Genomic DNA, 72,089 nt, shown 5'->3' with positions numbered 1-72,089 from the left:
AGTTTTTCTAACGCAACAGGTACTCTAGCATTCATCACCATTATGTCGACACCCCCGAGACGTATTACGAAGTCGAGAACATCTCGAACTATATACACTTATAAGTAACAAGAAGTTAAGTTCCTCTCCTCTATCTTTTTTCCTTTCCTCCTTATATGTTATCACCATTACTGACTTAGGCATCGGAGGGCCGTTGGCTCCACCAACGGCTAATCCTCACGCCATCGTCTTGTTTTGCAGACAACACCGTGGCGACATCATAAGTATACACTTAGGAGGAATAACGAACATAAAGACTCGACTCGACTTCGTCCCGTATTTCTCCTTGAACTCTTTCTTTCTTTTTTCTCCTTGTCGTAATTTCCTCTCATTTTTATGTCGCTCCATACTGACTTAAGCATCAGAGGGCCGTTGGCGCCAATCCTCACGCTCTGCTGTGTTGACAGTATGGTGCCCACATGGTGACGGATTCGACAAGGAGAAAACAGATGAAGCAAAGTGTACAACACAGCATACAGGAAAACAAAAGTCGAAATTGTGCACGCATGCTCAGAAAAATGAAGTGAAAGGAAACAGTGTTCTTTTATTCAAAAATGATTGTATACATTACATATTACAAATCTTACAAACTACAAAACACAATTTAGGCCATTACAAAAACGCCTGGTACACTGCAATGTACATTAAATACATATTTGAATACAGATCTACATTTTCTACAACATACATTTCTTGCAGGTTCCCCTTTGACAGGCTGGAGGCATCACCAAAGTCGAACTCGAGGTATGTGCCCAACCTGCAAAACAAAACACCAAACCAAACACATTTTTCCAAACACAAAGCAAGCAACACAGATTTCGCAAACCACAAATATTTACATGACTTGCCCCCTTGGACAAGCCAAAAACACACACACAGGACTGCCGCCTTCAAGGCGAAACACAGCCACAAATATCTTTTCGACCTTCCCAAAGGCCGAACACACAAAATATTGTTTAAAAAAGTCATTGTTTAACAAACACAACATTCAAATAATAAATTTTTAAGGAGGGGGGACAGAACTACTCCTGATGATCTGCTGGGCATGCATTCTCCCCTTGTTCGCCATCGCCTGGTGCCGCCATCGTCTCGACATCGGGGCTGGTTGCAGTTGCACCCTCCTCGACGTCTTCTTCATCGCTAACGGCACCAGGGGGGATATAGTCCTCGGGGAATGCAGTGTTGAACTGAGCAATGTCTTCGTCAGGAATCCAGTTCGCATGTTTGCCCACCTTGAACTCTTCCATCATCTCGGCCTTCATTTTCCAAGTGTAGTAACCAGCACACTCGTAAATCCTCGCCTTGACTTTGGAGAGAGACGTCTTCAGCTCGTCGACCTCAGCAACCAGCGTCTCCTTCTCAGCGTTCAACTGTGCGACCTCAGCAGCCCCCTTCTCTTGACTCACCTGCAGCGCCTCAGCTCTTGCCGTCGCCTCCTTGGCCACACCGCCAAGACGACCAGCTTCCTGCTTTGCCTTCTTCATGTCATTTTTTAGTTTTACTATTTGATCTTCTAGCATGATGACATGATGACGTGTGGCTAGAGCAGATTGCAGGGCCTGTGCGAAAGCAAATTATTTAAAGTCACTAGAGTGACGAGATGAGGATGGAAGAGGCGAAGAAAATAAAAAAGAAAGAGCAGACATATACCCTCCATGCATCCGAGACGCTCTCGACAGTTGCAGCTACTGGGGACAAAGATTCCTGGCGCTCCCGGCTTGACGGCATCCAGAGGCGGTCGACTTCAGGCCAAAGTTGAACCCGTGGCGCATCTACCGACCCGTAGTCGTCAGGGAACTCCACTGCAAGCTTCCTCTTCCGAGATGGAGGCGGCAGCTTTTTCTCAGCAGGCAGAAGCGAGCTGGTCTCCCCCGTCACCGTGGCGTCAGTTGAAGCCTTTGGCGGCCTCGGTGGTGACAACACAGTGATGGGTTTGGCTCGAGACACACTTCCCAGTGACTCCAGCCTCTTCCTCAGCAATGCATCCGCAGATGGGGCCTTGCCAGAGCGTGTCGATGGGCCAGTACCTGTTGACAACATTTATTTGACGACTCAGTCTCGTCACAGCAGTTGTAAATTGTATTTCATATTGGAAAGGGCGACGAACCCAAAAAATGTAAACTAACCCTAATCCATGTTTACCTGTTGATGTCGACATGTTCGCAGGTTTAGAAACTTCTTCTTCTTGAGAAGGCTCTTCGCGTTCGAACTTGAGGCCGATGAAAGCTCTGTCCTTTAGAGGGACCCCCAAAAGCACAACAGTCTTTTCTATGGCTTCGGCACCGACACCAACGATGTCGAAAGACGCACCTACAAAAACACAAAAGTGAGACAAAGTCAAATCAACAAGCCCAAAAAACACCAAAAAACAAACAAAATACCTCTAGCCATCCACTCCCCCGTCAAGAAGTCGGAGTCGGGCCTTAAACTAGCCAAGTCCACAAAAAAGAACCGACCCATCCACCCGCGGTCGTTCGACTTGTCCGCACCAAGAAGAGCCTCCCTGTCGTCCTTGACATGCAGCAAGTACCTACCAGCCCCATAATTTTGGACCTTGTAGGTGTACACAAGGTCCTCAACCCGGAACTCCATGTCCAGTTTGCCGGCCAGATGGTCGACCAAGTGCATCACCCTCCAGACCTGCGGCATCAGTTGCGCCGGCGGCACCGCCAGTGCCCTTAGAACTCCTCGCACCAGTGGCGAGAAGGGATTAGTATACCCAATTCTGAAGGGATACTCGTAGAAGCACACCCAGCCGTCCGATACCCAATCGGCCCGTTCGTCGGGCTGCGGCAAACGAATTACCGCCGACGGAGGAAAACCACACTCCTCCCTGAGCGCCTCCACATCCTGCTTCCCTCAAGTGGCCGGCCGAGCATTCTTTCTGTCCAGAATGTGGGTAGGGCTGAAAATTGGCCCCTCAACTAGATCGCACTCCACCACCACTCTCTTGTTCTTCGCGCGGGTGGATTTCGTTCCCATTCGTTGCGACATAGAGAAAATCGAAGAAAGAAAGAAGGAAAGAAGAAGATGGAAGTCGAGCAGTTACCTGAGAAAAGGAGAGAGAAAGAGCGTCGATCGTTTTTCTGGGAAAGAGAAGAGAGAGATTGCAGAAGTGATTGCGGATGGTTGGAAGCGCAGTCCTATTTATTGGCGCAGATGGACGGTTGGTTTCTCCAAGGCAAAAGTCATCATGACTCTAACGCCGTCAGCGTTGGGGAGGTTAAGAGGCGGTTTCCATTTTCCTTCCGTGAAACCCATTTTTCCTTTTTAACTTCCCGGAATAAATTCAAAATGGGTTTGGGGACAATTGTTAGGGGGGAAAATACCCTCTTGGTGATATGGGCATACGTGGCAAGCATTGCATACGTGGCTGCCATCAAGGCGCAAGGTGGCATTATTCGAACGGTATTCCCAACTGTTGGGCTCAAAACGAACGTTACAAACCCTTGATGAAGCCGGCCTTCATTACGCATTTATTATCTAATTATGGGCAATTATTCCATAAACGTTACACTCTTGTTGTAAATGCCTATAAAATGGCTTAGTCTTGTCTATTTTATATACATGATTTCCAAGCAATAAACCTACGATTATCTTATGCTATTGCAACTTGCTCTCACCATTTTCAATTATCTAGCTCGATCGATTGTTAGCACCTTCATCAAGGCAAGTTCGTCTCTAAGTCGAATTTGCTCAAAACAGTAATGACGGCTTGCACTTTATCAGGATTTGTTTCAATACCTCTCTCGTCAATAAGAAAACCCAGGAACTTGCCAGAGGTGACTCCAAAGATACATTTTTTGGGATTGAGTCTCATTTGATATGCTCGAAGTGTGTCGAAATTTTCTCTTAAGTCATCTAGGTGGGATATTCGTTCTTTTCTTTTTACTATCATGTCATCGATATAGGCCTCTATATTTCTTCCGAGTTGTTTAGCAAAGACCGTGTCCACTAAGCGTTGGAAGGTGGCTGGTGCATTTTTCAGGCCGAACGGCATAACCTTGTAAGAGTACAAGCCCTGCTCTGTAACAAATGAAGTCTTCTCCTGATCCTCAGGCCACAAAGGGATTTGATGAAATCCAGAGTAGGCGTCCATAAAAGTCATCATTGCATGTCTTACGGTGGAGTCTACGAGCCGATCTATCTTTAGTAAAGGAAAGTTATCTTTTGGGCAGGCCTTGTTCAAGTCGGTATAATCGACGCGCATCCTCCATGTCCCATTTGGTTTGGGCACCAGAACCACATTGGCCACCCAGTCAGGATACTGACAAGGGCGTATAAAGTCGGCATCCATCAGCTTCTATACCTCAGTCACGACGGCTAAATTTCTAGCCTCACCGTGGTTTCTTTTCTTCTGCCGCACCGGTTTTACAGCATTATCTACATTTAGCTTGTGCACAGCCACAGCTGGATCAATGCCCGACATTTCTTCCACTGTGAAGGCAAATATTTCTTTGTATTCTCGTAGTAGCTGTACCAATTCGGCCGCCATGGGGTCATCAGGAAGAATTCCGATCGGAACAGTCCGAGACGGCTCCTGGAGACTCAAGACTATGTCATAGTGTGCTCCTACTGGCTCGGGTAGTCTATCCGCGCTATGGGCCGTGGGCAATTCCTTGGATCTTCGTTCTTTCTTCTGAAGGCTGGTATGTCCACTCTTCTTAGAGGTCGTGCCCCAAGCTGTGGGATCCAATGTAGATAGGTAGCAGTCTCTGGCCAGTTGTTGGTTCTATATGGCCCCAAAGCCTCCGTTGCTTCCCAAGAATTTGAGTAGTAACAAATGAGGGACAATCACAGCTCTCATATCATTAAGGGTTGGGCGGCCTAGTATAATGTTAAAGGAGATAAGACCTGGCACAATTATGAATCTGATGGTGTCCTCTTTAGTTACTGGAGTCGTGCCGATTGAGACGGGGAGTGAGATAGAGCCAATGGGACGGATGACGCTTCCCCCGAAACTTACTAGTGGTCCGTGAACTTTTTCTATTGTCCTCGGGTCATGCCGTAACTTTTGTAGACATTGTAGACTAGTTATATCAGACGAGCTTCATGTGTCTACTAGCACCCTCTTTACTCTGAGGTTGGCCACTTTAATCTCCAGGACCAGGGGGTCATCATCGTACGGTGTGGCAGACTTACGATAGTCATCTTCTGAGATTTCTACATGGGGCATATTCGCTCGTCCATGGTGGAAATAGGACATATTGGATTGCCGCCCCTTGTTGGTAGGTCCTCCTGACGCCAACCCTCCTGAAATTACTGCTACAAATCCTCCATCTGAAGGAATGTCATCATCGTCAAGTGAGGACGTCTGCGACGTCACACCCATTTGAGCACTGCCTTCATTCGCCAAGCGAAGATATTGTTTTAGGTACCCTGTGGCTGCATAGTTGTCCAACGTCCTTTTTAGTTTCTGGAAATCTTGAGTGTCATGCCCCGCCTCTTCATGAAAGATGCAAAATGAGTCTGGACCCTGGTTTCCCATGGGTGACCTTTTGGTAGGGGCGTTAAAAAATACCTGATCCGCTGACCCGACAAAAACAAATCGGGTAATTTTCCATTTTTTCACAAATAAATGGGTCGGGTACCTGACCCGCGAAAATATCCGGGTGTCCGGGTCGGGGCATGGATCTCATTTCGCGATCCCTAAACCCTAAACCCTAAACCCGCAAAAAAGCTTTTTAAAAAGTTGAAACCAACTTAGGGTTTGGGCATCTCATTTCGTTTTCTGAATGCTTGCAGCCGCACAAATCTCTCCTTTCTCTTTACACACAAACTGGCATAAACTCACAAAAACACACTAAAATTTGTCCATAAAACTCATTCTCATTCATCACCTCTCTCCACGGTAGTATTCAACCAGATCCACCACCCAAAGGTTCCAGCTGATCCACCACAGAAGCACCATACTGAGCCACCGCATCCTCCTCTTTCAATTATTAGTGTGATTTGGTCTTTATACAAGTGCTTTGTCCAACTTCGTAGATTTGGGTAGCCTAGTAGGTAGTTTGTGTAATGTGATTTCTTTGATCTAATTTGTAGCTTATTGTGAAATTTAGGGGAATGCAGGTCTTCGTTGCAATTGATAAAGTATAACACGGTGTTTTGGACTTTTGGTAAGGTTTGGAAGAAAAACAAGTTGGACATTATTGTTTGGCAGATTATAGATTTCATGATTTTGATATAATCATTTTTATCTTTTTAATTTGTAATACAATACAAGTAATTAAATAATAAAACTAGTCAAAATTTCATGTGCTTGTTTTCTTTCTTTTGTTGGATTATGTGATACCTTTAATTCATTGTCTTTTGATGGTTCATGTACTGCCAGAACACTAAGAAACCAATAGTTTTTCGCAGAAAAAAAAAATGAACTTTTAAGTTTTTATCATTCGGGTACCCTATGACTCGACCCGGATTAATCGGGTACCCGGTAAGCGGGTCGGATCATGGGCCGAATTTTTAACTACCCGCAAAAGCGGGTACCCGCTTTTTCGGGTACCCGATAAGCCGGGTACCCGTTAATGAACACTAGACAGTCGTTCTATCCCTAGAAGAATGACCACGAGATTGGCGTTGTAGACAAACAGGCTTCTACCCGATGGTCGCGTTTGCTTTGTCTGAATTCTGATGCCCTTGTCGGTTTTCTTGTAAGAAGGATCTAATTGGGACTTTTTTGGTGCAGATATGGTGGTGGCATCAGTCGTGAAAGAATAACTCCGGTACTTGGATAGGGACCATCGTTGTGCTGAGTTCGTCCGCCGTCTGGGACATTCTTCTCTTACATGGTAGCTCAGTTGCTTCTGCGGACAAACCTCCTAGGATGTACCGTGACCGTCCATCATCTCACCTGCAGTCTGCTTTTCTTTTTGCATGGTCGTCTTGCCGCGTTCCTTCACTGGAACAACCTCGTTGATGGATTTTGTGACTTCTTTTTGGGGGGCGTACTGAAATTGTACTTGCCATCCGTCTGTGATGTCTTGATGTAGGCCATGCAACATGTGCTATAGAGATCTCTTGGAGGCCGGTTGGCTTGATGACGCGTCGAAGGGCTCTCCGACTTCTTTCCTTAGAGAGGATGTCTCTATATTGGTGGTAGGTCGTCTTCCTCCTGCGTCTTCCTTAGATTGCAGTTCCGCCATGATACTATACCTCCCCACAGACAGCGCCAAATGTTGTGGGAACTTTTGTGGTGATGACGTGTCACGCTTTCCTCGAAGGTATCAAGTATGCGCTGGCATGATCTTCCTGCAACCTGCAAAACAAGAATATTCCCGTAGGAATATTCTCTCCGATACCTAAGCAAATATTGGCTAGATTGTAGAGAGAAGGCAGAGCAAAGATAGTTTTAGGTAGGTGGGAATGAATTGAATGCCCCTTACCTTGGGATTCGAACTATATATAAGGATAGGGTTCTTGGGAAGTGTTCCAATAACCCTAGCCAAATCATTGGCTGGCCTATAGAGATGAAGACATGTTTCTTTATCTGGTACATTTAAAACGAAAAGGGTTTTAAGCTGTCGTTTTAGGATTGGGCCTGTCAAACAAGTTGGCCTTTTGGGCCTAAATGGCAAATAAAGGTTTGTATCAAGTATCTTGTCTTATCTGTTGGGGAAAGCTTGGATAGGCCACGTGCTACTTTGTGAGAGGTCCACGGTGGATTCTAACAAGGCCACATCAATAAGGTTACCAAATGGTATGGTTATACCATCAATTGCAGATAGTTCGATTGTGGCTATGGTCGGCCAGATATTTCCAAGTTTAAGTGAGCACGTCGGTGATGGAAATTTTATAGTCGAAAGGGAAATCATCACACCCCTAAACGAAGACGCTGACAGGATAAATAATAAGGTTATCAAAAATTTTCTTGGAGAAGGAAAATTCTACTATTCGTTTGATTCTGTTCCTGAAGATAAGAGAAATTTATATCAACAAGAGTTTTTTAATTCAATTTCTGCGTCAGGATTGCCTCCTCATGACCTTTAATGCTTTTGAGAAATATTGATCCTAAAAATGGTATTTGCAATGGAACACGGTTGCTTTGCCATTCACTAAAGGAAAATTTCATTGATGCTTAGATATTAACCAGATATTCTAGGGGGAACATAGTGTTTTGCCGAGAATTCCCTTTAAAACAGCTGAAGAAATAAAATTACCATGGAGATGGTCAGAAAAAAAATTCCAGTGAAGTTGAGCTTTGTCTTGACTAAAAACAAGTCTCAAGGACAAACTATTCCACATGTTGGCATATACCTCCCTGGTCATGTATTCAACCATGGCCAGCAATATGTGGCATTTTCATGAGGAATTTCAGAGATCACGACAAACATCGTGGTAGAAAAGGGAAAAGTTTAAGGGTGTGAAGGAATATTCTCGAAAAATATTATATACAAAGAAGCTTTTTTTGTCTTATGATAAGAGATATGGATTTAAAGTTTTATTTCTTATTTCCCAATTTTGTAATAAACATTACGGATATTTCATGAAATACCTCCGAGTTTTGAAGTAATTCACCAAATGCCCATCAAGTTCCAATAATTCACCAAATACCCCTGACAATTGACTTAATGTCCCAAATACCCTTACTTTTAACGGTCCGTTAGTCCGCCGTTAGCCTAGTTTCATAATTCACCAAATACCCCTATTATTAAACTTATTTCACCAAATACCCCAAACTTAAAAATAGTTATTCTGATGTTCCAACGACTAGTCTTTTCGTTTGAAAAGTAGTTGTTGATCTTGCTTGGCTATAAAAACCCACTTTCTGAATGTTTCTTGTAATTTAAATATTGTTTTTCTTTGCTTTGCTAATTGCATTAGATTTGTGTCATGAGTTTTGTTTCCAAATCATCATCCACACACAATAAGTCCACATATATTAGAGTACCTAACCAATTTTGCTATTGTGATAGGAAATTTGTCATCTGAAGCTCCGATACAACACTCAATCCACAAAGGTTGTACTACAAGTGTGATCCTTGCAACAATCTGAGATGGTGCAAGGGAGTAGTTGAGCAAGATAATAGGGGGCAGTAGCATGAAGGACAATACAGGGGAAGCTTAGACGAAGGAGAAAGTACTGAAAATAGGGGAAATGGTAAGATGCAATAGGACTTGAAGCAAATGAAGAAAAGGATGATACTGTAATGTCAATACAAGGCATCTTACTTTGATTTTGAAATGAAGAAAGGCTAATCCTATTTATGTCATGGTTTGGGTTGGACATACAGAACTTAGGACTCAGGAGAGCAAGCAAGTACTTTTAGCAAAGAAAAGTTAAGACTTCAGAGAACTCTTAGCAAAGCAATTGGGAGGCAAACAACATGCGAAAGAAGTCCGAGGGCAGGGTCTTATTATTGGTATAGAGTTGGATGTACAAGTTGGCCCGCTAGTTGATGCTTGTCGAAATTCAGGAATGTTAAATTGTTAATATTAACTGCTGGAAAAGGAAAATAGTGAGATTGGTTCCTCCACTGACCATATTAGAACAGGAGCTCGAAACAGGTTCTGAGATTCTCCTCAAGTGTTTCCCGTCCCTAGGTTGAAGCAGTGGAGTTGAATTTGTGTACGATAAGTCGATGCTTGTCAAATTTCCTTGTGACGTCAATAGATCCAAAGCTCGTAATTGGCATTGTAGCTGTAAATCAGGAATAAGTTTCCTACTAGCTTCTCTTTGGATTATGCCTTGAGTTTAATGTACAAATTGTCATTTCAAGATATCCCACTCGTTAATCAGAACATTGATTTTCTTTGTTGCTTGGATTCATTTCATAAGTATCTTTCTTCCTTATTATAAGGCTTAATTTGTTATTTTGATACCTATAAATTGTGTAGCTTTGTATTGAGTGGAACACACAATCAACATTATTATTTTTTCTTCGTACTACAACGTTTGTTCAAAATTAGCCTTTAGATATTATCACGACTTTAGTGGATCAAGAAGGCATAAGCAAACAATAAGCAACGACTAATTTTCAAACGAAAAAACTAGACGTTGGAACATCAGAATAACTATTTTTAAGGTTGGGGCATTTGTTGAAATAAGTTTAATAATAGGGGTATTTGGTGAAATAAAATTTTAAAAAAGGGGCATTTGGTGAATTATGAAACTAGGCTAACGGCGGACTAACAGACCGTTATCAGTAAGGGTATTTGGGGCATTAAGTCAATTGTCAGGGGTATTTGGTGAATTATTAGAACTTGATGGGCATTTGGTGAATTACTTCAAAACTCGGGGGTATTTCATGAAATATCCGTAAACATTATTGTATTCTTGACACTGTGTATTTTGTCCTGTCAATGTTAGCCGTGTTTATTCCAATGAATTTTATAATAAGTAATTGCTTTACAATATAGTACATGTGAATTAAGAGCACATTAATTTTCTATATCGAAATAATTAAATGGATTCATCTACATAACTTACTTATTATGTGATATAAATATTCATACATTGTGCATTTCGGTTTATGTAATTGTAATTTCATTTTAAACTATCTTTACAGGATGACAGAGTATCATTATCTACCATTTATGCATTTATTTCCTAGCAGGGTACAACGATATAATGTATGAGCCTGACTGATTCGTAATTATGACATTTTCAACTACAACCATAAAGGAACAACTAAGCAAACATGGAAAATACTTTTTGTCAATGTTGATGTAAATGACCATACGCTTCATTCAATTTTTCCTATGATCTTATCTAATCATAACTTTTTCCTGTGTTGTCTTTTGTAGGGTGAGGGCATACAGTGCAATATTTGGTTGCTTTGAACCGATTGAGTTACAGAAGAAACAAATGCGATACGTGAAGATGAGGATGACATTTCCATACCTTCATTCCATTATAATTTGGTTGCTTTGAACCGATTGAGTTACCACATCGACTGTACCAAAAGAATGTTTGGTACTTTTATTTATCTTTTTTCAATATTCAGTTATCTTACATATGTGGTTTATTAATTAAAACTTTTTTTTTTTTGAGGAAAAAGGTTAGATAGGAAATATCATTGCAAACCAAGGTCCACTAAAGTAGTGATACTTTGCTGGAAAGAGTTCATACAAATTAATTCAGTACCACCCGAGTATCCCTTCTTGCCACGAGATGAGCTATTTTGTTCTCTACCCTCCTTATATGAGAAATAATAAAAAGCATTAAAAGATTTTGAGATATCACCTATATCATCATAGATAATACAAAGGGGAGAGTCCCTTCGTATTAGTGTCAACCCCCTTAGAGACATTAATTGCATCTCCTTTAATCCACACACTATCGTACCCTAATCTTCTTGCTATATGAGCACCCGTACCTAACTGTCATGGCTTCCGCTACATCGATCTTCAAACCTACCTCGCCCCCTTTTGTTGCAGTGAGTAAAATATTGCCAACCTCATCTCTTGCTACAACTCCAAGTCCCACATAAGAATCTATGACATGGGCGTCCACGTTGAGCTTTGTCATACCAAAAGGGTGACATGACCAAGCTACTGCCGAGAGATGTAGGGGGCGACGAGGAAAGCTATGCACGTCTTCATGCACTCGTTTGTTCCCGCAAAACCAAATGGCACACGCAATAGCCATAATACTCCCCTAAGCTCAGAGCTACTAACCTTACTAAGTTACTAGCCAACCAAATGACCCTTGTTGCAAAGGAGGTAGTAGGATCTCCATGCCTTCATCAATAATACTTGCAAAGTTTTCACATGTTTTCTTAGCCAATGTGCACTTGAAAAGCACATGTAATATTGTTTTGGACTCTAACCCACAGCACCCACACACATCATCACTGGCAATATGCCTCTGATATAGAACGTCCTTTACCGCCTACATGCTTGCCATAGAAAGTGGCTAAGTTTCGGAGGTACCCCCATATTCCAGACCGTACTACAAGTCTCCTTGTTCTTTTCATCCATACCGTCCAATTCCACCCTCAAACGACCCATACGACCAAGCCAGTACCCAGAGATTTCACAGAAATTTTTAAAAGGCCGCCAATATTAAGAGTCACAAGGTTGAGAACAAGAGAGAGGAATTTGTAAAATTGTAGTAAATAACCTCATCTTCAAAAAGTAGTTGTACCACATCTCTTTTCGACTCACCACATCGGCTCGATCTCCGTATCGGGCGTATGACCATGACGTGGTATAATAGGCACATTGCTTCCGGGAAGCCAAAGATCAAGCCACACCGCTATATTATGACCACCCCCCATCCTCCATAACAACCCATCTAATAAAAGGGACTTTGCACACCACATACTCTGCCAAGAATAACTGGGATCATAGCCTCGAAAGGCTTCTAACAAGGAGATAATTTTGAAGTACGGAACTTATTAATTGAAACATTGACTGTGTTTTAGATGCAATTGGATTAATTCTATATGTTTCATCAATCTCTATTATATAAGTGTAGAGCTGATAGATTTGGTAATCACAATTTGGGTGTCCCCCATTTGGTAATCTCACTTTTGGTGTCCCCCTTTTGGTAATCTCACTTTTGGTGTCCCCCATGTAAAATACTAAAATACCCTCATATTTAACAATTATATATTGCTGTAAATCTGATTATCTATTATTTTAAAAAACGGATTGATTACTGATTTTAAAAACTGAAAATCAATAACAAATCAGGAAAGCTTTTTGAGTCCCAGCATTTTGGGCTAACTAATTGTTTAAACATCAATTCAATCAGGAAATCAGGCAAGGAAGATAAAAAAAACTAAAAATAAACATTAAAAAAATTTCACAAAACAGTAAAATCTGTCAAAAAAGTGAATAAAAACCAAAGAAAGAAATATCATGCATAAACCCAACCAAGAAAATCTTATTTTAAATTATTACAATTGCAAAAATTAGATCAAATTGACATTCGACTGAATTAAATCAAAATCAGTCCAAACGAAAAAAATTAAAACAATGTCCAGAAATCAGTACGAGATCCAAAAACTCCATCACCGTTCTTCTTCAAGTTGAGGCGATACACATAAGTAATATCTTTCTGAACCCTTGGAAGAAAATAAAAACATAAATTAAACAATTTTTTATAGTAATAATTCGTGAATTTTTATACATAAACAACTGTTTTTTTTTTTTAATATTGTTGCTATGTAGATTAAATCTATCTAACTAAAACACTTGCGTCTTTTTTTGCAGATTTCAAAATATAAGGTATATAATATGCATGCTTTTTTTAATTAATTATTTTATATTTTGATTCATGTTTTTAATTAAATAATCTCTTATTTGATTTTAATCTCCAATTGTAGATTTCAAAATATAAGGTATGTTTATAAGATTTTGGAAGCGTGCAATAGCTTCCGAAAGACATAACATAAATTTGTGTTATTGGAATTATGAATTGAAAAATACATGACTTGCATTAGTTTTTATGCAGATTTTAGATTGGGTTTAAGTTAATAACGAGATACAATAAACAACAATATACGGTATGTGCCTCATCAATCCCTTAAACAAAAAAAATAGCAATATGCATGCTTTACTGATTTTAATTAATTATTTCATTTAATTCATGCTTTTAATTAAATAATCTCTTATTTGATTTAATCTCTAATTTCAAATTCTATTGATTAAATAAATCATTTATATGCATATTTTAAGTTGGGTTTTAAGTTCATAACGAGATACAATAACCAACAACATAAGGTATTTTCCCAATCAATCTCTTAAAAAAATAGTAATATGCATGCTTTTATTGATTTTAATTAATTATTTCATATTTTAATTCATACTTTTAATTAAATAATCTCTTGTTTAATTTTGATCTCTAATTTCATATTTTATTGATTAAACAAATAGGACTTAACAATAACAATTCATGATTTTATTGATTAAAATCATGAATTATGTATTGATTAAAATAAATCTAAAATAATCTACAAAATAAATTTAAAAACATGAACTAAAATCATAAAAATCTGAAATAAATAATGGTTTTGCAGATATTAATTTTGGTTTTAAGATTGATTTTTAGTTGGGTGTTAAGTTCTTCAAGACATAAAATAACCAACGACATAAGATATGTGGCCCATCAATCTCTTAAACAAAAAAATAAATACTAATATGCATGTTTTTATTGATCAAGAAAAGACAAACACCAAAACTTATAAAATACATATTAACAAATTGAATACAAAGAAAAAACTATTAAATTATATTGTAATCTATTTTAAAATAACTTGAAGGAGTTTTTCGGTTAAAAGTCATAAAGAGAATATATGTTTTAAATTAAATTAAAGCCATTTAAAATGAAAAGAAAAATCTTCATTTTAATCTATATAAAAACTTAAAATAATAATTTTAAAAAATTAAGTCATAACAAAATTTCATCATCCATTTCCAATATACATCATCGAATTTTTTAAAAAATAGTGTTTGTTACTGATTTAGAATAAAACGATATTGAAAAGAAAAAAATTGGAACAAGTGCTTAGAAACATTAACGTTTAAATTTAATCCCCTTAATAAAAAGTCAGCAATATCAATACTATAACAATGTTTAACATAAACAAGTTATAATAACCAAATTGATATGTGTAGTTTTTAGAGCTTTATAATGGCAAAAAACGAAGACAATGTATGCAAGATCGAAAGTCGATATGGAGGGATAAAAAGAGACAACAAAGAAAATCGCCTACTCCATAACAAAAAGATCGTCTAAATGCCAAAAGAAGACTCAGCTATGCCGGTAAAAACCAATCGGATGTTATAGATATTCCTGAAAGTCAACCTCAAACATCATGTTCAGAAGGAACTATGAATGTCAACAATACTTTCAACACTTAGGGAGTTAGAAGATCTATGGCAGACATCACTAATCGTGCCCATAACGTCACGACTGGATGTGAAAGACATGAACGTAAGCTATCTAAATAAAATCACATAATTTTAAGTATTTAAAAGTATCACTTAACCAATAAAAACACGATTTGATAATGCTTGCAACCTATTGATGAACTTCGTTTACTCGATACTCGGGCAAATCAAGAAAATCGATTTTTCAGCGTCTAAAATATCGATTTTCTTGATTTGCACGAGTGTTGAGTGCCGTGTAAACGAAGTTCATCAACAGGTTGCACTGCATTATCTAATCACGTTTTTCATTGGTTAGGTAAGTGATCATTTTTACATACTTAAAATGACATGATTATGTTCATATTGTTTACATTCACGTCCTTCACATTAACTCCCAAAGTGATGAGAGAATTGTTAACAATCATAGGCCTTTCTGAACATGATGTTTAAGGTTGACTTTCAGGAGTAACTACAACATCTTATTGGTGTTCACCCGCATAGATGAGTCTTCTTTTGGCATTTTGTCGATCTTTTTGTCTAGAGTAAGTGATTTTCTCTGTTGTCTCTCTTTATCCCTCCATATCGACCTTCGATCTTACATACATTGGTCTTCGTTTTCGTCCACTATAAAACTCTAAAAACTACACATATCAATTTGGTTATTATAACTTGTTTATATTAAATATTGTTACAATATAAATATTGCTGATTTTTTTATGGGAATTAAATTTAAACGTTAATATTTCTAAGCACTTGTTTCAAGTTTTCTCCTTTCAATATCTTTTTTTCTAAATCGGTGACAAACTTATAAATTTAAAATAAAATTCGATGATGTATATTGGAATGGATAATGAAATTTTGTCATAACTTAATTTTTTTAAATTATTATTTTAAAATTTTATTTAGATTAAAATGGAGTTTTTTCTTTTCATTTTAAAATAGCTTTAATTTAATTTAGAATAGATTATAGTTTTTTTTTTATTATTTTAACCGAAAAACTACTTTAAGTTACTTTTAAATAGATTATAATTTAATTTAATAGTTTTTTTTTTGTATCCAATTGTTTAATATGCATTTTACAAGTTTTGGTGTTTTATTCTTTTTATGATCAATAAAAACATACATATTACTATTTACTTATTTTTGTTTAAGAGATTGATGGGCCACATATCTTATGTCGCTGGTTATTGTATGCCTTGACGAACTTAACACCCAACTTAAAATAGAAAATAAAACCAAAATTAATACCTGCAAAACCATTATTTATTTCAGATTTTCATGATTTTAATTCATGATTTTAGATTTACTTAGCAATAGATTATTTTGTAGAATATTTCAAATTATTTCATTATTTATTTTAATCAATACACGATTCATACTTTTAATCAACAAAATCATGAATTATTATTATTAATTCCTATTTATTTAATTAATAAAATCTAAAATTAGAGATTAAAATCAAATAAGAGACTATTTAATTAAAAGCATGAATTAAAATATGAAATAATTAATTAAAATCAATAAAAGCATGCATATTACCACTTTTTTTAAGAGATTGAGGCAAACACCTTATGTCGTTGGTTTTGTATCTCGTTATGAACTTAAAACCCAACTTAAAATATGCATATAAACTATTTATTTAATCAATAGAATCTGAAATTAGATATTAAAATCAAATAAGAGAATATTTAATTAAAAGCATGAACAAAAATCTAAAATAAATCATTAAAATCAATAAAGCATACATATTACTCCCTATGTTCTCGAATATTAGTCCCTTTTAGAATCTTGACACTATTCACAATCGAAGAGGATTTTCTAATTTCTTTCCATTACGTACTTTAAAATATATTCGTATAAGATCTTATTTTGTTTGTCTTAATGTGCGGTTTTACAATATCAAATTTTTATATTTTTCTAACATATGTATTTGGAGATATATACGTTTAAATATTGAGTTGAAACGAATTGAAAAGTCAAAACATGACTAATATTTAAGAAAGGAGACAGTACTACATTTTTAATGCTTAAGGGATTGATGGGGCACATACTGGATATTGTTGTTGATTGTTTCTCGTTATAAACTTAAAACCTAACTTAAAATCAGCATAAAAACTGATGCACATCATGTATTTTTCAATTCTTCATAATTCCAATAACACAAATTATGTTGTATCTTTCAGAAGCTATTGCACTCTCTCAAAACTCTATATACATACCTTATATTTTAAAATCTGCAATTAGAGATTAAAATCAAATAAGTTATTAATTAATTAAAAGCATGAATCAAAATATAAAATAATTAATTAAAAATCAATAAAAACATGTATATTACATACCTTATATTTTGAAATCTGCAAAACAAATAAATGCAAGTGCTTTAATTAGACAGTTCCAATCTACATAGCAACAATCTTAAATGCATAAAAATTCACGAATTTTTATTATAAAAAAATTGTTTAATTTCTATTTTAATTTTCTTGCATGGATTCGTGAGATATGTTACTTACATGTAACAGCACAACTTGAAGAAGAACAGTGACGGAATTTTTAGAACACGTATACTGATTTCCGGTGTTTTTTTTAATTTTCTTGGCTTGGACTGATTTGATTTAATTAAGTTGAACATCAATTTGATTTAATTTTGACAATTGTAATAATTTGTAATAAGATTTTCTTGGCTGGGTTTATGCAAGATATTTCCTTCTTTGCTTTAATAGAGATATGTCTGAGCTAGACAGTAGACACCCATCATGAATGATAAAAGAAACCATATCCTAAAAAATTTTGAAACAAAACAGAGCTGTAACTGAAGTTGAAACATGATAGGAATATTTCGAATCCGTAAAAAGTACATTTACCCATTCAAGTAAAACATTCTCCAATACGCAAAAGGATATGAAATAGCGTTCACATTTTACCACCTTGACTTAATTTTAAGATAGCTACTTCATTAACAATTTGCTAATTTTAAATAATCCTAAGATGACAAATCAGAGTGTACTTGATCAAGGCAGGAAATGACTTATTAATATCAGTCGTGAAGTGTTCCCATTATATCTTCATCTCGGTACAAGTGATACCTGCATTTCACAGAATATCATAAGTTACAATTCCAAAGTTATTCAAGTTACTACTTCCTCCGTTCCTTAATGTTCTTCCCGGTTGGAAACGGGGAGGGGTTAAGAAAAATGGAATATTGGTATGATTAAGTGTGAGAGCAATGATTGGGGGTAAGAGATTCTACTTTTTGGAATAAATGAAAGAGAGAGAAAATAATAAAGAAAAAATGAAAGAGATATATTTTATTAAAATAATCATAAAATAAGGTGGGTGAATGAATTGAGGTATGTGAATGAATTAAATAATTTGGGTGGGGAAAACGGGAAGAACATTTAAGAACGGAGGAAGTAGTTAGAAGTTAAATTAGGAACTTCAATGCATTTTCAGGAAATAGACAGATAGAAATTAGACGAGCTCACACAGTTTTGAAAATGCAATATTGGGTTTTCAAAACCCCTGAATCCACTTGAATTGAATCGAAGGAAAAAGTTCAGAATAGATACATATTCCCCCCCCCCCCCCCCCCCCCCCCCGGCGTGCATAAAGAGAACTCATTACATTCAAAAATCACCTAAGTTCTATATATTCTGAGACCAACCCAGCCCACGAAACCTCTAAGGGAGTTTTTGGTTTGCGGATTTTAGGTAATAGCAAGTTATGGGGTTTAGAAACCTTGGGAGGGGGAGAGGGGGTTGGCTTATAAGTTATTAGCCCACTAAAGAGAACTCATTACATTAGCAGAGCTCTTAAGTACTATATATTCAGAAACCAACCCAACAAACAAAACCTCTAAAGAGTCCAAACTTATGCCCAATGCATTTATTACTAATGTAAAATTTTCCTTTTGTCGAAGGCCAAAAACAGTTGAGTACAAATTAACACACAGAAGTTTCACCTACAAAAATAATGGTTGTATGAAAATAAAAAAAAGTTCGATAGGAGAAAAATACTATTTTAGTTGGTTTATTTTTCTTCCAACAAAATTCTAACTAATATGGATAGAAGACATGAATTTCAAGCAGAAAAAAACAATTCTTCATAGATATATTATATGTATGCTTTCATAGTTCATTACTCTCAATCTTCAAGCTTTCCTGCCAAAACTCCTAATTTAGAAAAATACTACTTAAAGTTACTAGTTAACAATTTTTATTCACCCAGCTTAGATAACAATATTGTAATCTTTGTTACCTTTCCCCTGTTTTAAATGTCTCTAGGCTCCTATAACATTTTGTCTTTCTTTTTGGCCTCAAATGAAGAAAGAGAAAATACTAGAGCATTTGACACATTTCGGGCCATTTGTCATTTTGATCAAATAATATGGTAATTCAAATATACCCTCATAGCTATACCCATTAGAATGGTGGTCCCTCAAAAATGCAACATACTGCGTATAACAAGTTGGAATTGCTTAAAATAAATCCCCAACCCCTTCAAAGAATAAGAAAAGAAAAGGGAACCAAGTATTTGTCTAATTGTCTTCCAAATTCATTTTACATAGCAATTCTAGTTATGTTCTATTCAAGTCGAGCAGAACTTGGTAATGCCTCAAAGCCAGCTACCAACTTCTCAACCCCGATATAATCATTGAAATTAGAAATACGAACAACCACAAATCAGCACATTGGCAAAAACATGACAATTAGCTTGATCCTAACCAAACACTTCATACCTACAATGCTAGCAGATCCCATTAATGCTAAGAGCTAGCACTACTCTTTTCTACCAGCATTGTTGTAAGTGATACTCGTTTTAGCAGTAAAACAGATGGCACAAATGGGTAAAATAGAAAGTCACGAATGTCTCAAACTTATTAATGTCATAAAGGGATCTTCTATCAGTTGCAACATAAACTATGTTATTCATGGTGAAGATGGATCATGGAGTTACACTTGAATTCGACAGAATACCTTCACTTCGCAAGACCTATCTGACTGTCTTATCTCTACGACTCTACCATGACATTCAGAAAAACAGGCAAAACACCGATAGAAAAAACTTCCCAACATTTCCTTCCCCCAAAGGAAAAGGCAAAACAAATGATCAAGGCATATCTCCAAAACTCTATAAAATACCAGATTTAGTTGTCATATTGCTAGTTCAAATAGCAATATCATAATAAAATATTTCAGTTTGGAGGGAGTACACCTAAAGCATGAATCAACATCATCCACAAAGTTGTTTAAGAATCCAGGGATAAAGCACTCAACTAATCGTAGATTCTTAGCAAAAAAGAATTATGGAGAACAATAAACTTACTCTTTTTCACCAAGCTTCACTGTAGTTCCTCCATATTCAGGCAGGAGTACAGTATCCCCTTCTTTGACAGCAACAGGAACATGATTCCCAGACTTGTCACGAAGGCCAGGTCCAACAGCAAGAACTTTTCCAGAATTAAGCTGAATACCCAATTCAATTAACAAATTTCAGCAACAATCCTTTACAGGAGGAACAACAACTGACACCCCCCCTCAAGAAAAAGCATCACAATCAGGGTTGACACACTTCACAGACAGCACAAACTTGGAAATAATCCTCAATCAACCGATAAAGAACAATTATACGATTATTCACCGTGATAATCCGAAAATTTTCACATTAAATCAGTTTAACAGGCATCACTGACAATAAAATCAACGGATGATCTAATCAACTAAATAGTTAGAGGGATAAGCCCCACTAATGTAGTACACTTTTCAACTAGAATAAGATAAACCCATTCATTTTAGTCGCATTTCTGAAGTACAATTTAGAAAATGGGAAGAAATCTACCAACTTACGTAATACCCAATTCAAAAATCAAAAAGAAAACCAATTTATTGGATAAAAATCAACAATTTCCCACATGAATTAGACAGATAAAGCAGAAAACAAATGACAAAAGCCAAAATGAGTAAAATTGTAAGGAAGTATACCTTGTTGCTGGTCTCGGGGAGTAAAATGCCGGCGTGAGTCTTTGCAGGAGGAACAATCTTCTCCACCAAAACTCTGTTCAACAATGGCATCAAACGCTTCGCCATTTTTCAGTTAAAATTTGAAATTTGCGATAAACAAAGGCGGGTGAAAGAGAACGGAAATAAAACCCTAGATCAGGTGATTAGGGTTTATGAGAGAGAGAAAAAGGGAGGGTTTAAGGGAAATCTGACTGAAATTGCAGAAATATTCAAATATCCCCTTTGCCAAGAAAGAAGAACGTTCTAGTGTTTTCTAGTTTGAGTAATAACTGGACTGGCCTATTTAATTTTGGTCTTAGTTTTACTTCCTCTCTTGTGGGCTTGGGTTTGTTTGTTGGGAAAAAAACCCACAATTTTCCCCTTTTCGATTTTCCCTACGGATATCAATGAGTTGATACGTCTGTGAACAACTCATGAATAAACTCGGTTAAATTTCGGTCAAAGCTCGGTCAAAGCTTGTTTATCAATAAACTTTTAGAATATTTTTATTTTACGAGATTAGTATACTATGCAAAAAAAATTATTTGAAATGGTGACTTTTAAAACTTTTAAAATAAAATTACATTTATTAATATGTTTGTTTAAATTCGATCTTGCCCGTTTGTGAAAAGCTCGTTTACATTGATATATCTCGGGACGGCTCGGGCTTGAATTTAAATGAGTTACTCGTGAGCTAAGCTCGAACAATGAAAAACTTAAACGAGCAGCTCGAACAGGGGACATGAAAGCTCGGTTAAGCTCGGCTCGAGCTCGAAAATTTCTTATCAAGCCTAGCTCGAACAACTAAATACTCGGCTCGGGTCGTTGACATCCCTAATTTTCCCCTTTTCTTAATCTTTGTTGATGTGGGCTTGAATATCTCCACCACAAAGCCCAAAGAGGATACAACGATCAATACCGGCCAGCTGGGCCCAAACCTAGAAAGAAAGCCCAAACCTTGGTACCCAAACGAAATAAGAGCAGAACCCCATTTTGGAAGGCCCATCCTCTCTGAGAAGGTAGGTCCAAATGGTAACAGGCTCATCATTGCGGCCGAATGCCACGTGTCCTAAATCCCCAAGGGGCACACACCCCACAGCTTGGGTTGAGGGCACAGTCCCCAAGAAACCCTAGCACTATAAATAGCTCAGATCCCAAGGTAAAAGGGCATTCAATTCATTCCCACCAACAAAAACTTATCTTTGCTCTGCCTTCTCTCTACAAATTACTTATCTCTCTAGCTTATACTTACTTAAGCATGGGAGGGAATATTCCTACGGGAATATTCTTGTTTTGCAGGTTGCCAGAAGTTCGTGCCAAATCATACTTGATACCTCCGAGGAACGCGTGCCACGTCAGCACCGTAAAAGATCCCACAACATTTGGCGCCGTCTGTGGGGAGGTACAGTGTCATGGCTGAACTTCAAACTGACTGCGGAAAAACCAATGGCAAAACAGAACTCCCAGCCAGATAAGGGGTGTCTAAAGATGGGTCCAACACTCATTGTGACGCGGCAGCTAGCCGGCCTGCTGCCGCTATTTCTGTGCGGCACTTGTTGGATGGTTCTCACGAAGTCAATCCTAAGCACGATAATGGCAGGATGGTAGAGTTTTTGTCAGAAGATCCCGACTCACCTATGAAGAGACGCACCCTGGAGGAAGAGAGTCGGCATGTCAAAGAGGAACGTCCAGGAAGATGGACGAAACGAACTTTACAGAAGAAAAATGAGGCCCAGGGCCATTACTCTCTAGAGGCTCCTAGAAGACAGCATGAGAGCGTCACCCGAAGGAAGAATGGCCGTGGCTCCGAGGAAAAAGAGGGCGAAGGAGGTCGTCCTCTAGGGGTCCCTTTATGTTCAACACGGCTCTTGAAGACATCCTCCTTGCTGAAGGACCGAGTCTGGGAATAGAACCGTCCCCCCGACGATTGACCACCTCCTGCCAACAAGCCCCTTTCTGTGCTTTCCACAACGACGAAGGACATGACACCCAAAGTTGTCGGATGTTGAGGAAGATATTAACTGATCGCGCGGGTGAAGGACACCTCCGCCAGTACGCCCATTTAGAGGACGCACACAAAGAAGTGAGCCCCACCTCTAAGTATTCAAACGAAAGAGTTATGGTAATATTAGGGGGAATAGCTGCAGGAGAACCATGTAAGGAAGGACGGAAAAAAGGTCCATCTCATCTTCGCCCAGCACAGAAGAATCTACCCTCTGTAGAAATTTCCAAAGACGATTAGAGAAGGGCGGCAGCGCCATATGATGATGACCCTCTGGTTATAGAGATTAAGGTGGCTAATCTCAAGGTGAAGAGAGTACTGGTGGACACGGGGAGCTCGTCCGACATAATCAGTCTGCAACGTCTGCGGAAATTAAGACACAATCCTGAAGACATAGAAAAAGTGTACGGGCCCTTGGTAGGATTCGGAGGGAGCATCGTTCGTCCAATCGGCTCCATTTTGCTCCCGGCCTCTGTTGGAGTTCCCCTAGTGACCAAAGAAGTTGTCATCAGGTTTATAATTGTAGCAAACCTCACCACATTCAACATCATACTTGGCCGTCCAAAGCTCAACGACCTAAAAGCTGTGATCGTTCCTCATTTACTGTTGGTCAAATTTGTTGGAAGTAACGGACGCGTTGGGTCTCTCTATGGAAATCAACAGTTGGCCAGGGATTGTTACTTATCGACATTGGAGCCAACGGCCTTGGGAGCCTCTCCGAAGGGAAAAGAGCAAGCTAAACCTCTAGCAAGCCGTCGTAAAACCCGGGAGACACCAACGAAGCACAATGCAGAAAGACGATCTGAGCCAGTGGGAGCACACTATGCTATAATTCTGGACTTAGCAGACCCGTCTCGAACGGTCCCCATTGGGGTCCACCCTGACGAACCCATGTCAGCAGCATTAGTGCAACTGCTCCGAGAATACAAGGAAATATTTGCCTTCACGGTAGAGGAGATGCCAAGCATAGACCCGGCGGTGGCCGTGCATAAGCTAAATGTGGACAGCGCTGTAAAGCCAGTACGACAAAAGAAGAGGAATCATGGAGAAGCAAGAAATTTGGCCGCCGCTGCCGAGGTTAAGAAACTAATGGATGCAGGCTTCATACGTCCGTGTCAGTACCCAGACTGGGTAGCTAACGTAGTCCTGGTACCCAAGCCCAATGGGACATGGAGGATGTGTGTTGATTACACCGATCTCAATAAAGCTTGCCCTAAGGACAGTTTCCCACTGCCAAAGATAGACCGACTCGTCGACTCAACGGCCGGACATACCATGATGAGCTTCATGGACGCCTACTCCGGATTTCACCAGATCCCATTGTGGCCCGAAGATCAGGAGAAGACATCATTCGTCACGGAACAAGGATTGTACTGCTACAAAGTAATGCCGTTCGGTTTAAAAAATTCCCCCGCCACCTTCCAACGGTTGGTGAACACAGTTTTTGCAAAGCAGCTGGGGAGGAATATAGAAGCCTATATCGACGACATGATTGTAAAAAGCAAACAGAAGATGGATCACCTCGACGATTTGAGAGAAACCTTTGAGACCCTCAGGACATACCAGATGAGACTCAATCCCAAGAAATGCATATTTGGGGTATCCTCTGGCAAGTTCCTTGGCTTCTTGATTGACGAAAGGGGCATTGAAGCAAATCCAGACAAAGTGCAGGCGGTCATCAATATGACGTCGCCAAGGACGGTCAAAGATGTGCAACGCCTAACTGGATGTCTTGTCGCCTTGGGACGATTTTTATCTAGAGCTGGAGACAAGTGTCATTACTTCTTCAGTACCATAAAAAAGGGCACCCAGTTTGAGTGGACGTCGCAAGTTGAGGCTGCCTTCCTTCGCCTAAAAGAACACCTGCATACTTTGCCACGATTGGCCAGCCCTCTCTTAGGGGAAGTTTTGTATCTGTACCTTGCCATCTCAGAATACGCACTAAGTGCCGTCTTGCTTACAGAGAGGGATGGGACGCAACTACCTGTCTACTTTGTCAGTCACATGCTGCAGAATGCTGAACTCAAATATCCAACAGTCGAAAAGTTTGGCTTCGCTCTGTTCTTGGCTAGTAAGAAGCTTCGTCCATATTTCCTGGCTCATCGACTGGTAGTATACACAGATCAACCTCTGAAACGGCCATTTACCAACTTGGAAGCGTCCGGGAGAATGCTCAATTGGGCAATAGAGCTTAATGCATTTGATATTTCATATGAGCCACGGAAGGCCATAAAGGGACAGGCATTTGCTAACTTCATTGCGGAACTGACCAAGCCACCCTATTTGAAGAATGAGAAAACCCAGTGGATAGTTCATGTGGACGGCTCTGCCACTCAGAATAGGTCCGGAGCCGGCATTATCTGCGAATCACCAGAAGGGGATATCTATGAATATGCAATGCGGTTTAACTTTCAGGCGTCAAACAACGAAGCTGAATACGAAGCCCTGATATGTGGAATTCAGATGAGCAAAGCCGCAGGGGCAACAGACGTCCTGGTTTTATCTGACTCGTAGTTAATCGCCAGTCAGGTCAAAGGAGAATATGAGGCCAAGGATGAGGCCATGATAAAATATCTGGAAAGGGTCCGTCAAGAAGTTCAACAGCTGTCTAACTTTGAAGTACAACACATACCCCGGTCTGAAAATAACAAGGCAGACGCTTTATCCAAACTGGCAAGCTCAGCATCCTGCGACACGCCACATCATGTATTCTGGGAGGTAAAACAGTCCAAAAGCATTGACGCCTCGAGAACAGACATCTTAGACCGAACAGCCACCTGGATGGATGATATTGTCAACTTCAAAATGAATGGAGTGCTCCCTGATGACCCCAAGCAGGCAGAAAGATTACAAAAGAAATGCACCTGGTTCGAGATATGGAATGGAACTCTATACAAAAAAGCCTTCTCACGGCCTCTTCTTCGTTGCGTAACCCCCGAGAAGGGGCAGGAGGTACTGGAAGATCTTCATCAGGGATTATGCAGCTCTCACATAGGAGGGAGGGCCCTGGCCGAAAAATCTTTAAGAAGCGGATACTATTGGCCCACTCTCAAAGAAGACGCTATCAATTTGGTCAAGCGGTGTGATAAATGCCAACGATTTGCTCACCTAATTCGACGACCAGCACAGAAACTGACGCCAATCACCAGCCCTATACCATTCGCCAAGTTGGGGATGGACTTATTAGGCCCCTATACGACGACACCAGGAGGACTGCGTTATGTAATAGTAGCCGTCGACTACTTCACTAAATGGGTAGAAGCTGAAGCTTTAAAGATTCTTAAGGCACAAGATGTGAGAGAATTCATCTGGAAAAACATAATCACAAGGTTTGGCGTGCCTCAGTCTATTGTCTTCGACAATGGGCCACAATTCAAGACGCCCAAATTGGAAGATTGGTTGGCTGACCATGGTATCACAACATGTTTTGCATCAGTAGGACGCCCCCAAGCTAACGGACAAGTAGAAGCATTCAACAAAATCATCTCTGAAGGGATGAAGAAGAAGCTTGATGAGGCAAAGGGCTTATGGGCCGACGAGTTACCCAATGTTTTATGGTCTATACGGACCACGGAAAAAAATTCCACAGGAGAAACACCATTCTTGTTAGCTTATGGGGCTGAAGCCGTCCTACCCATTGAAATGTGTGAACCAACCCTGCGCGTCATGTTGTTTAATGAAGATGCCAATTGGGAAATGATGAAGGCGGCCTTGGATTTCTTACCAGAAACCAGAGGGAACGCGGCTCTACGACAGCGGCTATACAAACTCCGAATGACGAGGGAGTACAACAAAAGGGTTTCTAGAAGAATACTTAAAGTTGGAGATTTTGTACTTAGGAAAATGGAAGCCGTCGGACGTGCCAATGAACAAGGGAAACTCACCCCTACTTGGGAAGGTCTGTATGAGATTTACAAGGAGGTTCGAGACGGAACATACCGGATCCAGGACATGCAGGGACGTCCGATCTTGCGTACATGGAATGCGGATAACCTCAAGAAGTACTTTTTCTAGATTGACACTTATCTTGATTATATGCTTTGTAAAGACGTCTAGAACCTAGACGCACCATGTAGCATGTTTTGAACATTAAATGAAAAATTCCCTGCAAGCCGGCCTTGCTGGGAAATCCTTATGGCAAATATGTTATCAAATTCCTAACGTTCTCCCAAAAAAAAGACTAGTCGTTTAAAGGCCTAAGAAGTGGCCCAGATTAGCACCCTCACTAGGATGATCACCTAGAACACAGGGGTTACACATTTCTAACACATAACTATATAAAGTAGCTAAAGACCTCGGCAAAAAGACCAGGGAAGACATCTGACGTCTCAAGTCAGAGGCGTCAGACATAATCATAGCATAAAAAAAATGATGACAAAAGCTAAAAAGCAATAAGACGTTCAAAATACGCCATGTCATTCCAAAAAGTTAGTCATAATTACAAAAATTATGCACAATGCCACTAAGCAAGACGTCATGAAAACATGTTCAAAATAAATACAAGACGCGTAGGAGCTCATTCCTCATCCTCGCTGGGTACAAACTCAGGAGGAGTGCGTCCTTCCTTTTGAGCCTTCTCCACCTCAATCTGATAGGTGAGGAACTTCTCGAACCAGCTGAAGGGACGTTCACTTGCAAATTCAGCATTCCATGCAAGCTCCATACCCCTTCGGGTTGATTTCTCACCTAGCATGGTCGACTGGTCGAGAACACTCTTTGACGAAGCAACCTCCTTGCTAGCCGCCTCCAGCTGGACCTCCAACTCCTTAAACTGAGTCTCAAGACGAGAAAATTCAACTTCTTTCTCCTTGATTTTCTTGGAAAGGTCCTCCATTTCAGAAAAGTTCTGATAAATTTGCAGGAGACGAGCCGCGTTCTCAGCATTTTGGGAGGCCAGGGCGGTAGTCACAGCGTCAATCTGCTCCCAACCGTCGAAGCAAAGCTTCTCTAGCTCAGCAAAATGCTGGTCGCCACACTGACTGGCCAAAAGACGGTGTCGAGCCTCTTCATGCACCAAAGCAGTGCGCCACTTTTTCAGTGAGTCCAGCAGAATGAACATCTGCACAAAAATAGCAAGAGTAAAACAAAGAGAAACGAGTGTGTAAAAATAAAGGCATAATGAAACTCACGTCCAGTGCCGAGGACTGCATGGCGGCAAGCATATTCTCGGCCGCCTCGGGGAGAGTCTCAGCATATTGGGGAGGAATGGCATTGCGCATCAACGTCATTATCTTCCTACAGTCATGAGAATTGAACCCGCCTGGAGAAGGGATCTGATCCAATTCAGCATCAATGCCTTTCTGAGGATCGGGAATTTCTATGGGAAAAACAACGGCCTTAGAATCCCTGGGGGAAACTAGAGAACTGCTAGACGAGGAACGGCAGGTGGTTACGAAGTTGGAGTAAAACTTACCCCCAAAATTCCTAGCTCTTTCCGCCGCCTTCAGAGGAATGTTTTGGCGGATGACTTCAGGAATCCCCGCAAGAGGATCAGCCGTCTCACCAGCTTTCTGGAAGCTAGGAGAAGCGGATGAAGCCTTGGGGACGGCAAACCCCTTAGGAGCCTTCAAAGTCGCTGACTTGAAGACGGGTTTCCCTGTGCCGCTAGCCCTACGCTTAGAAGAAGGAGCCGCGTCCGTGGCCGTCTTCCTCGCCTTCTTAAGGAATGAAAACATATAAGTTGCAAACAATAAAGGGAATTACATAGGAAGGTTTGATCAATACCTTCTCCTCAGCAGGAGGGGGAGCCATTTTCTCTGGGATTGCTTGCTCGGTCGCCTGCTGACGCTGCCAAGCCTTATAGGTGCTGGCGTCGAGTACCTTCGCCAGCCAAGACGGCATATCCACTTGGCCTTTGGAGGCATCGTCCAGCTTATCCATGGCCTTGTCTGAAAAAACAAATAAAGACATTAGTACAGTTTTGATAAAACAGTGAAGGATTGGAAGTATAGATACATTACCTCTCGGCATATACGGACACAAGCCCACAGCCGAGAGGAAAACGGGATCGCCCAATTGATCCAGATGAGGCAACCACCCCTCGGGTATGTAGGTCGTCTTGTCCTTAATGACGAGTGTCTTGGCCTTGAACAACGACGAGATCCGTTCCCAGAGAACGGCGGAGACTGGAGGGAAAGAGCTGCCTTTTCCAACCAAGTTGGGCTTGACGTTCCAACGTCTCATCCGCTCGCACATCTCCAGATTTGTGGTTTTGATGACCACCCACTTCTTCCTCCAGTGATGCCATTTAGACGCCTTCCCCATCACCGTCCGATAAGCTCCCTTGTACGTAAGAATTAGCCAACCCGCGGCGGCTTTTGAAACTTGGGACATGGAGGCGATCCTTAGGAACGCCGGGAAGGAAGGGGTGACACCTGCGAGCTCGCAACGAGCGATATAGCCAAACACTCCTGCCCAAGAGTTGGGGGACATTTGGTTCAGGCCAATGTTGAAGCCGTCCAGCAACTCCACCACAAAGGGGTGAGGGGGGAATCTCATACCCAGCTTCAGAAAAGAGCCGTACACGGCGAATTCTCCTTCCACCAGTCTAAAGCTGGTGCAGTCCATACCAGCCGACATACGAAACTTGTACTCCGAACCTAGATTCAGAGACCTCCCATAGGCCTTCCCCTTGAGGGTGAGAAAGTTCAGCCACGTCTGAAGTGGGAAGATTGCACTGGGATGAAGGTGACCTTCCTCCCCACCTGACGTGCTCGTCGGCGCGACATCGGTGCACTCCGGGACGTCCTCCTCTATAGGAGAAGAGGATTCTCCTTCGAATTGCTCTTCGTCCTCTATCTGCGTCATTAAATCCTGCACAGGCTGGAGACTTGGCTCAAGACATGGGCATACTTGAAAAGAGAAGGCGTCAAAGGGACAAGTTGACGCCCTCAGTTTGACGAGACCCTTGCATGATTAAGAAAAGAGAATTGGGAAGGATCAAAATCAACAAACAAATTTTTCCAAAGAAAGCATTTACCTGATAGATCAAAGAGAGTTTGTGAAAGAACTTTGATGAAGAACTGCAAGAACAGGGCTTTGAAGATTGTGGCGGCGCTACAGTGGATTTCGGTGGATGTTAGACGCCGGAAATCGCCTTCTCCTATTGCTCTCAAATGATCACTAGAAATGAGGGGAAAAATCACTCAAATTGGCCACTTATTTATAGAGGGGTAAGAAATGATTACCCCTGCCACGCGTCATCACCTCATTGAACACTCCAATAGCAGTGAAAACTAACGTCTGTTTTCACTCCTCATGAGGGGCAAATGATGTGGGCTTGAATATCTCCACCACAAAGCCCAAAGAGGATACAACGATCAATACCGGCCAGCTGGGCCCAAACTTAGAAAGAAGGCCCAAACCTTGGTGCCCAAACGAAATAAGAGCAGAACCCCATTTTGGAAGGCCCATCCTCTCTGAGAAGGTAGGTCCAAATGGTAACAGGCTCATCATTGCGGGACGAATGCCACGTGTCCTAAATCCCCAAGGGGCACACACCCCACAGCTAGGGTTGAGGGCACAATCCCCAAGAAACCCTAGCACTATAAATAGCTCAGATCCCAAGGTAAAAGGGCATTCAATTCATTCCCACCAACAAAAACTTATCTTTGCTCTGCCTTCTCTCTACAAATTACTTATCTCTCTAGCTTATACTTACTTAAGCATCGGAGGGAATATTCCTACGGGAATATTCTTGTTTTGCAGGTTGCCAGAAGTTTGTGCCAGGTCATACTTGATACCTCCGAGGAACGCGTGCCACGCCAGCACCGTAAAAGATCCCACAACATTTGTGGATAAACTCATGTTGCAAAGCTTGCGAGTAAGGCCATGTTTGGTAAAACTAATTAAAATGGAGGTGGAACTGATAAGTTAGCTGAAATGGAAAGGTTGTAGTTGAAATTGACAATGTGCTGAAACTATTCCTTACGCTTTTCGTGGCTCATTTTAATATTTACATTTAGAATCTTTTATTTTATATTTGTATCATAAATGTGCTTAATATTTTATTAATTAAAATTATTGGGACACTAAATCTTTCACATTTTTCCATTGAAACATTAAACCTCTCACACTTTCCCAATGTCAATGTCATATTTTGGATAAAATTGAAAATTTATCAATAAACGTAATTTGCACTTATTAAATTAAAAAAGATGAATCTTTATTTACATTAATCTATACTATACATTAAAAGGGGTCTATAAGAAAGTATACATGAAACGTTGCGCTCTGCTTATAGTCTGTTCGCTCCAAGTAATCTTTATATACATAAGAAATGTCAAACATGGTTTGCATAAGTTTTGAACCCTTGACCTTGAGTTCAAACAATAAAGCTTTTACCACTAAGCTATTACATATTTCATGTTATCATTGCCAAAAAAATATATAAATAAATGTGAATGTTATTAATGTAGTAACCCGAGGCATTGCCCGGGCCCAAAAACTAGTTAGTTGTTAAATCGCGTGCATGATACCAAATTTAAAGAATAAAAAGGGACATAGCAAATATCTGATTAGATGTGTTGTTGGTAGAATTAATGGTTTAAGGAGTTGAAATTTATAAAACAATTGTTTTAAATAAAATATTAAAGCTAAAATTTAAAACCTTAAATTGAAACGATACTCAAAGTAACATATCAATTTAAGTCAATTTCAAGACCTTATATTCTATTTAAGGTACTTGACAAACCGATCCAATCATTTGAGGTGACTTAAAATTTCAACACTTATCATTCAAGACGCCTGAAATGACTTGCCAAATATAGCCTACAAGAAAACGGAGAAAGTATCATCCTTATTTTACTAAGAACATCATTGGACTATTTGTCTCTTGAAGTCTTGAACAAACATACGGAAGTTCAAAGTGTATCTTTAACACCTTCACGTGTGTCGTGCACTAGCATGAGCCACATGTCCTGTGTAAAGGCTGGGAAATATACTAGGGTTTACAATAGCATTTCAACCATGTAAGTTCAGATAAACTTCAAGCGATTTCTATCGGATAGGGGTGAGCATAACATGGTACTTATTAAAATTTTAGGAATCGAAACTAGAACCAGCTGCATTAAATTCCTGAATATTAGAGAGGGAATTCAAACATGTTGCAATATGTTCATGAAAATGATGACATAAACACGATGCAATAAGATCTTGAAAATCGAAACTGGAACCGAAAATTGTTGTAACAGGTTCTTGAAAATGAGAACTTGAAACGGAACTTGTTGCAACTTGTTCTGGCTCGGGAAACCCTGGTCTTCGGGCTTGATTGCATTTTATTAAACAAAATGATTTGGGATTTGTTTGATTATAGTTTGGGCTTCAATTCTACTCCGCATAATGTTTTTCAAAATTAAGCGTAGATTGCTTTATGTTTTAGGCATATGTAGGCAATGTAGAATTTTAATTTGTTTGATTTTTGGTTCCAGATATTGGCCTGGTACTAAAATTGAAATCACTTTTACAGAGTACCAAAAAATTAAGAGCGGGAACATGTAGCAACATGTTTCAAATTTTGTTATCCGTAACCGTGTGTGTCTAATATTTCTGTAGGTATTATTTAGGACACCCTGACTTTTTGCTCATCCCAACTATGAGGTCAATATGCTATAATCAGCTCCAGTACATTTCAAATAGGTTCAATATTTTCTCTCTTTAAAGTTTACTATCTTGCAATGATCCAATCATACCAGATCCAATAAAATCCAATTAATCAATTTTAATCAGCAAATTCATATAATTTCATTTTTATCCGACCAAGGGATCGTGAGAATCTGATGACTCCTCAAAAGTAATTGTTTCGTTCCACTTAGAAGCATACAAGGGGCTAACTAGTCAATCAAGGCTATATGTATATAGTCAATGTAGGCTATATAAAAGGGGAAGTTAAAGTGTTAAAACACTTGTAGGTTACGCTTACACCATAAAAATGTTGAAACAGTCCAAGGCAATATAATTTGAGTAGTGTAGATCATGGGATAACACTATACTCCATGATCATTGAATTTGACTGCATCATCACCAAATATAGTGTTACTAACTGTTATAGGCAAATATATGAAAACGATTGTGTTAGTAGATAACCTAGCAACATCATTCTTATGCATAATTAGCGAATGTCATATCGAAATAGTAATGGTCTTCTTTGTTTTAATTAGCATGTTACGTTCAACAACTTTTGCAATATTGGTTGTTGTTATCTGAATCATCAATCTTAATCTCACTGTATCAGTTAATGCTTTGTTGTTAACATTTACAAGTGCATTACATAGTTGATTGTTCGTACTTTTTTTAATGAAATTTCTCACATAATAAATTTATAGATTATAGTACAGTCTAATTACGCACTTACTTCGTTGATCTACAACCTTCACACATGGAATATTGACAAATTTATAGTTAACAAAATATCTAATTGGATATTTAGACGTACAACCAATACATTGTAGGCCCTCGATTGTTATGATCCAGCAACAACATTACGTATTCAATCAGAGCACGTCCAATGTTGGACGCCCACTGGCTAAGGGCCATGCTATGCACAAAAGCGCGGGCATATGTGCGCAAGCGCATGCAATCTTGAACAGTCGTGCAAAGTATCGCCGTTCTAACTCAAATAAAATGCGTCTACAGAAAATGACTCGCGAAATTATAGCCCATTATCTGGGATTGGACATGGAAGCCACTAAACTGACCTTCTGAATCTACTGTCAAATTTCAAAACGTATACAGTTATATTTTCAAATTTTGATATACTTCCTTCATTTCGAAAATATCGCACCATTTATTTTTTTAATATTCACACTATGACTTTTGCCTTTTTTTTGTGATTTGTACGTAAATTAAATTTTAGTCATGTGTAGTCATGCAGGCCCGGCCCTAGGGGGTAGGCGAGGGGTGCGACCGCCTAGGGCCCAAGGCGGAAAGGGGCCCAAAATAATTGTCTATCCAGTAATTTAGTACTGGTAATAAACAACGCATTAAATACACATGTTATTTCCTTGGCTCATTGGTAGAAAGTAACTTCTAAAGTTATAGTATCTACTAGATTAACTGGTATTTTTATATGCTCAAAATGAACCTTTATTTTCAAAAACTATCTCTTTACGCATATTAATTATCTTATAATTAAGTGAGTATTTATTTTATTGAAATATTTCAAGAAATCAACTAGAGCCGGATTTTGAAATTCTTGCAGGAGATATAGTAAGTTTTTATTGATTTGAATTCAACAATATAATGGATTTCACAAAAAAAAAAAATTATTTCTGTTAAAGACGTATTATTTTGGAAGGGGCCCAAATACCTTATTTCGCCTAGGGCCCTCAAAAGGTCAGGACCGGGCCTGTAGTCATGTTAGATTCATATTGATATACATTTTTAAATAATAATTTTTTATAATTTTTACTTAGACACAATTTGAGATATTAAGAGTCAAAGTAAACGGTTAGGGGAGTAAAAGTCAACCATGGTGCGATATTTCCGGAACGAAGAAAATAGTTCATTTGGAATAGTATATACGGAGTACTTCTTTCGTATTTTTTTAGGAGTCACGTTTATCATTTTTGGCCATATTTTATTATGAGTCATACTTTCTTTTTTAACTTTCTACCCCAACTTCTATTATTTAATATATCTAATTTCTTCTATGGACAACTACTCCAATAAACTTTCTCTCTACTTTGATTAAAATATTTTATCATAATCTTTTTTTCAATTAGTTTATTACTCCCTCCTCCACTTGCTTTATTATTTTTATTAGATTCAACCTTCTTTCATTAATACGTGTGTCGGTCAACATGTAACTCCTACGGAGTAATAAAATACGAAGGGAGTAATCATATTAATTAAATACGGAGTATATAGACAACAATTGGGTAGTATTGGACTATTGGTCTATCAAGCCCCACTTTCTCGATGGACTGATGGATAAAACAGCCTTATTGTTGGTTTTGATTGAGAGTAATCATATACGAATACATCTTGGCCATTATTGGTAGCCATGTCCATGTATGAGTAAAACTAGGATATGTTTATGGTGATCTAATCGGGCTTTTACAAAAACGGATTGGGCCACAATTGATCGTTTGAGTATTTGACAAAAACGGTTAGTTGTTGGCGGTTGGTTATTGGTTGTTTTAGTTGGCTGATGATACGAGTCGTTTACCGTATTAAATTAAAAACCTATTTTAGACCTTTAAAAATATTAACAAGTAGTAAAAGGATAAGAAAGGATCGATCCCACATATAGAATATTAGATTTCCTACCCTCATTGTTTAACTAAAAAAAAAAATATCATTAACCACCAAATTTAGTCAGACGAACCATTTATTTACACGTACTATTTACATAGATTTGGGGGGATCGAAGAGAATATTAACCAATAGAACTAAGTGACTGAGTAATTCATCTACTATTTACAAGTGACGACACAACTAACCTTTTCAATCTCATGACCCTTACTCGATTTAGTTTATTAATTGTAACCATGATTGAACTTGAGGATTTAACCAATTCTAACTATTAGACTAACTGTAGAGTCTTAAGTAATAAAGATTCCCTGTACTCCCTTATTTATAATCAATTATGAACTAAGCCAAATTGATTCTAAACCATCCCATCTCACACAGATATGATCGCACCCTGTATAACTTGGACTTGGCAGCTTTAAAAAAAAACTAGGATACATCATTAGTCCTAATTAATCTAATCAATTAATTTCTTAGACTAATTAGATTGAATTTGCTTTTCTAACCTGTACTTCAACCATGATTGCAGATTTAATAAAGGTTATGACTACTATGCTACATAATCTGAACTAAGCTAAACCATGTAGTTAGCAATAATTAACAACCACATGTAATTGAGAGATAACAATAAAAAACGTAGTGCAAATTTTAATAATGAAATTCAAGCAAAATCAACTACTAGTTATAAGAGGAGTTCCTTAATTCAATCAAAAACACCCAATCCACCGTGATCAACCAACACTAAATCAAGTAAATGAGAAGTAATAAAGGTATAAAAAAAGTATGAATTGGAAAATTGAGAGGAAGAACTCATTAATTTTGTGCGCAAGAACACCGAAACGGACCCGAATTCGACCCCGCAATCCTCCGTAGTTCTTGTTCGACCTTGGATTCGAGGCTAAACTCCCTTCCAATTGCTGTCTTCTCTTTCAAATTACCCAACTCAAAACCCAATTAATAACCCTCTTAGCTCGTAATTTTATGGTTGTTGTGTGTGTGTCGTCCCCCCTCCGTTTTTGGGTTGAGATGCAATTTTATATATGATAAACCCTAATTTGAACGGAGATCTCAGAACCAGAAAATTGGTACCTTGAGTTTGTTGTTATTGCTCTCGAGAAGTACGGAGAGATTCTGAGTATGAAGACCTCCACTCACGAATTTTATGGTTATTGGGAACTTTCAGTTGGTGGAAATATGGTGATGAAGAGAATGGGTCAAAGATGACTCCTCATCTTTCCCCCAATTCACGTGACTATCTCTAATTTAGGTGGAGATTTATTAGGCCCATTCTTTTAGCCTTCTTCATTTCTTCCAACATGGGGTTTAACTTGATAAGTTTGGGCTTTTCTTGGCTTCCCCTCATTAATTGTCATTGTTGACGTCTCGTGTGGAACCCACAGGCTTTGGCTTCTCAATAATTTATAACCTGTAACATAACCGAGTAATATTTAGGCTAATTTAACAATAAAATATAAAACAAAGAAAAATATACTTATAATTTTATTAAAAGTAACTAAAGACCCAAAATAATAGATTAAGGACGGCTATATAACTAAAATAAGGAAATAAATATATGTTAAATAATGCACTTATCAAACTCCCCCACACTTAGCTTTTGGTCGTCCTCGATCAAAATAAACAAAACTAAGATGTACTATGCGAATAAATAAATAAAATCAAATTATTTTGGACAATCCAAACCAATGAGAGAAGTGAATATTTTTAAGAATTTCAAATTCAAAATATATTTTATATCACTACCAACAAGCATGGATCATTGAACAATACGAACAAGAATTAAGCACCCTAGTTGACCAACCAATCTTACCGCTTCCTTTCCCCTAAGTTTGAATCTTCCCTCATAGATGCGCAACCGTATTAGCTCATGCCTCTCTATTTGATGACCCTCATCAAGACTTGCACAAAATCTTACCCTCCACCGTTAAGTGACCAACAGTGTAATTAGGAGATCAAACAGGACTTTTATATGGTTGTAATGGGGCTTAGGTTAAGGGTAGGGAAATATTTAGTTATGTGGTGTTAAATAGAGCCAAGCTAAAGGAGCAATTGAACAATAAAAACACGACCTTTGTGATGTAAGGTCTCAACATCCTGCCATAATAATCTGCCCACCATCATTTCTAACAACAGATAACATCATACTACAATTCTGAACTTTACCGTTACTTGACAACCTCTTTATTTTTTTCATCTTTGATCATTTCATTTCTTTCGTCACCCTATTCCTCAGAGTACAAATGACTACTATTTTCTGCTAGTCTTTTTTTTTTCTTTAATAATATCCAAATCACCTTCAAACGAGCACCTTTGAAATACAACCTGAACAACAATGCTCCATTTAACTAAGCTCGGGTATAGGCCATAGGTTTGTAATGTAAGGTTGTAACCAAAAATAGGATATTAAGGCTCAACATGGCTAAGCAAATGGAATTTTTGTGAATATATACGAATGACAAAAGGCCTAAATACTCTGGAAGCTCTAATTATGAAAGAAATAAAATGCCTTAATCATTTCTCCTGTACACTTTGGTCATCGATCTCGGGAAGCTAAAATGCAAGTCCCAATTTGGACGATCAATAAGGAGGGAAGTAAAAGTGAGTCTTACGAGGTTCGTGGCCCTCCATTTCGGGCCTCGTCGCACAAAGGGAAAGCGAAACCATGCAACACAAACCATGTCAAAGAGGGGTTTATGCAATCTTTAATATCATTCATGATGATCCAATGCAAGTTAGTTTGTGACAAAACCATAAAAACCAATTTTTTTTTTTCACTTGTCAGGCATTTGGTTTGGATTGTCAAAATAGCTAACTTTTATTTTCCTATGTCACAAGCACAACTGAGTTTGATTAATATGAGAGAGATACTTCCACAAAAATTTTGACAGCATTTTGTTTTAAAAATGACCGTTTCTAACTCCCCCCCACACTGAAATTGTCCATTGTCCCCAATGGAAAAAAAAGATTGTAGAGAGGGAAGAAGGGACTTAGCTGGTTAAATTCACTGATGATGATGATTAGTTGATCAAATGTTGCTGCTAATGGTTTCCAGTCCCTGATGTAGTAGGTGGTAGAAGCTGACTTTATCAGCTCATTTACTTCAACTCATTGGACCAGTATGGGAGTTGTGCAATGTGATTGTGAATGTTGAAACTTCAAATGATTGGGTCAGAAGAGCTGTTGTTGCAGCTGATTTAGGGCTTGTTCAGCTTGGTATTACTCCATTGTCAGAATTATACTTGCCCCCTGCAAATGAAATAAATTCAATTACACTGACTTTTCAATCTCGTGACAACAAGGGGTTTAACTGCAGAATTCTTGTAAGTTATACATGCTTCATTTATGAGACATTTTAGCTTAAGTTATTCACATAGTCTGTGCGGTGGAATAAAGTAAACTGAACTTGCAGAAATTGAAAATAGCAGAGTAATAAATTTTAAAAAAATACAATAAAATAAAATAAATAAAATAAAATAAAATAAATAATGTCAGCAGAAAATAATCATGGGTTGCCTCCCAGTAGCGCCGTTAGTTTAAGTCGTTGGCTCGACGTTCTCAATTCTTTGTCAGATTTCCTCAAACGTGACATCTTCGATCATTTGCTCATAAGCTTGATCATAGAATGGCTTCAATCTGTGACCATTAACTTTGAAAGTTTTGTCAGTACCAAAGTCCTTTATTTCCACTGCACCATGAGGAAACACATTAGTAACAACAAAGGGACCAAGCCATCTAGTTTGCAATTTTCCAGGAAATAATTTCAGTCTAGCATTAAATAAAAGAACTTTCTGGCCAACTTGAAAAGACTTCCTAGCTATCATTTTATCATGGAATGCTTTAGTCTTCTCTTTGTAGTTTTTAGCATTTGCATAAGATTCAAGCCTTAATTCTTCCAACTCAAGGAGCTGTAACTTTCTCTCTTTTCCAGCAGAATCATAGTCTAAGTTACATTGCTTCACTGCCCAGAAAGATTTATGCTCAATTTCTACAGGTAGGTGACAAGATTTTCCATAAACAAGTCTGAAAGGTGACATTCCTATAGGTGTTTTATAAGCAGTCCTATATGCCCATAGAGCATCACCTAAACGGAGACTCCAATCTTTCCTATTCGGATTGACCATTTTTTCTAGAATAGACTTTATTTCTCTATTAGACACTTCAACCTGACCACTAGTTTGCGGGTGGTATGCAGTAGCTACTCGATGAGTCACATGGTACTTTTCAAGAAGGGAACCAAAGGTTTTATTGCAAAAGTGTGTTCCTCTATCACTAATAATAGCCTTAGGCATGCCAAATCTATTAAAAATATGACTCTTAACGAATTTTACCACTGTTTTGGCATCATCAGTAATCACAGCTTTTGCCTCTACCCATTTAGAAACATAGTCAACAACAAGAATAATGTAGACATTACCAAAAGAAGACGGAAAAGGACCCATAAAATCTATACCCCACACATCAAATATCTCACAAATTAGAATACCAGATTGAGGCATCTGATTTCTTTTAGACAGATTACCTGTCTTTTGGCAACGTTCACATGACTTGCAAAATACATAAGCATCTTTATAAATTGTAGGCCAATACAAACCACATTCAAGAACCTTATGAGCAGTCCTTTGAGGACCAAAATGCCCTCCACTTTCAAGATTATGACAAAAATGAAGAATAGAAGCATATTCAGGTTTATCTATACATCTCCTAATTATTAAGTCAGAACAAGATTTCCATAAATATGGATCATCCCAGAAGTAGTATTTAGAATCAGATTTGATCTTTTCCTTTTGAGCTCTAGACAATATAGGAGGAAATGTTCTAGTAACTAAGAAATTCACCATATCAGCATACCAAGGAGTATCAATACGACATAAGCAAAGCAATTATTCATCAGGAAAGAACTCGGTCATTAAAGGCCAATCATCTCTAGGAACAATCCTACTTAAGTGGTCAGCAACCAGATTCTCTACACCCTTTTTATCCCTAATTTAAAGGTCAAATTCTTGCAACAAAAGCATCCACCTAAGCAATCTAGGTTTTGACTCTTTCTTTTTCAACAAATATTTAAGTGCTGCATGATCAGAATATATAATCACATGAGTGCCAAGCAAATAAGTTCTAAACTTTTCCAAAGCAAAAACAACAGCATACATTTCTTTTTCAGTCACAGTGTAATTGCATTGGGCAGAATCAAGAGATTTGGAAGCATAATGGATCACATAAGACTCTTTATCTTTCTTTTGACCTAAAACAACACCTATTGTTTTATCACTAGCATCACACATGATTTCGAAAGGCAATGACCAATCAGGTGGTCTAATAATAGGAGCAGAGGTCATTTTATCTTTCAGATCATCAAAAGCTTTCTTGCATTTATCATTAAAGTCAAAAACAACATCCTTACCAAGTAAAACACACAAAGGAGATGCAATTTTAGAGAAATTTTTAATAAAACGTATGTAAAATCCAGCATGCCCTAAAAATGACCTAATTTCACGAACACATGTAGGATAAGGTAATGAACTAATTAATGACATCAATTTTAGCTTTGTCAACCTCTAAACCTTTAGCACTTACAATATGTCCAAGTACTACACCTTGTTCAACCATGAAATGACACTTTTCGAAATTCAACACAAGGTTAGTTTCAACACATCTTTTCAGAACTCGAGACAGACTATGAAGGCATCTATCAAATGAATCACCAAAAACAGTAAAATCATCCATAAACACTTCCATATCTTTTTCAATTAAATCAGAAAAAATACTCATCATGCATCTTTGAAAAGTTCCAGGGGCATTGCACAATCCAAAACGCATTCACCTAAAGGCAAATGTACCAAAAGGACAAGTAAAAGTGGTTTTATCTTGATCTTCAGGAGCTATTGGAACTTGAGTATAACCAGAATAACCATCAAGAAAACAGAAAAATGACTGACCAGCAAGTTTTTCTAACATTTGATCAATAAAAGGCAAAGGAAAATGATCTTTCCTAGTAGCTTGATTAAGCTTCCTATAGTCTATGCATACTCTCCATCCACTAGGAACTCTAGTGGGGACAAGCTCTCCTTTATTATTCTCAACTACTGTTATTCCACTTTTCTTAGGCACCACATGAATAGGACTTACCCATTGAGAATCAGAAATAGGATAGATCACATCCGCATTTATCCATTTAATAATTTCCTTTTGAACAACTTCCCTGATTGAAGGGTTTAACCTTCGTTGAGTTTCTCTAGTGGGTTTAGCATTCTGTTCAAGAAATATTCTATGCATGCATAAGGTGGGACTAATGCCCTTTATGTCTGCTAAAGTCCATCCTATTGCCTCTTTATAATTTTTAAGCACATTCAACAACTTTGCTTCTTGAAATTCATTTAATGAGCTTGAAACAATCACAGGCAATGTCTCATTAGCACCCAAATAAACATATTTCAGATTAGAGGGCAAGGGTTTTAACTCTAAAATAGGTGGTTGAACAATAGAAGGAATCAATTTAGGCACAGATAAAGGCAAAGAAAAATCAGACTTTTCATTCACATCAACCACATCAGACGCGGCTACAACAGAAGAATAAGAAATTTCACGCATATAATCAGGAACATCATTTTCTAACAGTTTGTCACACCACTTATCAAATACATCCTGAGCCATCCAATCAAAAGCATCAAAAATATATATGGAACTAACATTATTGATATCACTTGGGTATCTCATAGCATCAAAAATATTAAACTTAATAATTTCTCCATCAAATTCCATAGTTAGATTACCCTCATGAACATCAATTTTAGTCTTAGAAGTTTTCAGGAATGGTCTACCTAACAACAGTGGAACACTATCACTTCTATCACCCATATCTAGAACATAAAAGTCAGCAGGAAAAACCAATTCATTCACTTGTACAAGTACATCTTCTAAGACTCCTATTGGAAATGCGTTAGATCTATCAGCTAACTGAATAACAATATCAGTTTTAGACAAAGAACCCACATTTAAAGTATCATAAACAGATTTCGGCATAACATTAATGGAGGCTCCTAAATCTAGCATACACCTTTCAAACTTAGAATCACCAATTTTGCAAGGAATACAAAACATGCCAGGATCCTTACACTTAGGGGGAAGCTTCTTTTGGATAATAGCTGAAATATTTTCCCCCATACTTACCTTTTCAGAAGGACGAAAATGCCTTTTGTTAGTACAAAGTTCCTTAAGAAACTTTGCATAACGAGGTACCTGTTTAATAGCATCAAGAAGGGGAATATTGACTTCAATTTTCTTAAAAGTTTCTAGAATTTCATTGTCAAGACTCTCTTTCTTAGCTTTAGCAAATCGAGAAGGGAAAGGAGGCAAATCTTTAAAACGAGAAACAACAGAATCGGATTCATTTTACTCTCCCCTTCATTTTCTTTTTCACTCTCCTTCACAATACCCTCACTTTCCACTCTTTCCCTTGATCCAACTTTAGGATTGACTTCTATCTCTTTTTCAACTTCACGACTTTTCATTTTAGGTTCAGTTAACACTTTACCACTCCTAAGTGTGACAGCTTTAACATGACCATTGGGATTAGGGATTGTTTGTGATGGAAGTTTACCTGAAAGTTGAGTTTCAAGATTACTTAGAGAAGTGCAAATATGACCTATTTGAGTGTCTATATGATGAAGGTGCGTGTCAGTTTTCTTTTGATACTCAACACCTTGGTTATGGACTTGCCCTATTTGATTTGTTAGTTGCTTAACTAAATCTTCTAGTGAAGGACCAGATTGGGGTGGTGGATTTTGTTGACCATATTGCCTTGGTTGATTAGATTGTGGAAGTTGTGGTCTATTTCCATACCTTAGGTTAGGGTGGTCTTTCCAACCTTCATTATAAGTTTGTGAGTAAGGATCATATTTTCTTTGACCAGAATAACCACCTATAGCATTCACAGTTTCAGATTGCAATTCAGGACATTTATCAGTAAGATGAGACTCATTACAACAAATTCCACACACTCTAGCTTTAGACTCATTACTAGCAACAATTTTAGACACAAGAGTAGTTAAAGTAGCAATTTGTTGAGCATTTTCTTGTAATTGATTCTGAATACCACTTAAATCAACTCCATTTACTCTTTTAACATCATTTCTAGAACCATGTTGTTGGGTGTTTTGAGCCATATTAGAAATTAAAGCCCTAGCCTGGGTTGGTGTTTTGTCCACTAATGCCCCCCCACTCGAAGCATCTATCATACCCCTATCAGTAGGCAATAGGCCTTCATAAAAGTATTGAATTAATAGTTGGTCACTAATCTGATGTTGGGGACAGGATGAACATAATCTCTTAAAACGTTCACAATATTCATACAAGGACTCATTATCATTCTGCCTAATACCACATATCTCCTTCCTGATGGATCCAATTAGACTTGCTAGAAAGTACTTTCCTAGAAAAGCTGATGCCATAACATTCTAAGTCGTAATTGATCCAGCAGGAAGATCATACAACCAATCTTTAGCCACATCTTGCAAAGAAAAAGGAAAAGCATGCAATCTAATATGATCCTGTTCAACTCCTTCAAGATTCATAGAAGAACAAACAACCTTAAACTCTTTTAAATGTCGATGAGGATTCTCACCTGACTTCCCATAATATTTGGGAAGAAGATTAAGGAAACCTGAATTCAGCTTGAGGGGTTTGTCTAGCTCCGGAAACACAATGCAGAGAGGATCATCTCCAGTATTTGGGGCTGCCATCTCCTTCAAGGTTCTTTCACCCATTTCCTCTCCTTTTAGACTATCTTCTGTTGATTCAACTTCCTCTGGTTTCAATTCTTCTGGTTGATCGGGTTGAAAAGAATAGAATGATCTCTCTTGATCTAAATACTGCCTGATTCGCTTGAGTTTAGAATTAGGTGTTTCACCGCTCATGTACCTGAAAAGTAATTATTAGTTAACTAGGGACATGATTAACAACTTAGTGCATAACTAATGATCTTATACTATTAGACATAAGTTTAAGCTCAAGAGAGTCTGCAGTTATGAAAACAATAACAAATTCTAGATTTCAACAAGTATCTGGCAATATATATTTCAGAATTCACTAGAAGTCCAAATTAAATAACTGACCAGAACACAAATTAGCAAGCCAGACCAATTATCAGTTGTGGGGCATATCAAATTATTCCTAGCCAAACTTAATAGAAGAATCGGTTATGGGCTACAGAACATAAACTGAATACAAAGAGGATTTAAAACAAACAGCTTAACAGATCAAACTTTCACAATCTTAATTATGGGGTAGTAAGTTGTTAACATGCATTATACTTCAACACAATGTCATGGACAATCTTAACAGTCCAGGTCACTTAAATGAGAACAAAAAAAAAAATCAGTTGCTGTATTTAATTAATCTGGAAGAATGAAAATGTAAGCAGCATGTTCAATTCCTAAGATAAGATTTAAACTCTATTCAGAACTGAATTCTTGAATGGCATGATTTCTCAAAATGAACATCAGAATTGATTCACCTAATAATGATTAATTTTAAAGCATAAAAGAATCATGAATTCATTTCAAGCCACTACAATCAGTTAGAAAGAGAAACAAAGTAACCAACACCATGAAACACTATACATTTCCATAATATCTAATGAGCATCATACTTTTATCTACTATACAACTACTGCAAAATAGGATTCATTAGAATGCATTCAGAAAACAGTGCTGACCAATTACACAATATCAATCATGTTGTGCATTTGTTAAACAAGTTCATGTTTTACAATTTTAGATTAAGTTTCAGCTTCTTTTAGAAAGCCAAAAAAACTAAATTTTATCACTAAGAGTGACAATGAAGGGTGGTTATGAAGCTTTATCAAATAGCATCCCAGAAGAATGAATCAGAATACTTCAGCAACTTTTAAACCAGATTTTCAAACATCCTTAAAGTTCACACAAAATCAAGCAATAATTCAATGAACTCTAGTTAGACAACTCCATGTAATTTGAGCTCTGACCTTATTATAGAACAATATGTAGACAAATTCCAGATAATAGACTTAGGTGATTACTCAAAATAACAATTTCAGCAAGGTAAAATTAAGTTCAGGTTACATCAACATCACCATATTTAACCCTTTTCACTTAATAAAAATATTATCAAGTTATTAAATTCTAATTCCACTCCACGAAAACGATTTGATAGCTTGTTACACACCCTAATATAAACTAGCATGGGGTGTAACAGGTAATAGCAAGCAGCAGCATTGTAATTCAGAAATCTACAGCTATTAAAACACCATGAAAACAATGATTCAGTAGGGGTAATACACATGTAATCCATCATTTTTTTTTATTATTATTTTCCTTTGAACTCAAGCTTTCCATTGCTTTGCACTCTAGTTTCTGCGTCTAACAGTTGAACTTCAATAGTTAAAATGCATAAGATAGCATATAAATGCAGAAATTTTCAGATTTGGCAGAACATAACATATTATTTACAGAGCTACTCTACTAATAGGGAATTCACTAAACAATTTTAGGAACGAAACCAATGAAATCTACTACTTAGAATTGTAAAAAAAAAAATGTCCCTACCACCTTGAGTAAGCCAAATAACAATCAACTAGAAAGAAAGAAATAGCTAAGCACATAGTATGCAAAAGAGGCAAAAAATAAATAAATTTAAGAAACATACTCTAAGCTTAGAAATTTCAACCTAACCAAAGTTTATTTAGACAACCAAATATCACAAGGATTTTTTTTTTATATATATATTTTATCAACTAAATTCCAAAAGAAAATTTAGTATCTTAGTTAAACTTTTAAGTAAAGAAAGAGTATAAATCTCCCCGACAACGGCGCCAAAATTTGATACGAGTCGTTTACCGTATTAAATTAAAAACCTATCTTAGACCTTTAAAAATATTAACAAGTAGTAAAAGGATAAGAAAGGATCGATCCCACAGAGAGAATATTAGATTTCCTACACTCATTGTTTAACTAAAAAAAAAAATATCATTAGCCACCAAATTTAGTCAGACGAACCATTTATTTACACGTACTATTTACATAGATTTGGGGGGATTGAAGAGAATATTAACCAATAGAACTAAGTGACTGAGTAATTCATCTACTATTTACAAGTGACGACACAACTAACCTTTTCAATCTCATGACCCTTACTCGATTTAGTTTATTAATCGTAACCATGATTGAACTTGAGGATTTAACCAATTATGAACTAAGCCAAATTGTAGACTAACTGTAGAGTCTTAAGTAATAAAGACTCCCTGTACTCCCTTATTTATAATCAATTATGAACTAAGACAAATTGATTCTAAACCATCCCATCTCACACAGATATGATCGCACCCTGTATAACTTGGACTTGACAGCTTTTAAAAAAAACTAGGATACATCATTAGTCCTAATTAATCTAATAAATTAATTTCTTAGACTAATTAGATTGAATTTGCTTTTCTAACCTGTACTTCAACCATGATTGCAGATTTAATAAAGGTTAGGACTACTATGCTACATAATCTGAACTAAGCTAAACCATGTAGTTAGCAATAATTAACAACCACATGTAATTGAGAGATAACAATAAAAAACGTAGTGCAAATTTAATAATGAAATTCAAGCAAAATCAACTACTAGTTATAAGAGGAGTTCCTTAATTCAATCAAAAACACCCAATCCACCGTGATCAACCAACACTAAATCAAGTAAATGAGAAGTAATAAAGGTATAAAAAAAGTATGAATTGGAAAATTGAGAGGAAGAACTCATTAATTTTGTGCGCAAGAACACCGAAACGGACCCGAATTCGACCCCGCAATCCTCCGTAGTTCTTGTTCGACCTTGGATTCGAGGCTAAACTCCCTTCCAATTGCTGTCTTCTCTTTCAAATTACCCAACTCAAAACCAAATTAATAACCCTCTTAGCTCGTAATTTTCTGGTTGTAACTTGTAACATAACCGCGTAATATTTAGGCTAATTTAACAATAAAATATAAAACAAAGAAAAATATACTTATAATTTATTAAAAGTAACTAAAGACCCAAAATAATAGATTAAGGACGGCTGTATAACTAAAATAAGGAAATAAATATATGTTAAATAATGCACTTATCAGCTGATTTGACTAAAGTAGTTATAATGTTAAAATCATGTGTTCTTAAAAGTAAATTTAACTTAAGAGAAATATTTGTTAAAGGAAAAATTTGACATATTACCCATGTTTCATAATGATCTTTATGGTTATTATTTGCACAAATATTAAGACAAATGTGATACATTGTCTAAAAGGTGGGTGGTTATAATAAAATATAGATAATGTAAGAGATATAGTGTGAAAAGTGGTGAGTGTAAGAAAAAAAAAGAATAAAGTCAGTAGAAAGAAGTAAATTTTGTAGGGTACGTATGATCTTTCCGCCGCTCCTCTTTTTTTCTCTACCTTTTCTCTCTTCCTCTTTCAAAACCCTAATTTTCTAGGGGCTATCACCAACCATTAGGTTGATGGTAAGCCCATTTTTTCTTGTTTTTCCTAGCTTTTGATTTCACGTTCGAAATAAAAATTTCATTCTCTCCTTATTGAAGAGTTTTTTTACCCATTTATTGGGTTATCTGTACCCATTTATTGGGTTTTATCACTCTCCTTGTGAGAGTTTGGGGCCATGTTTTTAATTTCGCATGAAAAGTTGATTTACTGATGAAGATTTGTGTGGGGTTACAACGGATGTCATTCTTACGTCTACAATCAATTGAATCGAATTTAATTCAATACTAAAGCTACAACATGTCGAAAGACCCCCTCGTTGAAGGCTGTATGTAATGCCCCGACATCTAATTCACATAATTAAACAGCGAAATTTACCTATACTGTCGTAACTCTCTCTTGGGAATTACAAAGCAAACATCATAAAATAATCTATTAAATCCCCAAATTAACATAGTAATCATTTATATTTCTAAAATAAAAGTGCATAACTTACTAAAAAGTCTTTACTTAAACTATTATAACTTACATTAACTAGGTGAAAATTGCTGTAGTGAAATCCTCGTCACTACTTGTTTTCATCGTTCCCAGCAATACCTAAAACAGAAAATAAAAACGGTGAGCCGAAGACTCAGTAACGAGCTACTCTAGCATCGTAACATCATTTCAGTTCATTCTATTTGATAAACAGGAAGAATAGAATATCCTAAAACATTTAATAAAACATCACTTCAGAAACCTCATTTCTTTAACCTTTTTCCTTTTAACAGGATTATTCTGATCGTCATGACTTTACATGAAAACATGGTAGGACGTCTCCTACGAACAGGGGAAGCCAATGCTTCATAACAGGGGGAGCCTGGGCTCCATATCAGGGGAAGTCAGTGCTTCATATCAGGGGGAACACGGGTTTCATATCAAGGGGAACCTTGGTTCCATATTAGAGGAAGTCAGTGCTTCATATCAGGGTAACCTGAGTTCCATACCAGGGGAAGCCAGTGCTTCTTATCAGGGGGAGCTTGAGCTCCATATCTGAAAACTTGACCAGTTCTTACACTTTCATTTATCATGTTTACATTTTTTTAATGGAATAATAATCAGGAAAACTCAATCGTTCAGGATATTTCAGTAAAGTAATATAATCTCATAATTTCATAAATCATTTCTTTCAAGAATAATAATTCATTAAATCAACATTTTTCATAAAGATGCATTGTCATATACAGATTCAATCAAATCATACTTGTAATCTTGCATATCATAAAGCACGTTACAAAACATCAATTATAACATCATTCGTACGTAAATTCGTTTTGAAAGGTTTGCGGGTACTAGCAATAACCGTTACGTCAATTCCACGATTTGCTAAGTCTGAGCTACGAGTCCAAATTCTTTCAAAATAGTAAATTATTAAATTAGTAATAAAACGATAAATACTTTAAAACTAATATTTATAAATAATAAATTTAATTTTATAATTTCATAAATTAACGAAAATATTATTTAAATCAAATTTTCAGTCAAAGTATATATATATATATATAAAACATTTATCATCACAATATTAAAGTAAGTAATAATTTATTTTCATAAAACATTAACATTAATACTTAATTTAAAGAAATAATAATCACTTTGGAGTATTGGGCCAATGTAAGGATATTGGGATTGACTTGGATATTGGGTTTAAGGAATTAAAAGCAACAAAACCAATTGGGTTTTTGTTTCCTGGGAATTTTTGAATTTAAGTAACAGAGGAGAGTAGGGGCATGAAGCAGGAGAGGCGCGAAGGAAAAAGAGAGAAGGAAGGGAGGCGGTGCCCGGGTCCTGGGCTTGGGTGGCACAAAGACGCGTAACCGCACCGGGAAATTCGACGGTGGTGGTGGTTTCTAGGCGGTGCAACAACAGGATGGGAGGGAGGTCGTGTGCAATGAAGAGGAGAGAGGAAGGGGATTTGTGAGTTGGGTGGTTCAGGGAGGTGCAGCGGTGGTCCGGCGATGAGGTGGGGTGAAAATGGGTTTAGGGAGATGGATGGGGTTGTGGTGGTCGCACCGGCGGTGGTGCTGTTAGGTTATGATTCATATGACAAAACATAAATCATGCGAAAAAACCATAAAGCCAGGAAAGCATATTATTTACACATAATCATTTAGCATAGTTTAGATGCATACACTTTGTTGCGTGCCCTCCCTAGCTGCGCCCGAACCGAACAAGAACAAGTCTTTAGGACTCCAAGTGTCGTCCCTCCGTAGATAGTCCACAGCACGTCCGGATTCGCCTTAAGCTTGATCAACTAGAATCGCCCTTAAGGTACTTGGAATTTTCGGCTATTTGTAGGCAATTATGTGACTGAATTTTGCTCTCAAAATCACTTTGAATACTTGAATACTCGATATAAATTATGAGCCCTTAACTCATATTTATAGGTCATGGAATAAGTAATCGAATCCTACTAGGATACGAATTAATTAAATTAGAATCCTAGTAGAATTCTTATTTAATTAATTTATCTTTTAGGATTAGGAATTTAATCATTAAACAAATCCTATACTCTTTAGGTTTCGTATGTGAACACCTTAAGCGTACAGGCCATGCCCGCGCACAGCCCACACGGCCGCTCGGCCCACGCGAGCTACAAGCCCACGCGAGCAGCAGCAATGCTCGCAGCCCACAGCTCGCAGCTGCGCGCGCTGCCATGGCCTGCTGGGCCTGGCCTTGCGCTGGGCCTGGCGTGGCCTTGGCTGTTCGTGTGGCGCGCTTGGCTTGCTGGGCGATGGCCCGGCTTCGTGCTGGGCCTTCGTCTGGCAAGCCTCGTCCGATGCTAATTCGTACGATACGCTTCCGATTAAATTCCCGATTCCGGAATTTATTTCCGATACGAACAATATTTAATATTTTCGATTCCGGAATTAATTTCCGTTTCAAACAAATATTTAATATTTCCGTTTCCGGAATTATTTTCCGATTCCGATAATATTTCCGATTCTGACAATATTTCCGTTTCCGGCAATATTTCCGATTCCGGCAATATTTCCGATTCCGGCAATATTTCCATTTCCGATAATATTTTCCGATACGTACCATGTTTCCGTTTCCGGCAACATCTACGACTTGGATAATATTTATATTTCCGATACGATCCATATTTCCGTTTCCGGCAATATCATCGTTTCCGGAGTATTCATTTCTTGCCTTTGACGATCTCAGCTCCTACTGAAACCAAGATCCGTCGATTCCGAATATCCATAGATGGAGTATTTAATGCCATTAAATACTTGATCCGTTTACGTACTATTTGTGTGACCCTACGGGTTCAGTCAAGAGTAAGCTGTGGATTAATATAATTAATTCCACTTGAACTGAAGCGGCCTCTAGTCAGGCATTCAGCTCACTTGATCTCACTGAATTATTAACTTGTTAATTAATACTGAACCGCATTTATTAGACTTAATATTATATGCATACTTGGACCAAGGGCACTATTTCCTTCAGGTGCAACAGGGGAGAGACAGAGGGAGGCAGGGGAGTGCAGTCTGGTTCTTGTCAAAGGAAAATGGAGGGAGATGTGGTGGTGGTGGTCGACTGAAACAACCCGGCGGTGAGGCGGGGTGGTTGGTAGTGGTTAATGGTGGTGGCGGTGGTTTTAGTGGCGGCAATTACTGCCGGTGGTGGTGGTTTTTAATGGTGAAATTGAAATTGGTTTTTTTTTTATTGAAATTCAATATGAAGTTGTGGCTGATTTGTGTGAAGAATTAGAGCAGATTTTTGCTCTAATTATAGTGTTAAGTAGAGTGAAGAAGAAGGAGAAATCCTTTGAGACCAAGGCATGAACATGGACTGATTTAAGGGATGAGAGGAAGGAAGGAATTATTTCCTTCTTATTGTACGTGAAGAGCAAGGAAAGAGAAGGGAAATGTCAAATTTTATCTCTAGGGGCATTTTGGTAATTTCACATAGTTAGGCCAAAATATCTGAAATTCCATTGCTGTTTTCAGCAATTAATAAAAATAGGAATGTTTAACTAAAATAATTCTTTATAAAATATCGTTGACGAAAAATAATTTTGTTTTCGAATGAAATAAGAACGTTTCGATATTATTAAAACCTTTATAAATTACGAAATAATTAAGATTTAAAAGGTAGCTTAAGCCTGTAAATGTTAAATTAAATTATAAAATCTGAAAATAATAAATCGTGTAACAATATTAAAAATTCAAGCAACATAAAACTTCGTTAGTAAAGTTCAAGATTAGGATTTAAAATGATTTTAAGTAAAATAAAAATAATTAAGCATAATTAATCGATTTAAAAATTTCGGGGTATTACAATGTATCAGACAGCGATGCGAAAGAGGGTATTCATCATTGTCAGATCTCATCTACAACGATCGTGGTTTTGCCAGATTAGAACTTTGTTTGATCCAAATTGTTTTGTATTTGTTAGTTTTGATTTCTATTGTAGATGTCGTATGATTATTTTATCAATGAACTAATTTTTACCTTCAAAAAAAAGTAAATTTTGTGGTGCAAAAGCAACTTCATTGACAAACTAATTTATCAAATTAGCTTGCCATGCCACCTAAGATTTTAGAGTAATTAACTTTCTAGATTGTACTCCCATGGGAAGCTAATTTATCAAACTATTTTGAGTCCACCTTTACAATTTACCACTTAATTTTAATTTAATTTTACTTATTACTTAAATCTCTATTGGACAATATTTTCAAGCTAATTTGCTGGGGGAAGCTAATTTATTAAAATCATTCCACTGGTTAATCTAATAGCTTAAAACTTTTGCAAATGGCAAACAAGTCCCTAGCACAACCATTGGAGTTTCTCTAAGAAGAGTAAGTTGGTAGTTTCATGTCCAAATATAGTATACGCACAATGCAATTAAAGAAAAATACAAAACATACTAAACGAAAAGTGTAAAAATCATTTTGAAACGAGGGTAATAGTATATAATACATGTTTGATTTTCGTAAAAATAATAAAAATATATTCACGCATGTTTAAGCACAAAAGCTCAATGACTAATATTTTCAAATCACCAAATAGTCGATACATCTAAGGTACACTCGGATGCACGATGCACTCTCTCACATTTTCCCTTACATGTAAGATGAATTTAAGAATGATCACCAATAAGCATAAAAATACTCTTTGATACACGATGTACCCGTATGTACGTTATAATTTTTTTACCAAAATCACATTCCTTCATTTGACTATCATATTATATAAACCCTAATAAGATATATATACTTTGTACTTTGTATTAAGTAGTACTCCCTCCGTATCTTTCTCTTTTTTACGTTTTCCTTTTTGGGTGTTCCAAAATATTCTTTACAGTTTCTTTTATATTATCACATAAATGCTTTAATATTCTATCAAAATTTGTGTTCAATGATTATTAATTTTAACCCATTAAATTCATTGGGTCATTTAATCTCTTACACTTTTTTATTGGGACATTAAAATTTTCTCATTTTCTCAATATCAGAGTTTTGATAAAAGTGAAAACATTATAAATAAAAGTAATTTACCTTGTTTAAATAAAAAAAATAGAAATCTCAATGCACATTAATTAGCCGTTAAAATACATGAAAAGTACCAAACGTAAAAAACAAAAAGAGACGGAGAGAGTAAGATTCATGATAAAATGTAATGAAAATTCTACACGGTGAGCTTAAAAATTAGCATGTATCCCTCAATTTCTTAAAGTTTGTACATTTAATTTCACTACTTTGCACTTGTATAAACATAATTATATCTAGTCTCAGGAAATTTATAGTTAATTTGTGAAAAATAATGATAGAAAAGTAATTTTAAAATTAAAAAGTCAAATTTTGAATTTTTTTTTTTTGACATAGGATAAGTGAACAAGAAACAGAAAAACTACTATATAGCAAAACTAAAAAAAACAGAAAATAAGAAATCTAATCAGGCTCCAGTGGGTGTAGAGTAGAAACGATCCCGTCCATAACAACAGACTTGGCGCGCGTGTGAGCTTGGTGAATCTGCGCTCTCTCCACCTTGTATACGATGCATTTGTGAAACAACTTCCCCCGGTGAAGGATTTTGGAGATTGTCCAAGCCTGACTAATGTCTGAGTGGCCTCCATGATGTAGAGTATTAACAAGGTTTGTAGAATTCGTGAGTACAGAGATGGAGGAAATTGAACGAGAAAGAGCCCATTCCATTCCATATAAACAAGCAAGAGCCTCAACATGTGAGGCTAAAAGAGCCATTCCAACTGCATGCAGCACTTCCCTTATCGAAATCCCTATGATTTGTAGCTGAAGACAGGGCCCACCCCATGCCTGCTCTGCAACACCTCTTCTTCCACGCTCCATCCACCTGTAAACGGAGCTCTGTCTGACCTTCATCTGTTCTGCCAATATTAACATGCAAAATAACCAGGAGGATAATCTTGCTCTGGAGAAAGTGAAACTAGTGATTTCGTACCCGTTACCTGAAATTGATGGATTGCAACACGAATATGAGAAAAACCATTCCCACATTTCCTATATGAGCACGAAAAACTGTGTTGTTCCTTGTGATCAAAAGGCTCCATAAAGTATTTTTATAGTCAACCAAAAAAGCACTTATCACGTAAAGAGCCAACACCCAAAGCCAACGATTAAAGAAGTCGTTGGGCAAACACCCCTATATTAAATTAAAGTGTAGGAAAATTTGGTAATATTAATCCAACCTTTGGCCGATTTTTTTTTATTAATCCCATCTACGACATATTTTTTAATAATCCCACCTTTACTACCCAACGACTTTTATTGGGCTTAATAGGTCATAAACCTATTGTAGGTGGTAATATATCCCTACATGGCACTACTCTCTTTCGATATATTAATTCATCATCATCAATTCATCACCATTTCACTGACTTTTTTACCGGTTACCAGTCATTTAAGCCCAATAAAAGTCGTTGGGTAGTAAAGGTGGGATTATTAAAAAATATGTTGTAGATAGGATTAATAAAAGAAAATCGGCCAAAGGTTGGATTAATATTACCAAATTTTCCTAAAGTGTAAATGTGTTGTTTGGGAGTCATTAATTCAATATTTGGCCGTTTTCAAAAGTTGAAATGTGTTTTGTTACAAAAATTACCAAAACAAGGCAAGGAATCTAATCATCCTCGTGGTTTATCCCGTCAAAAAAAAGGTTTTATGATATGTATAATGTCAAATACTTAAATGAGCTATTGACATAACTAGCTTCTGGGCCCATTTTTCGCACGGGTTTTTACTCACTTAAAACTTGAAACTATTTGTCTGAGGGAGAAACTACAATTTTTCAAACAAATGATAAGTTATTAAGCACAATTGCACATGCAAGTTGCTATTATAATGCTTAAAAGAAAAAATAATGGCAATCTACCTACGAATGCATATATTTACAAAGAGAATGCCAATTTAAACCCGCAAAAGAATGGTTTCATCTAAGATGGATCAATAATTTTGCTGTCTAAAATTGTAGAAAATAGTTTCTCATAACTGAAACCATTTTCCAAAAATTTAAAACAGTCTCTCATCACGTACCCCCTTGTTTAACATGGTCCCTTTTCACCTTATAATACAATCCTTTGATAGAATATCTTATTGTTGAATTCTACACATTGATTTCAATAATAATAATGAACCAGCAGTAAAAATATCAACTATCAACTGCTCATATATACATATAAATGGAATTCAACTTAAAATAGAGTGAAAGAGATAGAAAGTCACCAGAGATCTTGAGGCAGCCGGCAACGTTCAATTGTGCCTTGATAGTTTGGGATGAGAAATGCAATCCAAGTGAGTATCTGCAAATGAGGTACTTATAAGGGATGTTGAATTTGTAAGAGATGTTATGAGTTAAATGACAAACTCAATTAAGTTACATTGGAAGAGAAGGTGGAGGGAGAAGAGGAGAAGATTAGGAATTGAAGAAATCAATTCATTACTTCATTGAATTAAATTGAATTAAATTTGGAGGTTATAGAAGCTGAAAGGGAGGATTGAAGGCCACGTGTATTCAAAATGTTGTTGCTTACGTGTCCGCCACATGTCTTCAAAATGATGTTGCTTATGTGTCCTTGAAATGGAGATGGTTATATTTTTTAAATACTACTACTTCCGTCTCTTTTTGTTTTTTACGTTTGGTATCTTGCACGCGTTTTAACGATTAATTAATGTGCATTGAGATTCTTTTAAGTTTGTATATAAACGAGGAAAATTACGTTTATTTATAATGTTTTCACTCTTATCAAAATTCTGATGTTGGGAAAATGAGAAAAAGTTAATGTCCCGGTGGAAAAGTGTGAGAGATTAAATGACTCAATGTATTTAATTGGTTAAAATAATAATTTGACACAAATTTTGATAGAATATTAAATCATTTATGTGATGATATAAAAGGAAATGTAAAGAACATTTTGAAACACCCAAAAAGGAAAACGTAAAGAACAAAAAGAGACGGAGGGAGTAGGTATTGATGTTTAAGGGGTAGTTTGGATGACCGTGGGAAGTAAAATTTACTAGGAAGAAGTTTTTCCCATGTATTAGCATTTCCTAGTAAGTAGATGATATTGTTTGGTTAAACATGGGAAATAAATTCTCATGGAAAGTTCCACTTATCTAGCGGAACCTAGGTAAGCAACTTCCTCCAAGTGGAACTTCCTAGGAAGTGTGATTTCCCATGTTTTTGTCAAACAAACAACCCTACAATCTTTCACTTCCTAGGAAGTCATAATTCTCTTTGTATTTCATGTCAACCAAACATCACCTAAGAATGAGAGTTTGTGGCTCTCTCTCCCTCTCCCTTTTCACTCTTCTCTATCATATTTTAGGGTTTCAGTTTTATTGGTCGTTTAGGCCAGAAGTAGTCTAATTTCTTTGGAAATTAGACTATTTCCGACCCTTTTTCTTTCTTTTCATTGTTCTCTCTTCATGTTTTGTCTTGTTTTGGTTTCTTTTCCGTTGATTTGTTCCCAATTTATTCTTGGGTTGTTCACAATTTATTTGGGTTTTCCCTAGAGTTTTCTAGGTTTTTGATTCTCATTCATGGATGGGAATTTTTTTAGAGTTTCAATAATTGGGAAGGAGATTTGGATTCATACAAGTTTAGGGTTTATCATCAACTCGTCGTTCAGAACAATTCGTGCGCAGATTGCGAAGGGCTCTACTTGAAAATATGTGAAATCATCGAAAATCACTGCTCGCGTCAAGCTAGAAGCGGTGGAGTACGAGATGTGCTTTAGGATGCAGAATAGTACTCCCCCCGTCCCTTAATACTCGCACCGCTTTCCTTTTCGGATCGTCCCTTAATACTTGCACCGCTTCTATAAATGGAAATCTTTACCAATATTATATTATTTCTCACACTTACCTACTACCCCACCTACACCCCCTATTCCCTACAAAAAATCATTTAAAAATCAACACCCCTCACTCACCACTCCCCACCACTTACACATTTCCCACTAACAATATTAAAAAAATACTCCACTGTCAACAAACACCCATTAAATTAATAAGTCAATTCAAATGCCTTAAACTCCGCACCGGTCAAACCGGTGCGAGTATTAAAGGACGGAGGGAGTAATTGTTTTTATTGTAACAGTTATGTATTTTATTTGAATCTGTGGTATGCAGATCTATTTTATCATTGTAGATGCCGTATGACCGATTATTAATGATATTATTCTTCCCCGTAAAAAAAAAAAATGAGAGTTTTTGTACAATAGATCTCTTTTTCGAATTATTCCCTCCCCCATTTGTAGTTCTATTGTCCTTTGTGCCACATTCGCACCAAAAAAATGATACTCGGATGTATAATGTAATTATTGTACCCTTAATTATCATGGACTAACTGAAATTTCCTTTCACATTCGGATTTGATGCAATGCGTATCACAAACAAACACAATAAGTCGGACTTTTAAATACAAGAAACAAATTAGATTACATGTACATGTATAATGTACTAAATCATATCCCATATGGCATTATTATGATAAATGAACACGAGCTAGATATGTGTTTCAACTTGTTCTTCAAAACTTTAAAAGTAAAAGAAGACACACACTACTATTTAAGAGTTAAATAAAAATGTGGAGATGACAGAAAATGATGTTCTAGCTAATAAGCTAACTCAATTTCATGTACTACTCCGTAGTTGATGTTCTAATGATGTTGAGCCCCATAACTTTGACCATTATTGGAAAAATATAAAAAGGGAAGAATGTTTGCAACAAAAAAAGATGGTTCCACAAAAATCATTGAAAGATTGGATGAGAGAGAGAGAGAAAAGGGGTCCAAAGGTAATCGCTTGAAGGGCAAAACTATATAATTCTTCAACCCTAATCATATTGTATGTACTCATTATAACAATTATGTACTCATTATAACAATTCCCATCTAATTGTATATGATTTCTTTTGGTGTTTTTATGTTGCTGCTCAAATTTATAAAAAAAATTCCCTCTTTTGTCATTCAACTTGTGAAATAGACCTTCATTCATTTACCATTGAAATCTTGTGTACGTCTTTAAATAATAGGTTACGTTTCTATCTGGACGGTCTGAGATAATATATAAATCAATTTTAAATATTCAATGATATGTCGGGGAAGTAAAAACTCAAACAGTGAATAAATAATATTTTATGTAACTCGATTTTCTGACAAATATATGCAATATGTGTATACAAAACGGATTATTCTTGCGTGGACTTGGTCCACAATAATATTAGTGTGGACCCAAAATTAATAATTTTTTCTAACACCCTTTTTGCATACATATGAACCTTTATTGTTCATATAGTGACTATAATAAATTAAACACCAGTTTTTTAGATATAGTAACCATTTTTTGAACCATAGTAACCTCATGTTTTTAAAAGTAAATTGTGACTTAAGGTCACATTATTCAAGCCCAACATGTATCAACGACATAAATTTGATATATTTTTTCCACAATAATCTTAAAAAACTTGCTAAAATAAATTAAAACAAGTTGTTGACCTTCTTTTAGGAATGGTCTACAATAAATTTTGTGTTGACCAAATCCATTTAAGAATTGGTGATACAAAACCACAAAAGATAATGATATGGCCGGTATAATATCCGATATCAAGTTTAAAATATCATTTAACAAAAGCTTTACGGAGTACTAATGCCCGTTCGGTATCACTGTCAGTTTTCAGTTTTTGGTTTTTTGATTTTGCAAGTCATATGATTTAGATTAAATCTATATCTATTACTATATACTAAAAGAGACACCAAGAATGACACGTGTCATTTTCTGGTGCGATTTTTTCCCGCCAAAATGTTTTTTTTAATTTTTTTTACTTTAAAATAAATAAATTACATTACGTTTTTTTTAGGAAACTAAGATAAAATATATTTTAACTAACATAGATTTGTACTGCATAATATATTATTGGAGGAAAGCTAAATCAATATTATTGTTTCCTTTATGATATAATTTTATTTATGTATTATTATAACTTTTTAATCTGATAAGAAATATAAAAATATTAATGTTAGTCTACTATTAATAATATAATACATGGTAACTGGTAAGTAAGAATGTTAATTAAAATAATAATACATGGTAAGTAGACTAACATATAAGTTTATTTATCAAGATTTTACTCAATTCAAAATATGTTGTATTTGACTAACTCGGTTATGCTCGGTCTTTTCGAAAATTAGTCTTGAGTCATTCGGGTATGGTTAACGTTGTTAGATTGTTCTACATACAAGTAAACAACTATAATTTTTAACTTTGTACAGTAATATGCAAATTTAGTTAATTTGAATATTTTTTGTAAACAACTTTGAATTTATACTTTTTCATATATCCTTTTTACTTTCATGTTTTCCTAATATCACAAGTCTTATTATTTTAATAGTAGCCGTGCGTTGCACGGGCCCTAAACTAGTAATATACTAAAAGAGAGGAAATCAATGTGGTGATGACAAATGTCACCCTATGATTCGCCTCTGTTTTAATATAAATTAATTTATAAATAATTTTTTTGTCATATTTAGCTTAATGAATTTTATGGTAATAATAACTAATATAGAAAGATCCTTAAAGAATTAAATATTCATCAATATTTTTTCTAGCAATATTTTTACTTTACACAAAGCATTTCTATATATGTATAATCAATATCATGTAAATATTTATATCTATATCTATTATTTTATCTACTTCGTGTATGCTTAATCTATTTTTAAGTAAATATGCAAATATTATGCAATTATTATGGTATATAATCCGTAGATCTATATATGTCTATCTATCTATATCTAACTATCTATATGTCTATCTATCTATCTATCTTTATCTATATACTCTACTAAAACACTCCTCATTATGAGGCGGAAAGTGTCCATGTTTATTAAATTTTATTATTGTTTTTATTCTAATAATTAACGTATTACTCCGTAGGTGATTGCTATTTAAGAAAAAATATCCTATGATATCGAATATCCTATATCTTTTACTTATGCTCACAATCCGGTTGAAGACCTCTTTGGGATAACTACTATATATGGATATGTATTAACGTCTTTTCATTATGGTAAAAATCTTGATTATCAATCACAAAAAGAATATTATTGTATGACAAGTACGTACTATATTATTTGATATAACAAATCTTGAAGACAAGAATTTAATTAAACAGGTGAATTAAAATAGACAATTACGTATTTATAGATAATTGAATCTTAAGATATTGGAATCTTAAGATATTACCGTATAATAGTCAAACTTGTTAGAATATTAATCCATGTGACAGTCAAATATTATAAATAAGTAATACCTACTTCATTATTTTAATATTGTAGAATATTTGCACAAAGTTTTCGAGATATCTATATACTATACTAAAAAAGAGAAAATGAATGTGGAGCTGACAAGTGTCACTTTTTTATTTGCCTCTCTTATAAAGTAATAAACAATTAAAAATAAAAACTTAATTATGGTATGTCAAATATGATGTTAACATGCATTAGTAAACATTAAATATAATGCAAATATGCATTACTAAACATGATTTATTGTGCCGCAATAACTTGTACAAGAGTATATGTATAACATGTTGTAAAAAAAAAGGTATAATTGTATAACCTCATTAAGTTTACTAACCATCAATATATGAATAACTGAAGGCACAAATATTTAATTAGCAAACTACATTACTTTTATTCTCTATACTTTTTATAGGATAATAGGAATACGATTAAAATTAATTATCCATTGTATAGGAATATTTATTATGTATATATTCTTTATTGAGATTATTAATAACATATACGTATAGGAATATACGAACTAATATCTCAATAAGTTATATGTATTACTACTGTACCATAAAGTAAAGATACTTAATTGTTCAACTTAATATGCTTGGCATGTATAGTGGAGAAATTATCACTCTCATACATTACTTAAGACATACACTAAGGACAATAATATGTCAAGGACACCTTGATTAAGTTGGTAATACCATGAGATAGAATTTTCAATATAGGTAGTGTTGTGGGAACTTTTACGGTGCTGACGTGGCACGCGCTCCTCGAAGGTATCAAGTATGACTTGGCACGAACTTCTGGCAACCTGCAAAACAAGGATATTCCCGTAGGAATATTCCCTCCGATGCTTAAGTAAGTATAAGCTAGAGAGATAAGTAATTTGTAGAGAGAAGGCAGAGCAAAGACAAGTTTGTTGTGGTTGGGCAAGAATTGAATGCCCTTTTACCTTGGGATCTGAGCTATTTATAGTGCTAGGGTTCCTTGGTGACTTCACCCTCAACCCTAACTATGGGACACGTGCCCCTTGGGGATTTAGGACACGTGGCCTTTGTCCTGCAATGATGGGCCTCCCATATTTGGACCGGCTTTTAAAGATAATGGGCTTTGCCCAATGGGGCTCTGTCTTTATTCTGGTGGAGTAGCAGGACTTTGGGCCTTCTTTCCAGGCCTGGGCCCATCTGATCAGCATGAGTCGTAAGCTGCCTCTTTGGGCTTTGTGGGAGATTTGTTCAAGCCCACATCATTTGCCCCTCATGAGGAGTGAAAACAGACGTTAGTTTTCACTGCTCTTGGAGTGTCCAACAGGGTGATGACGCGTGGCAGGGGTAATCATTTCTTACCCCTCTATAAATAAGTGGCCAATTTGAGTGATTTTTCCCCTCATTTCCAGTGATCACTTGAGAGAAAATAGGAGAAAGCGATTTCCGGCGTCTTATATCCACCGACATCCACTGTAGCACCGCCACGATCTTCAAAGTCGTGTTCTTGCAGTTCTTCATCCAAGTTCTTTCACAAACTCCCTTTTGATTTATCAGGTAAAGGTTTTCTTTGGAAAAATGTGTTTGTTGATTTTGATTCTTCCAAATTTTCTTCTTAGTCTTGCATGGGTCTCGTCAAACTGAAGGCGTCATCTTGTCCCGTTGACGTCTTCTATTTTCAAGTTTGTCCCTATTTTGAAGCAAATCTTGGCTTGTTGCAGGATTTAATGGCGCGAATAGAAGACGAGGACCAGTTTGAAGGAGAATCCTCTTCTCCTATAGAGGACGTCCCAGAAAGCACCGATGCCGCGCCGGCTAGTACGTCAGGTGGGGAGGAAGGTCACCTTCATCCCAGCGCCATCTTCCCACTTCAGACGTGGCTGAATTTCCTCATTCTAGAGGGGAAAGCCTATGGGGCGTCTCTGAATCTAGGTTCGGAGTATAAATTCCGCATGCCGGCTGGCATGGACTGCACCAGCTTTGGACTGGTGAAAGGAGAGTTCGCCGTTTACGGCTCGTTTTTGAAGCTAGATATGAGATTCCCCCCTCACCCCTTTGTGGTTGAGTTGCTGGACAGCTTCAATATTGGCCTGTGCCAAATGTCCCCGAACTCCTGGGCGGGTGTGTTTGGCTACATTGCTCGCTGCGAGCTTGCCGGCATCACCCCTTCTCTTCCGGCGTTCCTAAGAATCGCCTCTATGTCTCAAGTTTCGAAAGCCGCCGCGGGCTGGCTGATTCTTACACACAAAGGGGCCTATCGGACGGTGATGGGGAAGGCGTCTAAGTGGCATCACTGGAGGAAGAAGTGGGTGGTTATCAAAACCACCAATCTGGAGATGTGTGAGAGGATGAGACGCTGGAACGCCAAGCCCAACTTCGTTGGGAAAGGTGCTTCCTTACCTCCCATCTCCGCCGAGCTCTAGGAGCGGATCTCGTCGCTGTTCCTGGTCAAGCCGCTCGTCATCAAGGACAAGACGGCCTACATACCCGAGGGGTGGTTGCCTCATCTGAATCAACTTAGCAATCCCACTTTCCTCTCGGCTGTAGGCCTGTGTCCGTATATGCCGAGAGGTAATGTATCTATACTTCCCATTCTTCTGTTTAATCAAAACCGCACTAATGTCTTTATCTCGTTTTGCCAGACGAGGCCATGGGTCAGCTGGATGATGCCTCCAAAGGACAAGTGGACAGGCCGTCTTGGTTGGCGAAGGTACTCGACGCCAGTACCTTCAGAGCTTGGAAGCGTCAGCAGGCAGCCGAGCAAGCCATTCATGAGCAAATGGCTCCCCCTCCTGCTGAGGAGGAGAAGGTATTGATTAAATCTTCAGACGTGATTTCCTTTGTTGTTTACAACTTGTTTTTTTTTTATAATTTTTTTTTTTTTTTAGAAGACGAGGAAGGCGAGCACGGACGCGGCTCCTACTCCCAAACGCAGGGCTGGCGGTACAGGGAAACCCGTCTTCAAGTCGATGACGTCGAAGGCTTCTAAGGGTTTTGCCGTCCCCAAGGCTGCATCTGCTTCTCCTAGCTTGGAGAAAACTGGAGGGACAGCTGATCCTCTTGCGGGGATTCCTGAAGTCGTCCGCCGCAACATCCCTCTGAGGGCGGCGGAGAGAGTTAGGAATTCTGGGGGTAAGTTTTACTCCAACATCGTAACCACCTGCCGTTCCTCGTCTAGCAGTTCTATAGTTTCCCCCAGGGATTCTAAGGCCGTTGTTTTTCCCATAGAAATTCCCGATCCTCAGAAAGACATAGATGCTGAATTGGATCAGATCCCTTCTTCAGGCGGGTTCAATTCTCATGACCGTAAGAAGATAATGACGCTGATGCGCAGTGCCATTCCTCCCCAATATGCTGAAACCCTTCCTGAGGCGGCCGAGAATATGCTTGCCGCCATGCAGTCCTCGGCGCTGGACGTAAGTTTCATTATACCTTTATTTTTACACACTCGTTTCTTTTTGTTTGACTTACTATTTTGCACAGATGTTCATTCTGCTGGACTCGCTGAAAAAGTGGCGCACTGCTTTGGTGCATGAAGAAGCTCGTCACCGTCTTCTGGCCAGTCAGTGTGGTGACCAGCATTTTGCTGCACTGGAGAAGCTTCGCTTAGCCAGGCGGGAACAGGTTGACGCTGTGACTACCGCCCTGGCCTCTCAAAATGCTGAGAACACAACTCGTCTCCTGCATATTGATCAGAATTTTTCTGAAATGGAGGATCTCTCCAAGAAGATAAAGGAGAAAGAGGCTGAGTTTTCTCGTCTGGAGACTCAGTTTAAAGAGTTGGAGGTTCAACTGGAGGCGGCTAGCAAGGAAGTCGATTCGTCACAGAGTGTTCTCGCCCAGTCGGCCATGCTGGGTGAGAAATTGATCCGAAGGGGTATGGAGCTTGCATGGAATGCTGAATTTGCAAGCGAACGTCCCTTCAGCTGGTTTGAGAAGTTTCTCACCTATCAGATTGAGGTGGAGAAGGCTCAAAGGGAAGGACGCACCCCTCCTGAGTTCGTGCCCAGCGAGGATGAGGAATGAGTTCCTACGCGTCTTTGTTTTTATTAATGTGTTTTTGTTTTTTTGACGCCATGCTTGGTGGCTTTTGTGCATAATTCTTGTAATTATGGCTAACTTTTTGGGAATGACATGATGCCCTTTTGAACATCTTACTGCTTTAGCTTTCATCATATTTTTTATGATTACGTCCGACGCCCCCCATTTGAGTCGTCAGATGTCTGCCCTGGTCTTTTTGAAGGAAATAATGCCCTTGGTCCAAGTATGCATTCTATGTTAAGTCTAATAAATGCGGTTCAGTATTAATTAACAAGTTAATAATTCAGTGAGATCAAGTGAGCTGAATGCCTAGCTAGAGGCCGCTTCAGTTCAAGTGGAATTAATGATATTAATCCACAGCTTACTCTTGACTGAACCCGTAGGGTCACACAAATAGTACGTAAACGGATCAAGTATTTAATAGCATTAAATACTCCATCTATGAATATTCGGAACCGACGGATCTTGGTTTCAGTGGGAGCTAAGATCGTCACAGGCAAGGAATGAATACTCCGGAAACGATGATATTGCCGGAAACGGAAATATGGATCGTATCGGAAATATAAATATTATCCAAGTCGTAGATGTTGCCGGAAACGGAAACATGGTACGTGTCGGAAAATATTATCGGAAATGGAAATATTTCCAGAATCGGAAATATTGCCGGAAACGGAAATATTGTCAGAATCGGAAATATTACCGGAATCGGAAAATAATTCCGGAAACGGAAATATTAAATATTTGTTCGAAACGGAAATTAATTCCGGAATCGGAAATATTAAATATTGTTCGTATCGGAAATGAATTCCGGAATCGGAAAATTTAATCGGAAGCGCATCGTACGAATAAGCATCGGACGAGGCCTGCCGGACGAGGCCCAGCACGAAGCCAGGCCATCGCCCAGCAAGCCAAGCGCGCCGCACAAACAGCCACGCCAGGCCCAGCGCAAGGCCAGGCCCAGCAGGCTGCGCGTAGCGCGCAGCGCGCACAGCGCGCACAACACGCGCAGCGCACAGCGCGCACAGCGCGCACAGCACGCGCAGCGCGCAGCGCGCGCGGGCGCTGAGTGGGCTGCTGCTCGCGCGCACGCATGGGGCCCATCGTGGCTGCCGTGCGTGTGTGTGCAAGTGTTTGTGTTCGTGCACGTTTCCTAAAACATGCAGAGTTCGGTTAATGATTAAATTCCTAATTCTATTTGATAAATTAATTAAATTAGAGTTCTTATAGGATTCTAGGTTTAATTAATTTGTATCTGAATAGGATTTCGATTCCCTTTCCATACCGCTATAAATATGAGGCTAGGGCTCACAATTTATAACACAAGTTTAAAAGTATTCAAAGTGAGTTTTTGAGAGAAAAATTCAGTCACACATTTGCCTATAAAGTGCCGAAAATAATAGTACCTTAAGGGCGATTCTAGTTGGTCAATCTTAAGGCGGATCCGGACGTGCTGTGGACTATCTACGGAGGGACGACACTTGGAGTCCTAAAGACTTGTTCTTGTTCGGTTCGGGCGCAGCTAGGGAAGGCACGCAACAAAGAGTATGCATCTAATCTATGCTAAATGATTATGTGTAAATAATATGTTTTCCTGGGTTTATGGTTTTTCCGCATGATTTATGAATTGTCATATGTATCATAACCTAACAGTGGTATCACGAGCCCCTTATTATTTTCATAATCTAAATTGCATGAACATGGTTAAATATTACAAATTTGCAAGAATTAAAAGGGGTGATTAATTTTCGTAATTGTTAATTAATTGCAAATTGCGTTTATTTAATTATACGTACGCAGTTTTTCGGCAGTTTCTTCGTTACTCATCCGAATTGAGTGATTTTTGTGTCAATTCCGCATGTAAAAGGCATTCTAAAATTTTGACAAAAATAATATTTTTCTGCCGAACCCAGAATTCTCAAATTCGAAGCCTAACTATGACTTTTCAAAGGTTTTAGTTTTTCGAATGCAAAATTTCGTAAATTTAAGATGTTAAATTAAATATTTGCGATTCTTGTTGATAAATCTTGAATTTTTGATTGACCTACTGCATATGTTTAACAAGTTTGAATGCCTAGTCTTGTTAATTATGCAATCTAATTTGTAATTATGATTAATTTGTTGAAAATTAGAATAATTTAGAATTAATTTTATTTTCATAATTAATTGTAATTTAATTAGAAACCTATGATTAAAAACCACCATAAAAATTGTAAATTTACGATAAATTTTAAATTTTTATGACCTAGACTTGAATCCATAACAATCGGAAATCAATTGGATAATAAATTTTCGATTTTTCGCCCTAAAATTATGAAATTAATATTATTTATTAATTTGTCATTAATTTTAAATATAAATTTTAAATTTTTATGCGATTCGTTCATATAACTTGCACGCACGAAGCAATGGACGCTTCGTGTTACCCTTAAGGGGTGTTGTATAATGCGGGCATGCGACGACGAGCAAGGGAGCTCGTCGCCCGTGCGGCACGAATGCAATGAGCAAGGGCGTGGTGCACGAGCACAAGGCAGCAGCCCTGCCTTGTGTCGTGTGCCACGACCAATGGACGAATGGGCATGGGCGTAGGGCGAGCCAAGGCAGTCGCGTGTGGGCAGCAAGCGAGCTGCGCCACAACGCGCGCTGCCTCGCACAAGAGCGCGCAGCCTCGCGCGCAGCGAGCGCAAGCTCGCGTGCCACGAGCGCTGCGCCTAGCATTGCTCGCGCGCACAGCGAGCGATGTCGCGCGCCCAGCGAGCGATGTCGCGCGCCCAGCGAGCGATGTCGCGCGCGCACTGCGAGCGATAGCCCGCGTGCGATGAGCGCTGGCGCGCGCAGCGAGTACCAATGCGTGCGGAGGCTTGCGATAGGGATGCAGCAGCTATGCGACGAGCGCATGGGCTGCGCGCACATGGCCAGCAATGGCTGTGTGCGTGCGGCCCATGGGCGTGCTACGCGTAGGGTGTTTGCGTTACGATTAGATCGTTTTGAATGTTTAATTTGAAAATTTCAGTTCACGTAATTTTAATTAATTTTAAAATTAATAATTTAAATTATTTTCTTGGATTTTAATTTTGAATATTATAATTATAATAAATGTTATTTATTCTAATTATTTTACTAAAATTAAAATCATGAATTAATTTAAATGCGACTGAAATTAAATTAAATTTTTTTGGATTCAATTATAAATTTATATGAGCTTTAAATTTTAATTAAATTTGTATGTTTCCGGTTAGACTAGAAATACATTTTTACGTTTAAAATTGGTAAAGCATATGAATTTATTGGTTTAAGTGGGAGCGCTTTTTAGTCATAAACTCTTGATTAGGTCTACAAATCCTTAAGGTTAAAACAACTTGATTAGAATTAATAAGGACTGAATAATTGGTAGATTATTGGTGCCCTTGATTAATTGCTGCAAATGTTTACGTGATGCATAATGTGTTTTACTAACCAGCTATGTGGGCCATTCATGATAATGAATGGGTGAATGGTATATATTGTATATGTACTGTTTTGCAGGTTATGAAGTGACTAGTATGGCCCAAATAGGATAGAAAATATGGTCTGCGTACCATTAATTTGAATGTAATTGGTCTAAAGTACCAAAGTTATTTTTCAATTCAAATATGGTCTGCGAACCATCAAATAGTTGTAATTAGTTATAGCTTATCCTATTTGAAGAAAATGGTGCCTCCCACGGAGAATTTCAAGACGGACTTTGAAGTCAAAGCTTCAAGATGAAGTCGGGCCATACTAGATCACAAATATCTTATGCATGTTTTAAGTTATTTATTGTTTTAAATATGTCTTAAAATGCATGAGATCAAAAGCTTGATTATGTTGCATGATTAAGGATTTTAGTTCACTTAAAATCTAACCAACATAGTAAGAGCCTTAAGTTCCAAACTTAAAAATTGAGTTAAAAGGTGCCATGCCAAAATATACACTTGCTTGGATATCCTTTACATCAATCTAGTAATAGTTTTCGCTCAGCGAGGTGTTACTTATTGGTCCTAAAGGGGCAAGGTACACAAATAATTGTGAGTACATGTTAGTTTTGGTGAAACTCAACGATATAAGTAAGGAGTCCTTTTATGTCGTGGCAAATTCGATAGGTTTACCTAATAAGTTCTTAGACGTACCTATCAACCAAGAATAGTTTCTAGACTATTAGCAAAAGGCTTTTGCTTACCTAAGATGTTCTAGGATTAAGTCGACAAACTGTGCTTAGTTCTTCAATGATTTTAGGATCTTGGAATCATTTTATTCACACCTGCCGGAACACATAATTTGAATAAAATGCTTAATAAACATTGAATTATGCATGTATGCTAGAATTTAAGTTTATTAAGAGAAACTGTGAATGGTTATTTATTTGTTTATTCTTTTCAATTGTAGTTTTTAATATGGCAAACAACAATTCATTCAACATTCGATCAATTCTCGAAAAGGAGAAGTTGAACGGGAAAAACTTCCTTGACTGGCAAAGGAACTTGCAAATAGTTCTTATGCAGGAAGAAAAGGAGTATGTCCTAGATGAGGCGATGCCCGAAGCTGCAGGCGACGGGGTCACTCAGGCAGCCCTCAATCGTTGGATTGATGCCAACAAGGATGTGAAATGTCTAATGCTCGCCACAATGAGTGCGGATCTGCAGAAAACGTTCATCAACTCAGATGCTTTCACAATCATCAGTGAGTTGAAGAACATGTTCCAAGATCTGGCTCGAGTCGAAAGATTCGAGACTCATAGGCAAATTCTTGAGACCAAGCTTAAGAAAGGCGAGCCCGTAAGTCCACATGTTCTCAAAATGATTGGACTCATTGAGAATATGAGTCGGCTGGATCAGCAATTTTCTCAGGAAATGGCTATAGACACCATCCTCCATTCTCTTCATAGCGGGTATGATCAGTTCAAACTGAACTACAGTATGAATAGTCTGGACAAAACGCTCACTGAGCTTCACGGTATGCTGAAGACCGCTGAAAAGACGCTCAAAAGTGATAAGCAGGATGTGCTTATGGTGCGTGGGGGCAAGTTCAAGAAATCTGGAAAGAAGAGGAATGCTAAGAAAGGTGGCAACAAAGCCAGCCCAACTAAGCAAACTGGCGCCAAATCTGCAAAGAGAAAGGTCAGTCAACCCACTTCTGAATCCGAATGCTTCTACTGCAAGAAGAAGGGGCATTGGAAGAGAGATTGCTTGAAGCTAAAGGAAGATCAGAAGAACGGAACAGTCGTTCCATCTTCAGGTATTTTCGTTATAGACTGTATACTTGCTAATTCAACTTCTTGGGTATTAGATACTGGTTGTGGCTCACACTTATGTTCCAATCCACAGGGACTAAGAAGAAGTAGAAAGTTAAGCAAGGGTGAAGTCGACCTACGAGTGGGAAATGGAGCACGGATTGCTGCATTAGCTGTAGGAACTTACTATTTGTCGTTGCCCTCCGGGCTAGTTTTGGAACTGGAAGAATGTTTCCATGTTCCAAGTCTTACTAAAAACATCATTTCAGTTTCTTGCTTAGATGCTAAGGGATTTTCCTTTATAATAAAAGACAATAGTTGTTCGTTTTATTTTAAAGAGATGTTTTATGGATCTGCTAGATTAGTCAATAGACTTTATTTATTAGATCACGACAAACAAGTATATAACATAAATACCAAAAAGGCCAAAAAGGATGATTCAGATCTCACCTATCTGTGGCATTGTCGATTAGGCCATATAAACTTGAAACGCTTAGAAAGACTTCAAAGAGAAGGAATTCTAGAACCATTTGACTTAGAGGATTATGGTAAATGCGAATCATGTTTACTTGGCAAAATGACGAAGCAACCTTTCTCTAAAGTTGGAGAAAGAGCAAATGAACTATTGGGTTTAATCCATACAGATGTATGTGGACCAATGAGTACAAATGCTAGAGGTGGTTTCAGCTACTTTATCACTTTCACTGATGACTTCAGTAGGTATGGTTATGTCTACCTAATGAAGCATAAGTCCGAATCCTTTGACAAATTCAAGGAATTTCAGAGTGAAGTAGAGAATCAATTAGGCAAGAAGATTAAGGCACTGCGGTCTGATAGAGGCGGTGAATATCTGAGCTATGAATTTGATGACCATCTGAAAGAATGTGGAATTCTATCAGAATTGACTCCTCCTGGAACACCACAATGGAACGGTGTGTCAGAACGGAGGAACAGAACCTTGCTAGACATGGTCAGGTCAATGATGGGTCAGGCCGAACTTCCATTAGAATTTTGGGGACATGCACTAAATACAGCTGCACTCACTATAAATAGAGCTCCGTCTAAAGCTGTCGAAAAGACTCCATACGAATTATGGTTTGGAAAGCCTCCAAATGTGTCTTTTCTTAAGATTTGGGGATGTGAAGTATACGTCAAACGATTAATTTCAGACAAACTTCATCCAAAATCTGACAAATGTATCCTTGTGGGCTATCCAAAGGAAACAAAGGGGTATTACTTCTACAATACATCTGAGAACAAAGTGTTTGTTGCTCGAGATGGTGTCTTTTTGGAGAAGAATCACATTTCCAAAATGACAAGTGGGAGAAAAGTAGACCTCGAAGAAATTCGAGTCGAACAACAAACTCTAGAGAATGCTCAAGATGACATTCAGGATGAAACTCAGAGATCTTTAGAAGAATCTGGTGAGAATCATGGTCAATCTAGAAATGTTACCCCGCGTAGATCGCAAAGATATAGATCTCAACCGGAAAGGTACTTAGGTATTTTGACGAACGAGAGCTATGACGTTCTATTACTTGAAAGTGATGAACCTGCGACTTACAAGCAAGCTATGACGAGCCCTAGCTCCAAGCAATGGCAAGAAGCCATGCAATCTGAATTAGACTCCATGTCTGAAAACCAAGTATGGGATTTGGTCGATTTGCCAGATGGCTACCAAGCCATTGGAAGCAAATGGGTTTTCAAACTGAAAAAGGACAAGGATGGGAAACTTGAAGTTTTCAAAGCTAGATTGGTTGCAAAAGGTTACAGGCAAGTCCACGGTGTGGATTACGATGAAACCTTTTCACCAGTTGCAATGCTAAAGTCTATTCGAATAATGTTAGCAATCGCTGCATATTACGATTACGAAATATGGCAGATGGATGTCAAAACTGCTTTCTTAAACGGCGTTTTAACAGAAACTGTGTTTATGACACAGCCTGAAGGTTTTGAGGATCCAAAGAATGCTAAAAAGGTATGCAAGCTAAAGAAGTCAATCTACGGATTGAAGCAGGCATCCAGGAGCTGGAATATACGTTTTGATGAAGCAGTCAGTGACTTTGGTTTCATCAAGAACGCGGACGAATCTTGTGTATACAAGAAGGTCAGTGGGAGCAAAATTGCTTTCCTAGTATTATATGTCGACGACATATTGCTTATCGGAAATGACATTCCTATGTTGAACTCTGTCAAGATTTGGCTTGGGAAATATTTTTCGATGAAGGATCTAGGAGAAGCACAGTACATATTGGGCATCAAGATTTACAGAGATAGATCTAAAAAGATGATTGGACTTAGTCAAAGCACTTATATCAATAAGGTGCTTGATAGGTTCAAGATGGCGGACTCCAAGCGAGGCTACCTACCCATGTCTCATGGAATG

The 72,089-nt window shown here is 37.6% G+C and overlaps 1 protein-coding gene and 1 non-coding gene across 2 annotated transcripts; one reads left to right on the top strand and one right to left on the bottom strand.

Moving 5' to 3' along the window:
• Positions 1–17,663: 17,663 nt before the first annotated feature.
• On the bottom strand, positions 17,664–21,106 carry LOC110801259 (10 kDa chaperonin, mitochondrial). Its single transcript, XM_022006602.2, has 3 exons — positions 20,838–21,106; positions 20,182–20,321; positions 17,664–17,942 (listed from the first exon to the last, which is right to left on the bottom strand). Exons 1-3 carry the CDS (start codon positions 20,940–20,942, stop codon positions 17,894–17,896), a joined length of 294 nt encoding a protein of 97 aa, XP_021862294.1. The 5' UTR covers positions 20,943–21,106; the 3' UTR covers positions 17,664–17,893.
• A 22,309-nt stretch (positions 21,107–43,415) lies between these two features.
• On the top strand, positions 43,416–43,524 carry LOC130466627 (small nucleolar RNA R71). The gene has a single exon (XR_008926799.1). It is a non-coding gene; the product is annotated as a small nucleolar RNA R71 (small nucleolar RNA).
• Positions 43,525–72,089: the final 28,565 nt, after the last annotated feature.

The sequence above is a fragment of the Spinacia oleracea genome, chromosome 1 (assembly GCF_020520425.1).
Source record: "Spinacia oleracea cultivar Varoflay chromosome 1, BTI_SOV_V1, whole genome shotgun sequence".
Lineage (NCBI taxonomy): Eukaryota > Viridiplantae > Streptophyta > Magnoliopsida > Caryophyllales > Amaranthaceae > Spinacia > Spinacia oleracea.
The sequence above is the reverse complement of the archived record's forward strand: the minus strand, read 5'-3'. Positions and strand labels throughout refer to the sequence as shown.

What these genes read in the sequence shown, in the direction of transcription:
- LOC110801259 (XM_022006602.2), bottom strand. Translation starts at nt 20,942, where the DNA reads ATGGCGAAGCGTTTGATGCCATTGTTGAACAGAGTTTTGGTGGAGAAG. An exon ending in TCCCCGAGACCAGCAACAAG is followed by an intron (nt 20,322 to 20,837) that starts GTATACTTCCTT and finishes TTGGGTATTCAG; the next exon opens with CTTAATTCTGGAAAAGTTCT. An exon ending in GTGAAGCTTGGTGAAAAAGA is followed by an intron (nt 17,943 to 20,181) that starts GTAAGTTTATTG and finishes TGTGAAATGCAG; the next exon opens with GTATCACTTGTACCGAGATG.